Genomic DNA, 72,089 nt, shown 5'->3' on the forward strand with positions numbered 1-72,089 from the left:
TGCAACCTTAGTATCTTAGTGTCCTTGAAGCAGAAACCCAGTATTGGTGGGTTTGGCATGGATCATGCTATGGAAACATAGACGAAACCCTTGCAACTGCAAGAGACATTGTGGTTGCAAAAAAACTCCATGCACGTTCATTAAGATACAATGTTGAATTTATATTGACCAAAATACTCAATAGCTGGAAGAGATGAATAAGTAGTGGATATCTCAAAATAGATGTTAGGCTTGTTACAGCCACAACCACACCGGTTCAGCTTAGGATCTATTTTGAGGCACCAAGTAGTTTGACTGTTCTTTCCTTTGTGGTTTTGTTAATGCAGTTTAATATTTTATCTTGATGGGGATGTTTAGCTTTTACAGTTGCATTCGTGGCAGGTTTGTTTGTCTGTCTTGCGGAAGGTTGCCAGCTGTGATTTGGGAAATTTCTGAACATTTGGGAGCTTTGCCTGCAGAAGGCAAAATATGAGGAGGAGCACGGGTTAACCAATAAAGTAAGAGAAGCTCAAGAAAGCTCAAGCCGATACAGAATAAAATCAGTTTGAATTTTATTCAGCCAACTGGGGCAAAAATAGTATCAGAGGAGCCTGAATCAAAATGGCAGTGTGTTCTTAGCATATAGCATTATAGCAGGTTACATTCAAAATGGCAGAAAAGAATACACCCCAAAATGCCCACATCATCAATCAGTCATACAGAAAGGTGGAGATTTTCCCTTTTCCCAAAACATTTGGGGACGTCTAAGACCCTTATTGGAAGGTGTCGGCACTTGATTCTTTGACGCAAGATGAACTAGGACCTGTTTCTTTCTTATCTCCATTGCCTTTTGTTGCCCTTCTTCCTAGACAAAGAGCCTAAACATTTTCATGTTTCTTTCTTCTGTCTCCTAGAAGAAGGGCAAATTCAAGGTATCTAGTCGGGAACAGTGAGACCTTAAAACAGTTGAGTTTGCACATTCTGTATAACTCTGAACAAGGGGCATTCTGTTGGGCTATCAAGCTTGCCTAGTAACAAGAAAAAAATAGATTCTCAAGCCTGCATCTTTACTTTGGTCAGCTACATTATGGTTGCCAACTCCCCTTTACAGAAAGAAAGTAATGGGGGGCAAGAAGAAAACCATAGAGTGATCCTGCAGGCTTTTCAAGGAAAGAGACTTCAAAGGTATTTTGCCATTGCCTGCCTTTGCAACACACCCCTGGTATTCCTTGGAAGTCTCTCATCCAAATACTTGCCACAGTTGAGGCTAAGAGTGTGTGACTGGCCTATGGTCACCTAGCAAGTTTTTTGTGACAGAGTGGGGATTTGAACTTGGGTTTACCAGGCCGTAGCCTGACACCTTAACCACTACACCACACTGGGTCTCATGGGCCTAGATGTTGTCCCTTCCCCAGCAAGTTTTTTTTAAAAAAGTCTTCTGTAATTCAGTCAAGAACCTGCTTTTCTAAATATCACGAAACCTATTCTGGTAGAATGCACTTATTTAAAGAAATTGTGGTTCAGGTTTGCTCTGGTTTCTAGCTCACATGACGCATTCAGCAGAAAATGGCCACCACACTGTTGTTTTCAAAGGGCTGTCTTTGTATTGGAAAGACTAAATATAAATGTGGTATACAGTCATAAAGAGCTCTTTTGCATGCCTTAATTATATAATTTCTTTCTTTCTTGGTAACTGCAGGAACATTCTCACAGTGCATCGATGCCTTATTGATGTACTTTTGACCACCCATATTAAGAATAGTTGATGTAGTGAAATAGTGGACTTCATCTATCTTCCAGTGTCTATAGGTAGTGGACAATTCCAAACAGCTGACACGTAATTTCCTTCAGGCTTGATTTGAAAAAGAATCCAGCAAGGATGAGCAACAATGGAGAATTTGCAGAAAAAAAACACAAAACATTCTTCTCTCTCTCATAGTTTTAAGGAAGCTGTAACTGTCACAGCCACCAACTGGACCAATAAATCCACTCCTCCAAAATTCACTCTACATAAACCCCCTGCTGCTCAGGAAGCTGGAAAGCAGAGAAGAAGCAATATTCTCTCTGATTGACCCTGAATATTGCTATGGTAGCATTCAAGGGATTAGGGAGTCTGGAAAATGTAGTATTTCCCCCAGGGTCAGTGAGGGAGGAAGGTCAGGTTCCCTGAAGCAGTGCCTGAGCCCAGGAAGGTAAGAAGGGGATAGGGTCATCATAGGGTCTCAGCACCAGGCAGTTAAATGAATGGGTCTGAAGGGTGGGGTGGGGGCAAAGTTCTTCTTAAACTTGTGGAGTTTGTGGCCCCTTCCGCACACGCAAAATAATGCGTTTTCAAACCACTTTCACAACTGTTTGCAAGTGGATTTAAGAACGAGACGAGACGCGGAGATAACATCTGGTGGAGATCGCCAGCAGCGGGAGACCGGAGGTCCGTGTTCCTAGCGAGTCTCCCGTCTGCCGGTTCCTGGCACCTTTTATTGTTACTCTATCGGGGGCGTGTAGGAGGGAGGACTGGGGGGAGTTCCGGGAGAGCGGGAGGTCGGGAGATGTCATGAGATGCATGATCTGCATCTGGCGGCCCTGCGATCACTTGAGGGGAAGAGAGTACGCGGCAAATAGAGCCTGTCCTCACCTGGGGCGGGCAGGACCATTGTCCCTGCGCCCGGTGGAATTGGGCCAGGCAGTTCACGACTGCGTGACTCATGGGGGGATTACGGGTGGGGGTGCGATGCGACCGGCAAGGCTGAAATTCGAATACGTCCCAGCATTCTACTGCGGCACTGCTGGGGCGGCAGCGCACTGGCGGGGGGCAGAAGCAGCTAAGAGGCGATTTAAAAGGACGCTTGTCTCCTCCGCCGTTTGAGGTCCAGTTGACCAAGCTGCTTGTGCAACGCAGTGGGAGGAGCAGTTTCGCGGGGGTAAGGGAAATGCGAGGGGTTTCTTACGCACGTTACAGGCAATATTAGACCGCGCATTGAGCGAAACGAGATCCGATGTAAAGGCACACAATTAAAGCCAATGCAGAGCTGGCACCAGTAGCACTCAACCATCCTCTCGGCGGCCAGCTCCAGAGGGCTGACCACCAATGGGGAGCAAAACATCATGCTTCAGATTAGATACAACTTCTTGCAGCTCCGCGCACTTTCATGTGGATCAACTGGGAATTATCAGAAAGATTAAAACAACACATATTATGTACATTCTCACAACCTTGGTGATGTAACAGCAACAAATAATCAATAAGCGGCCACGATTGTCTAGAATCGCTTGACAGCGAAGTTCCTGCTGCTTTCGGAGGAGCCAGGGCATCCAGTGCGGTGAAATTAGGATTGACACTTCGCAAGAGGCTGGAGCCAGCCCGGCCAATAGTCTTAGCTTTTGTGTAGGAAGGCCGAGTCGGGGGGACTCCCACTAAGGAAGTTAAGAGGGAGACGGGCGCTCCGGCCCGGAGAGGAAAAGAACGCGTTATCCCGACAGGAGAAATTCCAGAAAGAGCAGTAGGAAGCGGCGGCTGCGGCGTCCGAGAAACCGGGGTGGAATAAATTGCGTAGGACAATAATTGAGGCGACTGAGGCAGCAAAGAGTTCCGGCAGGGAAGTGGCGAGGCGGGGATATGGTGGCGTCCTCTCTCCTGCAGGTCCAGAACCAACCCCTAAGGAGCAGGATGTTTCCGAACCACGGGGGGAATGTCCGCCATGGGTGTGCAGTTCCAACTGGCCGAGCAGACGAATAGGTTGAGGTCGGTTCCCCGTTCGGCTGCTTGAGTGATCTCTGGCGCCCAGGTGTTGAACTCGTGGTTAGCTGACCGTCTTGGTGACAAGGGAAAGAAGCGCCAGCCGGGAAGGTTTGGGCGGCGGGTCCCCGGTAGAGCTCATAGAATATCTGATGGATGAGGCAGCATTGCTGAAGGGGCTCAGCCCAGACTCCGCTAGGAAGTCCTCCGGGTGCTTTGCAGGCGGGGGGGGGGGCAGAGCAGGAAGCTCAGCAGGCTCCCGACTCCTAGGTACTGGCCCAGGCAGAAAGATGAGGCGTTGGCAGCGGCGGCAAACTGCTCCCAGATGTTGGTCCTGGGGTAAGAAGCACCAGGGGGTGGCCAGTCATGTGGCCATCGGCAGGGGAGGCGGCAGAGCAGGCAAACTGGATGGTGGTAGCTGCAGGTTGGTGAGGTGATGTGTCGCGCCGAGAGCTGGCCACAAGAGGTTCTGGGGTATCCTGCAGGGGTCTTGCTGGGCGCAGCAGCGCTAGGAGCCTGGCTGGTGAGTGGCCTTGGCGTCTCCCAAGGTCATTTGGGTCTTTTAGGCATTTAGCGGCAGCGTTCCTGCTGGGATGCGCTGGGGCGGGGATCCTCTAGAGAGATGCGTTCAATGTCTCGGGGATAGAGTTGGTTTCCTCCTGGCGCCATTCCATGGGTTACGGCTCACTCCATGAGCGAATCGGAGTCCCACGAAAAGGAGACATACCAGGAAGAGGGACTGAAACACACCCCCCTTTCCCAGGTTCTGAGGGGGGGGGCAGATCCCACATGGAGGCTCAGTTCTAGAGCGGATGGTAGGAGATTGGGATGCGAGTTAGTGTTTAGATTTAATATGGGAAGGAGAAGGCTTGTTTTGCAGCCTGTGAAGGTTGCTTTTACTGTCCCAGCCCTCCTGGGGGCAGCCTGCACTCCTCCTGCTGCTAGTTGTTTGAAATAGGGAGGGGGCAGGAGAGTAGAGGACCCTGAGGGCAGGAATTGGCTTCAGAGAGGCGTGGGAGTCGCGTCAAAGGCCCGAGAGTCCGAGCCTAGAAGAGGAAGGTGCGGCGCGAGGTCCTGGGGGGATTGTGGGTATGCATGCTTAATCAGCAACACAAAGGGGGGCTTTGGAAGCACCTTTGGGGGGGATGGAGTGCATCGAGGAGAATGAAGCAATCAGGCAATGGGAGGCAAATTCCTGCAGCACACACACAAAGGAGGAGAGGAAGGGGAGGGGGTTTCTTTGCAAGGGAGTTGCACTTACCGTGACCTTGGTGGCTAATGCAGGGAAGCTGGATGGTAGCTAGATTTTGTGATCCCGAATTATCTTGGGGAACTGCCGTCCGCCGAGACCCGCTCATTAAGAGGCGACCTCGGCGGCTGAGCGCCTGGCAGCTTTAACATGGTATTGATCGCTGCCAGAGCTGGGCAGCCCTGCTTAAACGGGTTTGGGTATTAGGCGCCTATTGGCGGCAGCCCCTTGCCCTTTAAACTGGGGCCTGTCCTGACGGTGCTGGAAGTATCAGGGCCGGGCCCGGAATTTTATCCAGGGAGGGCCAGTCAGCCAATTGGCCCTCCCGCCTTTGCTGGTCGAAAAAACAGAAGGGAAAGGGGAGGGGAGAGGGAAACAGATTTCCTGCTGGGGGGTAGGAAGCAACTTCGGAAGGCGCGATTGGAATCAATGATCCGTGGCCCGGCTTTACCCATCGGGCCGGGGTGGGTTTTGCTTGCAGCTCATGCGGTCTCTTCCCCAGAGATTGACATGGATGTCTAGAACGATAGAGCGGACTGAAAGCTGCTGGAGAGTCCTGGAGGCGCTGTTGACAATGAGCTGGCGGATGCTCCGTCTCGCCGGACATCTCCCCCCCACCCCCCAGATGTGCGGAGCAAGCCTACGGTGCGGCCACTGGTAGAGACGCACAGAGCTGCTCTGATGGCCGGTAACATCGAAAGCCGGTGTCCACCAGGCCCTTGAACTTACATCCTTCTATGGCGAGGCTGGGTATGGGCGGGAGCTCGTCTCACGTCGAGTCTCCTCCGCTCTTTGAAGCGGTATAGAGAGCTGCGCCATGTTGGCTGCTGCTGGGGCGTATTAGCCTTTGTGTGCAGGTGCAGTAGCGGGCGAAGCGCCATGGGGGGCGAGAATCAGCTGAAGCGCCAGCTGGCTCCAGCGGGCAGCTCCTGTGGGATGTTTGTCCAGACCTGGAGGTGGATGGGTCGCCCAGTGCGTGGAGTCCCGATCACTCCGGGGATGATGAGCAGTCCCTGTTCAAGCGGCAGAAACCTTTGGCTTTATTTAAAATTGTCACGGTAGAAGGATAGACAAATCATACTGGAGTTAGGGCGACCAGAACCTGAAGTAGAGGCACTTAAAGGAGATGGGCTGGAGTGCATGCCGGTGAGATGCCACGAGAGGGGGGTGGTTTTGGCAGGGGCCTTGGCGTTTGGAGTCTGCTCTGGTACTCTCCTCCTTGGTCCTGGGCTGGGGAGGCCCTTCCGAGGCGGGAGTTTCCCGGCGGGCAGTCGTTTCTCCAGTGGAAGCCAGCCTTCCTGGCAGCGTGGGCACCGGGTTTTTGGTGGCCTTCTCCTCCTGGGGGGGAGGGGACCCTCCTCCGCGCTCGGGGTTGTAGGCCCCGCCGCCGGGCTACCCTACACTCCGCCCGGAAGTGTCCGGGTCTGCCGCGGTCAAAGCAGTCATCCTGAGACTGTCTCCCCGCCCGGTGGAGAGAGCTGCGAGGGAGGAGAGGAGGCTAGGCTGGCAGTGTGAGGAGGACCCAATGTCCTAACAAGCCTTAAGCATGCTCCGGCCCGTTCAGGATTTTTTGCCTAGGTGACCCGTGATTGCCCTGCGGCACTCCATGCCCATTCTCCTTTGCGAGGCGCATGAGGGAGCTCGTTTTGGAGCCCCTCCTGGCTATCTACCTGCCTCTTGAGCGCTTCCTGGAGCCTGTTCACAAATTCAGCATAGGAACCTTTAGGGTTTTGCCGGATGGAGGAGGAAAACTCTAGGTTGGCTGGCCGGCATTGGGGACTTTGATAAATACCTTATAGAAACTCAGAGGCGACCCGTAGGAGTGGCCTCAGAGCAGGGTTGTAATCTGATCGTTAGGATTGGCAAAAGCATCGAAACCGTAAAGCTGAAAGCGTGATTGTAGAGCGCCGCCAAGAATTGGCTTCTCTGTTGAAGCACTGCTGGTGGAACTCACTTTCCCAGACCACAAAATTGTGCAGGGCTCCAGGAGCATCACGAAAGGTGGTCTTCCAGTCATCTAGGACCATTAGGTGGTTCCTTGCGATTAGCCTCCAGCATGCACCTCTCACGTAGAGGCTAGTGACTCCCTCGTCCCGCATTGCTTTCGCGGAACTCGGTAAGGATGTTATGAAAGCTTAGGGGGGCGTTACTTCGACAACCCGCTTGGGATGACGCCATTCTCCCCCTCAGTATCTGTGAAGTGGATGGGGCTGACAATGCAAGAATATTCGGCATCGTCTTCCGTCCAGGGTTTCTTTCTTCTGCGGATCGTGGCTGTCACGTTCTGCTCGAGTTTTGGAAACCAGCGCTGCATTACGTGGCACTGTGACGGAGGTGCAGTGAAGCTTCGGAGAAAATGAAAGCGGAAAAAGAGGGAGGGAGAAGCTGAGCAGCGGGGGAGTTTGAATTGGGTGGAAAGGCCGAGGGGGGCAGAAGGAGGACGAAGGCGTCCAATTTAGTGAATAGAGAAAATTCCGGGGTTGAAGTTGAAGGTGAAAGATCAGCGAAAGGAGGGCGATACCTACCACAGCAAGGGAGCCGTGGGTCTCTGCAGGCTGATGGCGACAAAACATTATCTCCACGTCGAGTAGCAGCGACATCGGCCCGTAGCGAGGCTCTAATCTTGTGAAAGAAGTGCGCCACAGTGTTTTTCTACGAGTCCTTAAGATTCAATGTCCCCCCCTCTGGGTGCCATGGACACTGAGCTTCCAATCTCCTCAACCAATTTCGCGGCTCAGCTCCCTACTACTTTCTACGGGGACCCTGCCGCATTTCGTTAACGCTTTCAGTTACCGTCCAGCGATGCTTGGCTCATAAAGCCCTGCTTTTGCAAGCTCCGCTCACCGGTGTTCCGTCGGTTGACGAGAGAGTGTCCTAGGACGCGTGTCTCTGGATCTTGATCCAGAGGACAGGCGATACCGAAGCGGTGGTCCCTGGATGCGCCGATCCAGCGGACTTCGGTATCGCGGCCCTTCCCCAGGCGACGGTGAGCAGGGTGGAGGTTCGAGGATTCCCGGGTTTCGGCACCAGCTTGTAGTCGACCCACGCGGTCAGCGTAAGAACGAGACGAGACGCGGCGATAACATCTGGTGGAGATCGCCAGTGAGGGATAGTCGACTCACTGGCCTTAGCCAGGGTTTCAGAACACAAATCCACCCTCAAACCCAAGTTTAGGTTCAGGAAACCTGGCTAAGATGGTAAGTGGGATTCACCAAGGTCTAGTGCAGATGTGGGGAAAATACTTCTTACTGCTTAACTCAAACCAACGTTTCCCATGAAACAGAGGTTGAAATCCTCAATCCATTTGTCTGGATCGTCTGAAATCATCAGTTGGCACCTTGGTTCGGTCTTCCCAATTATTCCTGCCCTGTTTTGGGTGCTCATAGTAGTGAGCCATGTGCATTCATTAATGGGAGGTTCTTCTGGTCATTGTTCTGGCCATTGGTACAGTTATGTTACAGGGTGGCTTACCTAGTTCATCTTGTGCTCTTTCTGAAATGGAAAGACTTGGTGTTAGTAGTGCCTTTAATTTATATAGGAAGACATTTCCTTTGATGCTCTTGAGGCCAAACCAGACAAGACAATAGACAATAGACAAAAGTCTACTGTGGAAGATGCACAGTTCATCTTATTTGCATACTTACCTGCAACCTTTTTAATTTTGTTCTTTCTGCTATGGGACTAAAAGCCTTCACTGTGGGTATATAGGGTGGTACTAAAAGACATACCCCCCATTTGCCGTGGAGAGATATATTCTCAGCTTTTCGCTTGTCTCGTTTTACACTTCTACTGCAGAAGCAGCTGTTGGATTGATCTGAATGAAAGGCCAGATCAGCTTCAAAAGCTATGGTAATTCTGGAGATTAGACGGGGTGGTTATTCATTAATACTGAATCACCTTTTTAAAAAGCCATTTTTTTAATGCTGGAGTCAGAGGCGTAGCTGCAATGGGGACATCTGGGGTGGCTCTGCCCCAGCCACAGGAACAATGGTCAGGGTGTGTTAGGGTGTTTCAGGGGCAGGGCAGGGGGTGAACAATTCACATGCCCCTGGTGCAGTTCCCCCTCCTTTCATCACTGACTGGAGCCCAGGATTCAGTTGAAGCTCTCTCTGCAGCCACTTCCCAAATCCATGTAGACATGGAAAACTGTGGTGGTGAGAGGAGAGCTTCAACTATGTGGACCTGTGAATCAGTGGTGAGGAGCAAAGAGCTTCAACTGAATGCTGGACTCATTCATTTCTCAGGTCCATGTAGATCTGCAGTGAGGAAAGCAAAGCATTCAATTGAAGCCCCCATCCCCTGCCATTTCCCAGGTTTATGTGGACCTGGGAAATGGCAACTAGGTGTGTATGAGGGTGGTGGTGGTGGGCGGGGGGAAAGAACAGATTTTTTTAAAAAATTGGTGATATTCCAATTTCGGTTTTAGAAACAGAACATTTTGGGTAAAAAGCCTAATAAAGGCAGTGGCTTTTGACTTTATTCGGCTTTAGTAAAGTTTTTATACACAAATTTTTGCCCAATAAAAAAGATTGAGCTCACCCCTAGATTGGGCCTTAGGTCCTATATCTTTTCTTTGTCTCATGGCCCCTTCCGCACACGCAGAATAATGCATTTTCAAACCACTTTCACAACTGTTTGCAAGTGGATATTGCCATTCCGCACAGCTTCAAAGAGCACTGAAAGCAGCTTGAAAGTGCATTATTCTGCATGTGCGGAAGGAGTCCATTTCTTTCATGTGAGGCAAAAGCAGTCAGGTAGGCAGGCATGTTCTTCTATTACTAGTTACTTTGCTGGTTTTTGAAAAACCACAGTCTACTGCAGGGGTCTCCAAACTATGGTCCTCCAGTTGTTCATGGACTATGATTCCCATCACCTCTGCCAATTGGCCATGATAGCAGGAGCTGATAGGAACTGTAGTCCATGAACATCTGGATTGCCATAATTTGGAGACCTTGGTCTAGTGAAAGCAGAAGTGCACTTGTTGTAGGCCAGTGGAAGGGAGTGTTAGTTTTGTTTAGGGGTTCCTAAGTATGCTAAGCTTAAGGTAAAGTTCTCCATACAACCCCTGTTTCAGTGTCTGGTTGGTGTATAGTTTTCTCTACCCAGCATGAAGTCAACAGAAGGTACAGTATCTTACCAAGGCTTATGCTCAGTTCCTGAATATCTGAAAGATGCAATGAAGAATGCAAATAATATTGGTCAGGAAGTCATTATTATTATTATTATTTATTAAATTTGATAAACCGGCCACCCCCGAAGGGCTCTGGGCGGTGTACAGCAAAACCATAACTAAAACAATGTGCACAATAAATAAGTGATAAATAGTTAAAATACATAACTCAGAATAAGGAGCATTCTAAAACCCAGTAAAACAATATTAATAATACTAATGATGGCTCCCGGTCTCAAGGGGACAGACAATACTGAAAGATGTCACATCGATAGTGCCAATGATGGTACAGCACACAACACAGGGACATCCAATCTGCGGCTGGCCTCCCCAAAAGCCCGGTGGAACAATTCGGTCTTACAGGCCCTGTGGAAATCACGAAGATCCCGCAGGGCCCACATCGCTGATGGAAGTGTGTCTCCACAGGCAGGGGCCAGGGGTCAGTGAAAAGCCCTGGCTCCAGGTGAGGCCAGCCACATCACAGAGGGGCTAGGGATCATCATCGCTGGGTTCTGTAGAACGTGAGAGGCCTACCAGGGACATATGGGGTGAGACGGTCCCGAAGGTTTGAGGGTCCCAAGCCGTGAAGGGCCTTAAAGGTTAACATCAACACCTTGAAAACAATCCGGAATTCCACTGGAAGCCAGTGTAGGAATTCATCTCACCCAGTCAGTTATCAGGGTAACATGCTTGTGACAACAAGATCAACACATGAATGTTAAGAACTCAAAATGTTTGCAGCTATTGACTGTGACATTCTAGAATGGATTGTGCACAGCATAAATATAATGTCTTTCAGATGTTATTAAAAAATCCAGTATACTGCGAAGCATAAAAGTACTGATTTGTCAATGGCCTGGGAAAAAAACAGGGAAAAACGGAAAAGGGCAGCCTGGAATTATTTCAAATGATCCAAAATATTTCAACGGAAGGATCTAAATTGTTTTAAAAACATTTAGGTCACTAGTGCAGAAGCAGTCATTGTCTTTCTTTCCTTCATGCCTCCGCTTTCTCTTTCCATCCCTACCTAAACTGATGGGCTATCCCACTGCTATTTTTTTTAAAACTAGAAGGTGTGATGATTCCCCATTTCTATTTATTTGTACAGTTACAGCACTATAGCAAGTTAGGTTGGACAGAGACATTATGGCAATATCTATTTAGGAAATGAAAGACTGGTCCAAATACCTGTTTTCAAGATTGCCATCTGAGTTTCTGAAAAGACAAGCAAAATAGATGTAGTAAAAACTACAGGTCAAAGCACTAGCATAGAGTTGAACTGCCAACCTCCAGTTGAAGTCTGGAGATCTGGAACTGTGTGTGTCAAGCGCTATCAAGTCACCCTATGAATTAAGGTCCTCCAAAATGTCTTTTCATTAACAGCCTTGATCAGATCTTTAGACCACAGAGATCAGTTCCACTGTGGAAAAAGGCGGCTTTGGAAAGTGGACTCTCTTTGGAATTGTACCACTCTAAATCTCCAGGAATTTCCCCACCCAATGTTGTCTACCCTAGTATGGAGGTTATGCAGAAGTGTAGGCCTTTTTTCCAAAAGGAGTTGTTCACATACAACATATCATTCTACATGGGTGCTACTTTTTATCTTCTTTGAATTCCTGCACGCTCTCTTTCCCCTCTGTTAGCTTTTTTGGAAATGTTTTCCCTTCATTTTCCTCTGTTGTTTTCCCAATCACTTTTGCTGCAATTTTTTCTATCTGTTTCTGAGCCAGCTTCCTTTGAGCATACTATCATGTTGAAATGCCCTTTATTTCTCAGCTCCATCAACCCTCATCTATGCCCCCATGTAGTCACTCAATCTCCCCTTTAGCAATTTTCTCCTCCCCTTCATCCTTTGTTTTCAAAAGGATTAACTTTTTTCCTCTGTCACATTAGAAGAAGAAGAGTTTAGATTTATATCCCCCCTTTCTCTCCTGCAGGAGACTCAAAGGGGCTGACAATCTCCTTGCCCTTCCCCCCTCATAACAAACACCCTGTGTGTGAGGTATGTGGGGCTGAGAGAGTCTGGTAGGTTGCAGGACTAGCCCAACGTCACCCAGCTGGCGTGTGGGGGTGTACAGGCTAATCTGAATTCCCCAGATAAGCCTCCACAGCTCAGGCGGCAGAGCTGGGAATCAAACCCGGTTCCTCCAGATTAGGTACACATTACAGATTGTAACATAAAGGTACAAACACAAGTGGGGTCAATTGTTTTGACTTTGTCAATTTAATCCCAAATGAGATATTACATTAAGGTTAAGATACACTGTGTCTAGTTAGGAGCAAGTGAAATTGACAAGGGATATTGCTTTTGTAGGGGAAGACAAGGAACTGTTGATAGAGAATTTTAAAAATCTTTTGAAAACAGAGGACGAGGGGAAGGAGAAAATGGCTGAAGGGGAGGGTTGTTCTTCTGTGTCCCATTCTACTACCATTAAGAATAATACATTTCCAGCAGTAGTGTGTAAAATAAATGCAACTGAAAAGACATGGGGAAAAATGATGGCAGGAATGAAGGTGTGTGAGTGTAACCCCCCGTGCTCAGAATGGGTTGACCCAGTAAGGGGTGGAGACTCAAAGCAGCAAGAGGCTGCAGACCTCATGTAGTTTGGAGGGAGACATGGCTACCAGACTGGGATGCATTTCCTATAAGCCCTTTACACACCTTTGTTATGGGTTTCTTTTTGTGTTTGTAATGGGTGAGAGTTCTCCTGTAAAAACCTTCATTATGTTGAATCCTGTTCATCAAGCCCTTGGAGGTCTTCAGATTTTCAAACCTATCTTGCAGGAAGAAAAAATTGGACTGGGTACTGTCAAGAATACTGTAAACTAGCTGGACCTGAAATGCAACCTGAACAGGACCCTTTGAAGTGTGGATGCTGTTAAATGTTGATGTTATATGTTAAGAAAGCAAACCATTTTGTTTTCAAAATTTGTTGTTGCAAACTCATTCCAAGTTCTGCCCCACAGAACCCACAGATAGAGGTTACATGATCAATTCCAAAGTACAACAAGGTTTGACCACTGGGAAAATTTGTGGTAAACTATGTGTGCAGTAAAAGCCATAGGACTGCCAGAACCAATCTTGGACCTAACCAGAATTTACCTAGAGTAAGTGTTTGAGTCTCTTCAGTATTTTTCTTCTGGAGATATTTCTGCTTTTCTGGAAGAGATTTCCAGTAGGGGACAGAAGAAATAAACAGAACAGAAATAGATTAACAGCAGGTATAGTAAAAATCAGCAAGGCTACTAAGAGGTCTAAGGGATTTGTAGAGAAGAGGCCACTGTTTATTATATCCTGGAATAGCAAATTTCAAGATGGAGCTTAGCCTTATTTATCTAATATACTGGATAAGATAAAATATGTGTTGTTTCATTTTTTTGTATTGTTGTTTTACACTAAAATAAACTTTTTAAAACATCTCAAGTGTTAGTAAGTGCTGATACTAATAATCCAATGCAAGGGATCACATTTTTTTTAAAAAGAACCCTATCCTTTATGACCAATGATTCATGAATGCCATCTTACTTTCTTTTGTAAATCATTAACAGTATTGTTATTTGAACACTTAGTTGTTTTCACTAAGTAATACTTTTGGTCTATCTAGATCAGTATTATCTTTGCTAACTGGGACTGGCTCACAGACAAAGATTTTTCAAAGCATTTGCTATCTGATCCTTCTAACGGAAAATGCTGGGGCCTGAACCAGGGACTTATAGAAGCAAACCAGATGCTCTGTCCTTGCACCATGCAGGCTTACCAACCTCTAGGTGGGCCTGGAATTCTGGAATTAGATGTGATCTCCACACTATGCAGATCACTTCCCCTGGAGGAAGTGGCAGTTTTAGAGGAGGGACTCTATTTAGATATACCCAGTGGTGGGAACCAAAATTTTTAGTAACAGGTTCCCATGGCGATGGGATTCAAACAGTGGCGTGCTCTTCAATGTGGGAGCTGGTTGGGAACACTTGGCGGGGGCGTGACCGGGCATTCCAGGGGTGGGGCATTAATAATTTCTCTGTTACTGTAAAAAACTCTTACTGTAAAAAAAAAGGTTCCTAATTTCCATCAGGTATCTTTCTGTCCATAATTTAAACTCATTATGGCAAGTCCTATCGTCTACTGCCAACAGAAACAACTACTTCTCCTCTAATTGACTGCCTGTCAAATACTTAATACTTTCAAATACTTAATCTTTGTTTCTAGCAATCCAAAAAGAAGGATACTCTTAAACAACAAGGAAACTTTGCCCATGGTTTCTAAAACATGTTTTTAAAACAGCCCAATAGGGAGAATTATCCCGTTTTCTACCTTCGCTAACCAGCCACATAGGGAACAACAGGACTTTATGATTTTTGGACCTAATGGAATTTCTAACGGAAAAGCAGACCCAATTAGTAACCCCCTCTCGGCACACACAAATAATTAGTAACCCACTCTCGGGAACTGGTGAGAACCTGCTGGATCCCACCTCTGGGTATACCAGTTACCTGCTTGTAGTGGGAGGTCTCCATCTGATTGGCTCCTCCCTCCTTCCCTTGCTCTTTCAAGTAGTAGCAGAAAGGCCCAGGGCCTCAAACTGGCAGAAGGAAAGATTGGTGCTCTGGCCATCCTGAAAAACTCCATGGTTTTTACCGTGGAGTTTTCAGGGATGTCCAAATTGTCCCCTGACATAGTTTCTGAGTGGATATGATATGCATCGCCAGACATCATATCCACCCATCACCCTGTCCCTGACATGTATTTTGGCAAGTTTTAATTTATTTACTTATGCTATGTTCTGTGTGTCTATTTGTGATTTTATGTTATGCTATGTTGCAACCAAGCTTGGAGATTCAGGGGATGCCCCATCCCCATTGTTTACAATGGGAGCTAACAGGAGATGTGGGTTACCCGTTTGAGGGTTCTTAACTTTGGCCTCCCTGTACCAAACTTCACCAAATTTTGGTGGTTTCACTAAGACAGTCTCCGGATGATACCCTGAAATTTTGGTGCCACTGGCTTTAAAAATGCACTCCCTGCAGGCAAAAACACCAAAAATAAAAAAATCAGACCCACATTTTTCGGGTATACCCAAATATTCGGGTCTATCCAAATATGTTATTTGTCTTATTCGTGCATACAGATAATTTTATGCCCGAATAAATCTGAATTTTTAACCGAATTTCTAGGGTATTGACCAAGCCTAGTTGCAATCTATGGTCACAACATTAGATTCAGTTTGATACTCCTGTTTTTTTACACTGACTAGAACAGCTGGACTTCATAGTACCTTTACATAAATAATATCCTGCAATTCCAAAACCCAGAAAAGACAGCATAAACAACACCCAGAATGCAGGGTTCCATGGAGAAATCTGTGGGAAAATGTCACCTAGAAAACAGAACACAATAATTTAGTGATGAATTGCCATGCCATGTTACACACTTCTCTCTGTGATACACCTCTGAAGATGCCAGACAGAGATGCAGGCAAAATGTTAGGAACAAGATCTACCAGACCACGGCCACACAGCCCAGAAAACCCACAACAACCAGTTGAGTTGGCTGTGAAACAGTGGTGGGATCCAAACATTTTAGTAACAGGTTCCCATGGTGGTGGGATTCAAACCGTGGCGTAGCAACTAACAGGGATGGGCGAGGGCACGCACGGGGCGCGGGCGTGGCGGGCATTCCAGGCGCGGGTATTCCCTGGCCGGGCGCAGTGGTATGGATGCAGCCACTGCGCCCGGTCCCAAGGCGGAGAATGACGCATGCAGCCTGCAGAGGCGCAGAGCTGCCACGCGACCCGGCCGTGCACCTCCTGCTGGAACTGCTTCAAGTTCTGCTTGCGCACTAGTGCTGGAGAGAGGAGGGGCATAACTAAGGCAAAAAATCATGTGGCAAAATCACCAATTAGTAACCCTCCCTCGCACACACCAAATAATTGGTAACTCATCTCGGAACTGTGAGAAGCCTGCTGGATCCCACCTCTGCTGGCGAAGCCTTCAACAATACACTATGTGCTGTGGTGGTGTGACCTATGGCACTCCAGATGTTCATGGACTACTACAATTCCCATCAGCCAATGGCAGGGGCAGATGGGAATTATAGTCCATGGACATCTGGAGTGCCATAGGTTTGCCACCACTGCGACTAGTGGCTGCAGTTTGATAAAAATCCTGTGTCCCTACTCAGCCGATCGTTCTGAATTTATGAATTAATTTGAGATTAGCAATCTCATGCTGCAACTTCCCTTTGAAGTTTTTTGTTTGTTTGAGAACTGCCACTCTTAGGTCAGCAATGGAATGACATCAGAGGTGCTTGGGTGGTCACACTGGCTACTAGTGGTCACACGCAGCTCTCAGCTGAAACCAGTTCAGTGCATTATTAACGACCTTCAGCTGCTGTGGACTCCTCTCTTTCAGGCATTGGGAGACACATGCAGAATAATGCACTTTCAAACTGCTTTCAGTGCTCTTTGAAGCTGTGCGGAATAGCAAAATCTACTTGCAAACAGTTGTGAAAGTGGTTTGAAAACGCATTATTTTGCGTGTGCGGAAGGGGCCAGAGTCATAATGGAGTGTTGTGTGGTTTCCGGGCTGTATGGACAGTGTTGCTCAGTCGCATTTTTTCTCCTGAGCGTTCGCTTCTACCTGATCGTGGCTGGCATCTTCAGATGATCATGGCACAACGGATGGTGGTGTGGAAAACTTAACATGCAGAAAAAAAACCTCCCCACTGCTGAAAAAAGCCCCCCACTGGACTTAAGTCAGACTTATGCGCCTTTTCTGGAGGTGATGTAACAGCTGGAAGCTCCCAGTTGCCAGCAATAATAGGGGATAGCAAAGACTGGGAGGAAGCTGACCACCACCAATGTTGGACTTCCTCCCCCCCCGGCAACACTCCCCCCCCAAACCACCCCTGCTACTCCAGCTGCTATGCGGGGGGGCACAGGGATGCTGCCATGGAATCCTCCATGGCTTCCCACTACTAGGGCCCCTGCAGGGCAAATCTACCAGTGCAACCCTGCACTGCTGCCACTAGTAGACTTGATCTCCCTCTAGATGGGGCTATCAGAGAGGAGGATCAAATGTCAGCAATGCCCTTTCTGTTTGAGATCCCCTGCCGACTCAGCCACAATGATGAAAGTTTCAGGAACACAATTATTCAGGGTTTGAGGATTGACGGTTCAATGATGACCAGTCGAATCCCACTTTAGTCTTAGGCTTTGTGAAACACAACAACGGCGAGCTGGTGGTTAGTGTTCACAGAGCTTCTGGAAACCTGGCTAAGACGGGTAGTGGGATCACCTGGAGGTTAGTCCCTCAAACAGAGCCAGACTGTTAGTTCTGTGCTCAAAACCTGGCTAAGACGGTAGTGGGGATTCGACCATTGAAGAAACAGTCAGTACCTATGCAAAAGAATAAATGGGCATAAATCTGACATTAAAAGACACAACACTCAAAAACCAATGGGAGGACATTTTAAACTTCCAGGTCATTCCATTGCTGATCTAAGAGTGGCAGTCCTCAGATGAAGCAATTACTCACGTGAAAGGAAGATGGTGCATTTCTGTTTCATCTGCAGATGGCTTTTCTCATAGACCAAACAGGTAACATTTCTTGTGTCTCCCAAGACTGTGACAAAGCTTAAAACACTGAACAGCTGCTCACGATCCTGCTCAAATTCAAATGGATGGTCCTTCATCTGATGGCCCTCCATCAGCCATTGTAATTCAGGACGGGGGAACCATCCCGAAGATCTGCAAGCCAGTTTGATCCCGTCTCCTTCTGGTCCCAAAATCTCAATTGACACCGTTCCCATGCCTGAAACAAAAGAGAGTTTCATAGGACAGTGTAAATCAGACCTGGGCATTATACGGCCCGGGGGCCACATCCGGGCCGCCGGATGACCCTGACTGGCCCCCCTGCCTTGCTGAAGGGGCTTGCGGCTCTGAAAGCCCTTTGGTGAAGCCGATTGCCTTGGCTGCGGCTTCTGCGGGAGAAACTCTCGCCCCTACTGCTGTGACCTTCCACAATATTTTTCTGGAAGTTTGCCCTTATGCCACCCCATAAAAAAAATAATTGCCCACCCCTGGTGTAAATGCTACATTTGATCATTAATCAAACCAACCTCCATCAAACAAGCATACAAAGGGAGGGATCTTTCTTTCCAAAGACCAGTGAAGTCATTGTTAATATTTTAATTATTTTCAGACTGGGGATGGGAGAGTAAGAATAAACAAAGTGAAGGGACAGAGATACAGCAGTCTCCTTCTCCATGTGTATGTAAGCATATAAATAGGCCCATCCCAGTTACACCAAAACAAGCCAAGCTTCCAAACCTAAGCTTTTGTGAGAGACACTGATGAACCCAAGGCAGACCTAGGCCTACTACATAGGAAATTGTATTATGACTGTACCACTTCCTTTATTTTAAGATAAGCAAGAGACAATTTTAAATGGAGGCACAGAATTTCCAATGTTCAGGTGGGGCCTGAAGATCTAATCTCCAGATGACAGAAATCAGTTCCCCTGAGAAAATGGATGAATTGGAGGATGGACTTTATGCAGTGGTGGGATCCAAAAATTTTAGCAACAGGTTCCCACGGTGGTGGGGTTCAAACTGTGGCGTAGTGCCAATGGGGCTGGACGGGGCACGACGGGGGCGTGGCCGGGCATTCCGGGGGTGGGGCATTCCTGGGTGGGACTGTGGCAAGGACGCAGTCACTGCGCCGGTCCTTGGGCGGGAAACAAATGCACGCAGGAGCAGGCTGCCATGCCATGCACGCTGGTGCACCTCCTGCTAGACTGCTTCAAGTTCTGCGCACTAGTGCTGAGAGGAGGGGCGTAACTAAGGCAAAAATCATGTGGCAAAATCACCAATTAGTAACCCCCTCTCGGCACACACAAATAATTAGTAACCTACTCTCGGGAACCTGTGAGAACCTGCTGGATCCCACTTCTGACTTTATGGCATTATATCCCACTGAGGTCCTTTCCCTCCCGATCCTACCTGCCCCAGATCCACTCTCAAATTTCAATAAATCGCTGAATACAGAGTTGGCAGTTCTAGTTATGTTTTCCCATATGAAATGTGAAATTGTAGAATATATATTTTAAACCCTCCCACTAATCTTCTGTTTGAGCTTTAGCCACAAACACAAGATCTGAAAATATGTCTTCAGTTTACTGAAATCATAATACTAATATCACTGTCATTCTTCTTATTAAGAAATGCCATTAGAAAATACTAAGAGTTGGGAATCATGTTCTATAACAGCTAATATAAGTTTGCCACTTACTTATTTGGGCCAGTGACATTAGATTAGGTTGGAGATATTTTGAACTATTGCGCTGTAGCATTGGATGAAACAAGTATAACACAAATGAAGTACATCCCAGAAACATGGTAACATGTCCTTGCATTCGGCTGAGAATATGCTCTCAATGCCTTTCCTAGTTTTTGCTCTGTCTCCTTTTCTGCTGATGGAGGTTTCTAGCTGAATGATAGCTGGGATAGATTTATAGTAGTATATTTATCCTGATGTAGAAGCCTAAAAAGTGCAGAACCTTTCCCCTTTGTTCTCTGCATCACTCTAGAAATTTGCACATTGCTACAGTGGGATATATTAGAAAGATATTTGGTTTCCAACCTGTAACATGAAGAACTGTTCGGGTGAAACTACTCCAACCAGTAGACTTGACAATGCATCTGTAGGTTCCTTCATCGGCCACTTGCACATTCTTCAGGTTCAAAGACACATTTCCATTGACCAGCCCCTCCTTGGCCATTGCTGTCCGGGACTGGTAGCCTTGCCCAAATGTCTCCAAGTCACCCATAGCTTTGAACTGGTAGATGTTAACAGGGTTATCTCCAATTTTTTGCCACTGGACCTCCATACTCTGTGGCTGTCTCCCAAGAGAGATCTGGCATGGCAGTATCACATCTTGACCCACCGTACCAGTGACAGATGGAGAAGAACTTAGTTCAAAGTGTTCTGAAAAAATCAATCACAGATAGGATTTTTTAAATGTTAAAAATGAGGGAGGTAACACCTATTGGAATGTGAAACTCATCAAGGTTCGCTTATTAGCATTTTTTTGGTTAGGAGAAATAGTTCACCCTCCACCTAATCTGGGTGCAAGAAGATCAGTGGCAAGAAGATTTATTTATTTATTTATTTATTATTGTATTTTTATACCGCCCTCCCCCGGAGGGCTCAGATCATTGTTGCCTGATAAAGATCATTGCCTGATCATTGCCTGATTTAGATCATTGTTGCCTGATAAAGACTGTTGTCCAAATGATCTTGGGATTTGTCATGCTCTCCTATTTTAAATTTTTTTTGTGAGTTATCTCTGTGCAGTAACAAAAACTAAGGCCCTTTCCGCACAGAGGCGGAAGGGCTTGGGTTGGCGTTACTGACGCCGACCCGACGCCGATGATTTCCTGGACCGTCCCTCGCATGGACGCGGTCCTTCCAGAAAGAAGTCCAGGTAGTGGTGAAAGACGGTAAGGCCAGCTGGGCGCTGTCGCTCCGATGGACTTACTTGCGTTTCGGCTCCTGCCTCGCTTCACCGCCGCAAGCCGGGCCTGGGGACAAACCTCCCCTGCTCTGCTGGCGCCTGCTCCAGCATCGCGAGAGCAGGGGCACATTAGTGGCAGGCATGTCCCCAGGTCTCATGCAGTATGCCGGAGGGCCGGAGAGCAGGTAAGTCAGGAGGGAGGGAGTGTGTGTGTTATTGGGGAGCGCCTGGAAGCCAGCTGCCGTGGTGAACGGCAGCGGTGCTTCCTAGCTGGACAAGCGCTTTCCCAAGAAAGTGCAACTTCCCAGCGATTCCTTCTTGGAAACCTACCGCCTTTGGCGAAAGCGTGAGGGCTGGCGCAAGTGCGCTGCAGCTACGCCTGCCATCGAATGGCGGCCTGGGGACAGGCGGCCTGGCAGCCTGTCTTCAGAGTGCAGGGAAACAGCCTATATTCCCATCTGATGTCTTTGCTGTCTGGAAAGCACACCAGAAGCCAATTCTTTTGACACCTTGTTTTGGATGTGTGGTGTGAAAAGAGGCAGTCACGTCTTTTTAAGATGTCCCGCAGACATCTTTTTTGTGCTGTGCGGAATGGACCATTTGTTTACTCTGGTTGGCAGCAGCTCTTCAGGGTCTTGGGTACAGGCCTTTGGAATCACTTTATTCCTTTAACGCAGCGGTTCTCAACCTGTGGGTCGCGACTCCTTTGGGGGTTGAACGACCCTTTCACAGGGGTCGCCTAAGACTCTCTGCATCAGTGTTCTCCATGTGTAAAATGGATAAATGTTAGGGTTGGGGGTCACCACAACATGAGGAACTGTATTAAAGGGTCGTGGCATTAGGAAGGTTGAGAACCACTGCTTTAACGGGTGATGCTAGAAATTGAACCTGGAATCTTCTGCATGCAAAACTGACACTACCACTGAGCTACAGCCCTACCCACAAACTAAAGTTCTACCATCGGGTTTTGGGACTCTTCTCCCACTAAAATTATCCCCTCATCCACCCTCAGAATGTGGTGCTGCTTTGGACTGACAACTTTATATGTTCTTGGCATAATACTAGAGCCCATTTCTTATTGGAACTAATGAAAGATGTGTAAATAAAATAACCAGTGGGTCTTTTCGTTATGTTTTGGGCCTCCAGGATGCCTGGTTTCCTGGTTAGACTCTCTCAGCATCTATAACTGAAGCACAACTTCAAAAGCAAAGACTGTCTTTTCTGGCTCTGGTAATGCCATGTATACTAGTGGAACCTTCACATTGCTACCAGTGAAAGGGAATAGAATTCTATTTATTATAGAGACCCATTTATCGTTAAGTAAGTGGGGCTCAATGCAGACATGGAGTTCTGGCTCTTTTAAAACCTAACTGAGCAAATCCATGAAAACCTAGCACATTTCTAGAATTGTTGCGAGCATTTTACCTGATAAAGAGATTGGTACTAAGATTACCACACAGAAAGAACCAAGAATGAGACATTGCTTGAAATCCATAGTTCCTCATATCTTCTCAAGTAGTTCTAATCTGAAACAACAGAACCAACAAAGACGTGTAAATATTAATACATAATTTGTGTTTTGGTGCTCTCCACTGGATTCACAATAACTCATTGGATTCAATGATAAGAAGCATGAAGTTGAATAACGCTGACTACCAACGCTATCTGTAGTATCTTATATTTATCTCTGTTAAAATTCATTTTGTGAGTTTTGGCTCCCCAAAATCTGTCCAGGTCTTTTTGAATTCTTACCCTGTCCTATGGGGAATTAGCTACCCCTGCAAATTTGATTAGCATGCCTTCTATTCCATCATCTAAGTTATTGATAAAAATATTGAATAGCACTGGGCCCAGGACAGAACCCTGTGGCACCCCACTAGTCATTTCTCTCCCGGATGAAGATAGTGAGGACCCTTTGAATTCAGTCAGTCAACCAATTACAAATCCATCTAACAGTAGCATTGTCTAGTCCACATTTTACTAGCTTGTCTGCAAGAATATCATGAGTACCTTGTCAAAGGCCTTACTAAAATCAAAATATGCTTTGTCTACCACCCTTGTCTTTCTATATAAAAAAGAGATCAGTCTGGCATGACTTATTTTTGAGAAACCCATGTTGACTTTTAGGGATCACGGTATTCCCTTCGAAGTGCTCACAGACTGCCTGTTTAATGATCTGCTCTAGAATTTTTCCTGGTATTCATATCAGGCTGGCTGGGAAATAATTATTTGGGTCCTCCCCCCCCCACTTTTTGAAGATGGGGACAACATTAGCTCTCCTCTAATTTGCTGGGATTTCCCCTGTTCTCCAGGAGTTCTCAAAGGTTATTTCAAGTGGTTCTGAGATTACTTCTGCCACTTCTTTTAATACCCTAAGTTGTAGTTCACTAGGCCCTGGAAATTTGAATTCATTAAAAGTAGCCAGGCATTCCTGTATTACCTCTTTATTTATTCTGTGCTGAATTTTCCCTACTTATCTTCTGTTCCATTTCCTCCTGGTTGAGCATTGTTTTCCTTTTGGGAAAAGACCAAGGCAAAGAAAGTGTTGAGTAGCTCTGCCATTTCTCTGTCCCCTGTTAACATTTTGTCATTTTCTCCATGCAGTGACACTATCATATCCCTTTTCTTCCTTTTCCAGTAGACATAACCAAAAAAGCCTTTTTTAAAACCTCTCTGGCAAGCCTGAGCTCATTCCGAGTTTTAGCTTCTCTGGCTTTTTCGCTACACATCCTGGATTCTTCTTTGGTGTTTTCCCTTCTTTTCCATTTCTTGAACATCTCCCTTTTAAATCTCAGCTCGGTTGGATGTTGTTTAGACATCCATCTTGGTTCCCTTAGACACCTCCAATTTTATCCTCCTCATTGGAAATGTTTGAGATTGTACCTTCAAGATCTCACTTTTAAGAAACTCCCATCCATCGGGCACTCCCTTCTCTTTTAGTATTTTTAACCATGGAATCTCACTAAGCAGTTTCCTAAGTTTACTGAAATCAGCTTTCTTAAAGTCTAGAATGCATGTCTAACTACGCTTGACACCCCCTTTCCACTATATAATAATTCACATGTTTTGCATCAATACTGAATGATGCATTCAGTGGAATAACTAGGTGGGATCCAATCAGTAATAACCGAGGGTGATGCAATTTGATTGTCACTGATGTGAGTTCATTTTCAAAATACAGTGGGAGATTGCCAAAATCATTTCAGGGGTCTGCAACCTGCAGTTCTCCAGATGTTCATGGACTACAATTCCCATCAGCCCCTGCCAGCATGGCCAGTTGGATTTGTGGTCCATGAACATCTGGAGAGCCGCAGGTTGCAGACCTCTGATCTAGATGGTGTGGTTAACTGAAGACACAACTCAGTTGAAAAATTACACCGAGATCACCCACCCCTTTAACAATGCCATAGCATGATTACCCTCCCCTTTAACAATACCATAGCATGGACCACTTTTCAATATATTCTTAAAAGTTGGAATTATAAAGAAAAAACATACCTTTTCTTGAGATTTAGACATAATCCTAGTGGTGCAGGAAACAGCTTCTAATTACTGACAATAGAACTGTGTAGGAGAAAGGAAGGGCTGAACTTTGATCAGGAATAAAAATGAAACCAAGTAAAGCATATTGGCTTGTTAAATATTAACCTTTAGAAGTTCTCTGAAGATTACTTATCTTTTCCTGCAGAAAAGGGGGCTTAATTCATATTTTTTACACTACAATCAGTCTTGTTGCTCTTGTATGTGCCACCAGACTCTTTTCCCAGATTGCATTTTATAGGAGACATGAAAGAATACATTATTTTTTCTTCCTGATTTCCATACAAGATAAGTCAGGAAGCTGTATTTAATAAGTTGTATTAATTAATGGTTGTTGCTGGTTGAGAGCTTGGGATAGTGAGGCAGTCAAGTAGTATAGAATTTCATTCAACCTAGCAGACCATTTGTCTCTGGATGGTGAGGTTCTATGCTTAATTCTGCATGTCTGGCATAAACGTTGCACCAAAGATGATATGAAGTATGCCTTGACATGAAGATGACATGAAGCATGCCCTGATGATACTAGGAAGACCTAGCATCAGATAGGAGGGCCATTTATGCTGGGATCAGTTATAATACTCTACCAGTCATAATCTTGATATCATATACAACCTGGTCTCATGGAGCAGAACAAGGGTAAGATGGATACAAGTCAGGAAATAAGCACAAGTTTGATATCAAGAAGGTCTGCCTGACACATGACATCATTCTTCCCTGAATTAGTAATGCAGAGCTTTAGACAATACCCCTCTGAAAGGCATAGCCACTCACTTTTTAGGGCCACCAGCCTCAGCCTTCTAAGGGGCGAAGTACCACCATCGGCTGTGGGCTCACAGGAATTCTAACTTGGTAAAAGTGCCCTGCACCCCCCAATCCTCACATGGGTGAACTTCCTGTACTGTCCTGCACTCTTTCCCCAAACATTAACTTAATCTTAGAAACCTCCTGTCTAGCGATTAAATTGCTGTGAGTGAAGGGGCGAGGGCTCTTCTCTTTTTCCTTCTGCTGGAGTGGAGACCTCTTGCCTCAGCTGTGAAAGCAGCAGCCATTTTTGGACCGTGTGCTCAATCAGGTAATGTGAACGGTTTGAGAATTGCAACCTTTTAAGCTTATATGCCTACCCTATGTTCAACAGCTCCTAGCTAGCCTATGCTAAGAGATAGGGGCAGGGGATGTGCATTTATATCACCTTTGCTTTGGAAACCCTGCTCAATCTGGTGCAGTGCTAAAAGATACTTGTGATTTTTCTTTTTAATAAATACTTTTTAAACCTTAGATGTGGAGAACGGTTCTCTGTACCATGAATGCCCCACTGTCTTGATTGTCTTGATTCCCCAACCAGGTACCAGAGATTTGGAGGACTTATAAATCCCAGAGAAACATCAGGAAATGCTACCTGACCAAGGGGGAAATGATATCTTGACCCAGTTTGACCTGGTCAAAGGAGGGTGGGGTCTGGAATCTGATAAATTGCTGGAGGGAAGGAGCGAGGCGCTCTTTTCTCTTTCCTTCTGCTGGAGCACAGACCTCATGCCTGAGCTGTGGAAGGCAGCAGCCATTTTCTGGACCATGTGCCAGGTAATGTGAATTATTTGCAAATTGCAACATTCTAAGCTCTAAGGACCTGCTTTCCACCATCTACTAACCAGGGTATGTATTAGTGATAGGGGAAGGGGATTTGCATTTTATTTCCTTTGTTTTATAAACCCTTGCTTCATCTGGTGCGGTGCTAAAAGATGCTTGTGACTATTTTACTTGTAATAAATACTTTTTAAAACCTTGGATGTGGAGGACAGTTCTCTGTGCCATGTATGCCCTACTGTCTTGGACACGCTATTTAAACAGGAGAGAGAGGAAGGCTGAGCAGCTTTTCCTCCAAGGCCTCCAATCTACCCTATAGTGGAACCCAGGAGAGGGGAAACCAAGGGGGAAACTGAGGTAGAGGCCTCACAGTTGGAAAGGAAGCTGGGAAATCCCATCTTTCCCAGTGGGCAGTCCTCAAATGATCAGGTGGTGGCAGCGGTTTACCCAGAGAGAAAGCTAGCCTGCCCCAGGAAAAGTTGGCAACTCCTGGGGTGTGTGCAGAGAGAGCGGGATAGGGCCTGCCAGGCAAAGCAAGCCCGTTCCGCCACAGCTGCCTTCAGCCATAGGTCAGGCAGAATAGCTTCATCTTTCAGGCCCTATGGAATTGTGCCAAGTCTATTTGTTCGAGGTCTGCTTCGCCTATAGCACACCAGATGATTGCTTGTGCTGTTGCTTCCTCAGAAATCTCTGCAACCTTTAGCAGGAGACAGAACTTATTCACTATTCAAACTACCATTAAATGTTGCAAATGCTGCAAGCTGTGGGTTTGGCAAATGGAGTGAGTAGGTGTGGAGACTCCAGTAATGAAATAAAAACATGATGAAATGTATCCAATGAGCAATGGAAAGGGAGGACATTGTCTATATTTTTTATAAAACCATATTACTTTAATAAAACAGCATTCTAGAACAATTCTACTCCACCGAATATTTCCCTTTTTACTATACTTTTTCACATCACCACCACCACTATCATCATTGTTACCCAATAGAAAGTTTTTAGAACTGTCTCTTTGTTAACTGCTTATTACAATTCAATTCAGGCCTCATGAGAATGATATAACACTTGGGGGGAAAGATACAAACCAGTATGCCTGTAGTAGATGCCAGAATGGAGAAGATCTCCACAGCCACCTTATATTTGCCTTTTGTGCTCAAGTAAGTAGGAAAAAAGGACACCCAGACACTGCAAAACACCAGCATGCTGAAAGTGATGAACTTGGCTTCATTAAAACTGTCTGGCAACTTCCTGACTAGGAAAGCCACAACAAAGTTTATTTATTTATTTATTTTTTTATTACTTCAATTTCTATACCGCCCCATCCCCGAAGGGCTCCGGGCGGTGAACAACATAATTCAAAACATTAACAGGAGCAAATCCTATAAATACAATGCATAGGCTCCAACAGAAAAACAGCTTAAAATTTCATATAAACAGCGGTCATATAAACAGTTAACAAATAAACAAGGGCGTCCAAACCCCAATTAAAACCTACCCCCCAAAAAGGGGGGACGGTAGGCCCCTCAATATGAGGGGCTCTGATGTAAAGTGCCAGGCAAAGAGCAGTGGGGGGGGGCCACCACATCAGTGGCTGGACACTCCAAAGGGTCTTCGGGTGGAACAACATTAGTCTTACCAGGACTCTCTCATGGAACCCACCAAGGTCTCAGAGAGCTCCTGACAGTGTGCTGAGGAAGGGTGGTTCTACCAGGTCGGGTCCAGGGCTGTAAAAAGTCCTGGGTCCGTGTGGAGAGCCAGCCGCATCATTGAGGGGCCGGGACCACTAGCAGATTAGCCTCTGCTGAAACCCAGAGGCTTCTAGAGGGACGTATGGGGTAATGTGGTCCCGGCGAAGGAGGTTCCTAGTCAGCCAGTGAATGCCTTAAAGGTCAAAACCCACACCTTGAAGATGATTCGGAACTCAACCAGGAGCCAATGCAGCTGACGCAACACAGGCTGGATGTGCTCTCTAAAGGCGCCTCCTGTGAGCAAATGCGCCGCTGCATGTTGGACGAGTTTTAATTTCTGAATCAAACGCAAGGGAAGGGCCCTGCCAGGAGCGAAGTTATAGTAGCTCCAGCCCTGGGAGGTGACCGTCGCTATGGATCACAGTGGCCAGGGTCTCCCACTTGGGAGAGGAAGTGGGGCCAACCACTGGGCCTGGCGAAGATGGAAAAATGCAGTCCAGGAGTTGTTAGTGGTGGCCACCTGGGTCTCCTACTTGAAAGAGACGAATCCAGGTGGACCCCCCCAGGACTGCAAATCGGAGGGAGGCTGGCGCCAATGAGGCCCCCTCCCACACTGGCGGCTGGAAATCCCGAGCCTCTCCCTCACAGCCCAACCACAAGATCTCCGCCTTCGATGGATTCAGTTTCAGCCTGCTCTGCTGTAACCAACCAGCTACCGCCTCCAAACAGTGCTGGAGAGCCGCAGGGGCGGCAACCGCTCCCCCCTCCATCAACAGAATGAGCTGAGTGTCATCAGCATATTGATGACAAATCAGCCCCAAACTCCGTACCAGCTGAGCAAGTGGTCGCGTATAGATGTTAAATAATTTACAATAGCCATGACTCCTATGAACCCCAGAGCAGAGTAAAACAAAATGGCAGACCCTTCATTACATTCTTCTACTATTTCTTGAGTCAGAGAGTGTGGGTCCAAATCTGGAAATGGAGGAGTAGTGCAGAGCCACGCTGTACAAATTCCTGCCTGAATAAAGAAGCAGGAAGAAACAACAGAGAAACAACCCATTTCCTTAGCTTGCTTCCGGGCCTAGTGACTATGAAAGCCAGAGCCACAGTGATTGTTTTGGCCAGCACGCAGGAAACAGCCACAGAGAAGATGATGCAAAAAGTTGTTTGTTGCAGAAGACAGGATACTTTGTGTGGATAACCAATGAATAGCAAGGGGCAAAGAAAGCAAAGCAGGAGAGAGATGAGCAGGCAATAGGTGAGATCCCGATTGTTGGCTTTGACAATGGGAGTGTTTTGATGTTTGGTGAAGATTCCAAGCACGAAGGCAGAGATCAGTGACGATGACAGTGACCAGAGGGCTAAAGTGATACCCAAAGGTTCTTCATATGACAGAAACTGAAGGACTTTGGGAAGGCATTTATTGTGTTTCTTGTTTGGATATTGGTCTTCCGGACATGATTTAATAAATAAAAAATAAAATTACAATTACAATGTGTGATTCCAAGGCCCATTATTCATGGAAGACTTACCTCAGGGCTCTTTACTGCTCAGCAGGCTTGTAGTGGGGCTCCTCACAGTTCTCTGTTTACATGTGAGAAGGCACTCACACCTTATCCTGCAGCTTTTCTGCTCAGAACTGTCCTAAGCCTGGTTCTCTTAGCTTTGCTCATCAACTCACTCTAAAAGGCACAGACTCAATCACTCCTGTTAGTCGCCAGACTGCTGACTTAGCCCTTTAAGTTGCTATTATATCTATATTGATATTGCAGCTATAGCAATATTGTAGCCCTTTTCAAAAATACTCCTGCCCCCCAAATGAAAGAGGCAAGCAGTTCCATGGACCACATCCTGCTGAAGAAGAGAATCATGTCCTAAAGGTGATATTCTCTCCCCTCCCCTCCCCTCCCCTCAGAGGCGTTTCTCCCATAGGGCAAAGTGGGCAGTTGCCCTGGGCGCCGCCTTGTGGGGGGCGCAAAAACTGCAGGTTCGTTTCTGGGATTTTTTATATTTTCAGTGTATTTCCGCTTTTTTGCCTGCAGAGGGCACGGTTTTTAGGTTAGTAGCACCAAAATTTCAGGGATTTTTTGGGAGACTCTCCTGATGATATCAACCAGGTTTGGTGAAGTTTGGTCTAGGAAGTCCAAAGTTATGGACTCCCAAAGGGAGTGCCCCCATCCCCCATTGTTTCCAATGGGAGCTAATGGGAGATGGGGGCTACACCTTTGAGGGTCCAAAACTTTGGACCCCCTGAACCAAACTTCACCAAACCTGGGTGGTATCATCAGTAGGGTCTCACAAAGATACTCAGAAATTTTAGTGCTGCTATCTTAATAATTGCACCCCTGACAGCAGGCACCCCCTGACAGCAGGCATTTCCCCAGATTTTCCTTTTAAATCCACCCCCTTCCTGCCAATGCTTGTTTTCTTTCTTTCTGTTATTTTCTCAATGCCTAATAAAGGTGGCAGTGGCGGTGGCGGTGGCGGTGGCGGTGGCGGTGGCGGTGGCGGTGGCGGTGGCGGTGGTGGTTATTATTATTATTAAATCCACCCCCTTCGGCATGGATTTGAAGGGCGATTCTGAGGTCCCAGTGTAAACATTGAAAGTGATGCTGTTTCAGGGTGGGAGATAATCCACCCCAAAACAGCATCACTTTCAATGTTGTTTAAACTGGGGACCCCAGATTGTCCCTTTAAGGTGGATTTAAAAGGAGAATCTGGGCTCCCTGGTGGATTCCAGCATCACTTGTTTAAACTAGGAAGCCCAGATTGTCCTTTTAAATCCACCTTAAAGGGAGAATCTGAGGTCCCCAGTTTAAAAAACATTGACAGTGATGCTGTTTTCCACAATTGTGGGGACTGGATACCACACCATGAAATGTTTTCATAGCAGTAATAAAACATTTTGAAAGCATTTTGAAAATGTTTTCAAAAAATATTTCTGCTGTGTTCAGATTTGTGAGTTGGGGTATTTTCTATAATGTGATGGTGACTTTGAAACGACCTGGTAGAAAGAAAATCTTTGTTTCGTCACGGTGGGGGAGGGTGGCTGCCCATGGGGGGGGGCACCAAACAGGTTTTGCCCAGGGCTCCAGTTTGCCTAGATACGCCACTGCCTCCCCTCTACACACAAACATATTCTTTCTGCCACTGCTGCTGCTGCAGTAGGAGAGAGAGGTTTGTTATTTCCAAGCACTCTTTGTTGTTATTCTATCGAGATACCAACGTATCAATATGAGCATTTCGAGATCAGCGTGTTTTGGCTACTTGAAGGGGCTGTGAAAGCCTGCCGAGCGGAGCTACGGCCCCATCTGTTGAGCATCGTCAACAACTCCCTCGAGCAAGGAGTTTTCCCAGATGGGCTGAAGGAGGCAGTGGGTCCAAAATTCCACTCTAAAAGCATCAATCATTAGATCCTGGGATTCTGGCCACCACTTCCGCCCCGTCACCGAATCTTTCAGCTTCTGGGGAAGGTAATTGAGAGAGTGGTGTTGGAGCAGCTTCAAGGCTTCCTGGATGACGATCGGCCTTCTCGCACCCTCCACTTCCAGTCCGGCCCGTGCTGCATGGGACGAGACTGTTCTCGCCGCCACAGACACGCCCGTATGCAGCTTGGACCAGGGCGATCGGCGCTGCTGGTATTACGTTGATCTTACCAGCGAAAGGCGCTTGATGTGGTCGACCACGCACCTTTTGGCTCCACCGCTTCAGCTGCCTCTGGAGTGCGGGGCACTGTCCTTCAAATGGATTGCCTCGCTTCTCCGGGGGCGGACTCAGCAAGTGAGGTGCGGGGATGAAGCCTCCAGGAAGTGCCCGCTTCATTGCGGTGTACCCCAGGGGCATTATTATCCCCGCTGTTATTTAACATCTACATGCTGCACCCTTTGCTCAGCTTGGTATCGGAGTTTTGGGCTATTGTCCCGCCATCAAAATGCAGATGACAATTCAGATCATTCCTCGTTGATGGAGGGGGGGACAGCCACCAGCCTCGGGCGCGCTCTGCACCAGCATTGTTTGGAGGCGCCATGCTACAGTCATAAGTTGCATGGCAGAGCAGGTTAAAACTTGAATCCATCGCAAGACGGGAGATCCTCTGGCTGGGCCGAAATGTGAGAGGGGAGGGTGGAGGTTTCTGCCGTGTGGGAGGGGGTCTCATTAACCGACTCCTCCTGCGACGTGAAGTCCTGGGGGTCCACCTACCGCCCTATCAATCGGAGCACCCACCTAGTGGGCCCATATAACCCGGTTGCTTTTTTCCACCTTCCGTACAGCCCGGGCGGGTTGGCTCTCCTTTCTCTCCCAGAACCGACTCTAGCCACAGTGATCCATGCAACGGGCAGTCACTGGTCTCCCTAGATTAGACTATTGTAACTTCGCTCTACGCTGGCCTTTGCGCCTCGCGCCTGGATCTCGAAGTTAAAACTGGTCCAAAATGCAGCTGCTGCCGCCTGCTTACAGGTAATGCCATCTGGGATCAGCGTATCCAGTTCCTCAGCAATATGCCAGCTGCAATCTAGGCTCCTGGTAGAGTTCCTGCCAATCATCTTCAAGGTGTTGGTGCTGACCTTTAAGGTCTTACGCTGCCTGGGACCTTTCAGTATCTTCGGGACCGCATTTCACCCCACATTATGTCCCGGCCACGGCCTCTCTCATTCAGCAGGAGGGGCCAACTTACTATCAGGTCCCTGGCTCCCTTCGACATGATAATGGCTGGAGCTTTCCACACGGGCCAGGGCCTCCACAGCCCTTGGCTCCCAGTCCTGGTGGAACGCTTCTACCATTAAAGGTCCACACCTAGTGGGACCTGAAAGAAATCTGTGAAGAGGGCCTGTAAGATGGAGCTGTTCCGCCGGGCCTTTGGAGGTACCAGCCGTTGACGGTGCCCCCCCCCCCTGTGGCTTTTACATCTGTGCCTTTGCCATCTCGGGATTTGCTGCCCTTCCCTCTCTGAAAGAGGGTGAAATTAGATTGTCGGACGCCATCTTACAAATTAATTTAATTTTCTTTTTAGTCTTTTATCTACTGCTGTTCTTAAAGGTTTTAACTGTTTTTATTTGTATACAATGGCTATCGTGTTGTACACCGCCCAGAGCCCCTAGGGGATGGGGCGGTCTAAAAATCTAAAAAATAAATAAATAAATAAATAAACAAACATGGAAGTGTGGAGGAAGAGGGAAGGCTTTCATATTTAATCTAGTCCTGAGTGAATTCAAGAAGAGCTGGCTTTTATACCTGCTTTTCTCTACCAAATAGAGTCTTAAAGTGGCATACAATTGCCTTTTCTTCCTCCTCACAACTGGCAACTTTGTGAAGTACATGAGACTGAGAGAATTATGAGAGAACTGTAACTAGCCCAAGATCACCCAGCAGGCTGCGTGTAGAGGAGTAGGGAATTTAATCTTGTCCTCCAGGTTAGAGTCCAGTGCTCATGTGGAAAAGTGAGCAATCAAATTCAGATAGGAATTCTGAGCAGCTTGATGTCTCTTTCCCCTTTTAAATAGATCCACAGACAACTGTACTGTAGAATCAGTCCAGGATTTTAAAGAACACTAGATTTGCTGGAATCCTTGTTGAACACTGCAAGAGAGCTAATTTATACAGACCATATACAATTTACCACTTCTTCCCTCACTGCTTCACTTTTAGTTCACAGTTAATCAGTAACTAATGACATACAATAAAACACACAAGAAGACTGAAACTAATTCTTAACCAGTACTGTGAAGAAAAGTCAGTATTGTCTAGTAGTTGAGAGTGGTGGACTTTAGTCTGGAAAACTGGGTTCAATTCCAACTCCTCTGTATGAAGCCTTCTGGAAGACCTTGGGCCAGTCACAGTTCTCTTAGAGTTCTCTCAGCCCACCCAGAGGTAGGCAATTGCCAGCCGCTTCTGAAGTCTTTTGCCTCAAAAACCCTGGAGAGTCACGGTAAGTCAGCTGTGACTTGACGGCATTATCCACCACCACTGTGAGGAAACAGAGAAGGTTCATGAGAGTGGAGAACCTAATCAAAACAGATGAAACAGTTTTTTGCAGTAACACTTGAGTGCTTTCTCTCTGAAGGGAACCAAGATCAAAATTTGCCTTATGAATTGTCCCTAGTGTTTCTAAATAGTCATCATTGACCCACAGATTCTTTTTTGTTGTGTGGCTGCTTTCTCCCCACAGAGGACACTATGGAACTACTTCCTGCCATCCTGCTTACGATTCATTTGACTCTGGGTAAGTGACTTTTGTATGATTTTTAAAAACTAGGATTATAAATTTTAATCAACACATTAACCAATTATATATTTAGCTTATTAATGGAAAGAACTCAATAATTAGTAAGGGCTGTAAGTTAAGAGCACATTCATGTACATTTGAAACTAGTGTGTTTCTGGTGTCCTACTGTAATTGATACAGAAATTGTTAAAACCATGTGAAAAATTGTCATTAATATCTGTGGCAGCATGTTTTATTATACCCAAACTCTGAACCCAAGATATCAGAAAACTATAACAGACTGTTATAAACTGTAAGGAAAAAGAAACCCCACCATTATTAATGTAAATGTTGTTAGCATTGTGGGTTGGTTTTCTACTCAAAGTATCTGACTGGGGTGAGGTAAATATTTTCCATTGAAACGATGACATCCCACTCCACTGCTTTTATGGATCATTTCTTCTTTGCAAAACTCAGTCAAAGTTCTGTTCACAACTTGAGTTTGATTCTGATGGCTTCAAGTAGCTGTCTCAAGATTCACACAGGCTTTCTCCTTCTGAGGTCAGCAAAATGAGTACTCAGCTAGCTTTGGATAATGGGTAGATGATGGGGGAAGGCAATGGCAAACCAACCTGCAAACATAGTCTGCCTAGTCTCCCTTTTTAATATGACAGAAACCTATACACACATGTACCCAATGACTAATAGGGCCATCTTGCTTATACATACAGAGGCTCAGGATTTGATTCAGTGCCTCATAAGGGTGCGCAGATTCTTAGAAATTAGCATACATTGGTTTAAAGGATTTTGTCAGAATAAGTGAAAGTGAAAAAGTGAATTAGCAAATTAAACAGAGTTTGAGATGCACACACACACATACCGGCACTAAAGAAAAGTTCTACAAATACTAACTTCTAGTAAATCCTAACCTAGAGAAATAGTGCAAATTTGAAGAGAGGCCAAAGAGAAATGGTGGCATGGACAGGGAGAGAAGAAGGAGAAATATATGAGCCAGTCCTGGTAAATGAAGTCCCTGTTTCATGGGGAGACCTTTCTGAGTGTGTAGTCTAGGGATAGAGGCCGAATTAAGACATATGGATTATTTTATGGATTATATGTCTTCAACTTTCTTCTAGCGCTAGGAACTATAATTAGCCCCAGTCTGAAATGTAGGACTCACTCATGATTCTTCACAGTTGGATCTAGTAATTTTTTCACACTCAAGTTTGCCTAGTTGTTATTCTTATTATAGCCCCTGTTTCAGATGGCTTTTGTCCACACAAATTTAATGAAACCCAGCACAGGCTTTTTGTTGATCAGAGGACCCTTTCCTTCCTTTTTCACCCATCGAAAAGCTACTTAAACAAAATCTGTTTCCAGTTACCTTTTCACTTCCCTAATTTTTACCCTTCATAAAAAAACTATAAAAAGAAAATGGTGTTGATGCCTCTGGATCTACCCTTTAATACTGGGGGCATGACCTGCTGAGAGTTGCAGTCCAACAGGTCCAAGAACTATCCTATATATAAGCTAATCGAGGTAAATTAGAACTATGCAATTCAGACAAGAGGCACACATGTTTATAATTTGCACTACATTCTCCTGGTGTTCATGGTTTGGACTAAACCTACTTCTTGTGTCTCCAGGTAGTAGCAGAGCCCCTCTGATTGTGCTGGACCAGTATGAAGGTAGTGGAATCAGACTTACCTGTACATCTGAGATGTTGTCTCCTGAGCTCCAGCTGCTGTGGGTGGATGGCAAAGGACAGGAACTTCTTGCTGTTCCAGCCACAGCTTCCCCAGACAATGCCAGCATTGCAAGTTCTGTTCTTCTACAGCCAGGTTCTGGAAATTCTGCATCCTGCAGAATTGTTAGCAAACTCACGAAGACATCAGCAGGATCAACTTCTCTGGTCATTGCGGGTGAGTGAGAAATGGTATTGAGTAGAATTTGACGACTGCCGTGTGGGATGTGCATCATGAACAATATAAAACTTAAGATTCAGAGGATAACCATATTGGTCTGCAATAGAATAGCTAGTGTCAAGTGTAGGAGGACCTTAGCAATTCACAAGATTTGGGGTGGGGGTACAGGAAACCATATCTTAGCTATCTTAGCCATCTTTTGCTGCTATTGTTTTTATGGTACTGTACTAGTACTATGTTTTATTGTGCTAGTGTTGTATCGTTTTTATTACTCTGTTGTTCGCTGCCCTGAGCCCTGCGGGGGAGGACAAGATAGAATTGAATGAATGAATAAATAAATAGATAAATAAATAAAATAAAATAGTGGCATTGATCTCTTTCCAGATATCTTCTTTCCATCTGTCTCCCCATGGATGGTTGCCTTTATTGTGACTGTGGTGCTTGGTATCGTTGGCATCGCTGCCATCTATTTTAAACTGAAGAGTAAGTTTTATCATTAATAATGTTCAAGAATACAGAGACATATGTGTTCAATGAGTACCGGTACATTTTCACTGTCATGTTAATTTTTTTAACTTTCAAAATGCTAAATTTCCATATCTATGGATATTCAGTATAATGTGATACAAATAATACTCCTGTACTGATAGTGCAGGAAAATGTGAATTGAAGTTATATCAGAACTGTATTCATGTTCCATTCTATGGTAGTAATTTGCAAGTGCTGTTTGACTTTGGACACTACTTTTTTGGGTGTACACTTAAAAACATAGGGTTAGATCACCCAATCTCATCAATTCCCCTCTTTACTACTGTCTCCATCCCACATGGCTTTTGTCCTCGCTGATCCCCCTGATCCCCAGCATAGCCTTTTTGCATGGTTAAAGGGGACCAGGCTTCTGTTACCTACAGAGAAAACTGGTTGGATCCTGATAATAGGGATGAGAATAATATAATATACTAGAGAGTCAAGATAGGCTACGGCGCTGTGCCATATAAACAGTTGATCACAGAGTCAGTTTTGCTGTCATGAAATACTTGGAAAGAACTTCAGTATTTACCCAACAATTAATGGATGAAAATCATAAGCATAAGAATGAATCATAAGCATTAACTATTATGGTCTTTGTATTATTTCAGAAAACAGTTTGACGCTTGCTCTTTCAGGTGAGTTACATCAATTTATGAAGTGATGCATGGGGAGAGACAACAAGGGAAAGTGGAAAGCTGGAAAGAGCCACGTTAACACTGTTGTGGGAGGATCAAGGAGGACTACAGCTGCCTACTTCCTGGGTATATTGAGACTCTCTTAGAGGCTCAGTGTTGTTTAATGCAATATTTAATGTGATTGTGAGCACCAGACATTTCAACTCAGATGATTATAGTTCTAATACATATTTCCGTGTATACAGAAAATGAACAGAAAGCAACGGAAGAAGGTAAGTGCTTGTTTTTGGTGGTGGAAAGGTGACCCCATAGGATTTTCAAGGCAAGAGAAGTTCAGAGGTGATTTGCCATTGCCTGTCTCCATGTCACAATCCTGGTATTCCTTGGAGGTCTCCCATCCACATTCTAGCTGGGGATAACCCTGCCTGGCTTCTGAGATCTGATGAGATCAGGCTAGCTTAGATATCCAGATCAGGACGTTTCATTATTTTTACTGTATCAAAAATTGCCTATATAAGAACCTGATACATTTTCTACAGAGTGATGAAATCCATACCTATACTGCAGAGTTTCTATATAGGAAGTATGGAAAAGCATAGGCTAATTATGACATATTAAAAAATTGAAATGTTTATTTATGTGCGGAAAGAAAGAAGTGGTGTCAGATCCATTGAAATCCCTCGTGTGAAAAAACCCCCAGAGGCAACAGTGGAAATATTAGATTAGGAATATACTTCTAATTACTGCCAATTATTAATTAAATCTGAAAGTCCATAATATGAATAAAGACCAAACTAAAATCATAGGTGGCTGATCGCCAAACCCATTCTGCAAATCTGCATGAGATGCCAGCACTCGTTTTGCACTCATACTGTAATTTAAATCACACATATGGTACAATCTGGTCAGAATTGATGATCCACTGCTTTGAATGTGAAAGTTAAGAATTTAAATGCCTTTGAAACAAATGGAACATTAAAGGTTCAATTATATGTACATTTACTTGGGATTAAGTCACATTGAACATAGTGGGATTTATACCTAAGTATGAGCAGGATCAATCTGCAAATTCTTTATTTTGATTATTTTATATTATTTAGCATATGGTTTTAAAAATATACTAAAGCATGGGAGGAAACAAAAATCACCCCTTCCTATTTCAGTGTTGTTGTTATGCGTGTTATCTCCCAAAATATTCAAACAACGTAATTTTTGTGTCTTCCAGAAATAGCACTCCTTAAAACTGAGCTGGGTAAGTTTGTCTTTTAGTTCAGATAGAATGATTGAATAGACTTAAGTTGTAATTGAAGAACATTTTTTCTGGTAATGAACCCCATTGAATAAAATGGTTCTTCTGAGTAAATCTGCCTAGCACTGCTCTCTCATAGATAATTTCTTTTGTATCAGCCAGTTGAAAATTGAAAAACAAGTTTCTCATATGTTCATATAACAATTTTCTATTATTTACTACTTTGGTTAAAACCCCTTCTTTGTTTCGTTTCGTACAAAGTGTAAAAAGAAGGAGTGAGAATGCAAAAATCTTAGAAGCAGAAATGGTGATGATTTTTCTAGGTCTGGTCACTTTGCAAGTCTGGTGACTTAATTTAAACCCCAGTTTAACTCAGGTGGGTAACTGCGAAGTGTTTCATTCACAAAACACTGGATGTTCCCTTGTGTGATTTAACAATCTTTCTATCCACCAAACTATATTGGGACTGACTCTATCATTTGCTTCCTCTTTCAGAAAAAGAAAGAAAGACATCTGAGGAAGGTAATTCGAAAGTCCAGTCAGAGGTGTCAACAAATCACAGCTTTTTTACAGGGAGCTGGGAGGAAGGGGGAGTCTGCAAGGGTCAGTCCATACTGTGGCCACAGCAAATGCAGAATAACAGCCCCCTATGCCATTTTTCTAGCTTGAAAGGGCCTCAGGGGGCATTATTTCCCAGTTGGAAAAACCACAGGTATTGATGGAATGCATGTACATTTTCCAGATGGGGCCAATAGCACCCCACTGGGCCATTTCAGGTTGGAATTATGCTATATAAGTGGGTGGGAGTCTGAGGCTGATTCCGCATGGGCCAAAAACAGCAGTGTGAAAACGGTGTGAAAATGGTGTAAAAGGGTTTAAAACAGTGTAAAAGGGTTTATACTGTTTTCACACTGTTTTCACACCGCTGTTTTTAGCCCATGCGGAATCAGCCTGAAATTCCCAATCTGAGCCAACCCCTGCATACCTGGCAACTGAGATTTGAGCATGGAAGTCATGATTGTTGGAAGAGTGGGATGTAAATCAAACCAATCCATCAATAATAATTCTCCATCTTCCTAGGTAGAATAACTGACGGTGCATCTCTCCTCCCCTATAACTAAAGGCTAAGCACTTTAAAAAAGAAGACATACCCATTCACCTATACACATAATAAAACTCCTCCTTTCCTTAACAAAAATCCCCTCTCACAAGCATCCTTTATTCTTTCCATTGATGGTTTCTTTCACTAGACAGTCCTGCTACATACCTATGATTCTTTTTCTTATAATTCCACATTTTTCCCATTTGGCTCTAGAACCATTTTCTTTTCATTTTTCCTCTGTTGTCTTCCTGAGGACTTTTACTGACTCTTCCCCCCCCTCCCCAATTTGTTTCTGAACCAGCTTCCCTTGAGCATGCAGTCATTTTGAAGCAGTCTTTATTTCTCTGTCCCACCCAAAATCTGGCCCTTCTCCATGCCCCTGTGTAGTTGCCTAACCTTTCCTTCAGCCATTTGGCTCTAGAAACATTTCCTTCAGCCATTTGGCTCTAGAACAGCTGTCTAGAGCCCATTGCATTGTTTAGCACAATGGACTTTACTACTAGTTAGAAATATTACATTTTCAGAAGTAGTGTGTGGAATAAATGCAACTAAAGATACAAGGGGGAAAATGATGGGAGGAATGAAGGTGGAATGACTTCCCAGAAAACACTTCCAAGACAGAAGGTTTGACCACTGAGGAAATGTGTGGTAAGTTGAGAATGTGGATGAGGTCTTAGTTCAATACCCAGTCCTCTTGTTCATCTGCTGCTCTGATCACATTAGATCTACTAAGCCCTGGGCAAAAGAAAGAAATCCTGACCATTCATTGCCTAATTAGTTTCCAATGGAAGTCCTTGGCTGTACTCTAATCAAATGTAATGTTACATTATGAACTCCCAGTTCAAACTGGAATATTTCCCTCTCGTGATACAAAGCATTTCTGGAATTTTAGAATATAGAATGTGTCTGGTTTCATTCTGGGCTTGGCATAAGCCTGTATTTTGGATCTCAGTATGTCCCTCTTTCAAAATTTACAACCCTAAAAATTTTAATAGAACTCCAGATGTTCTAAAATATAAATTGTAGAACGGGGGAAAAAGCCCACATTGTCTGTATTTTTGGCGAAAATTCCTTTTTCTAGATGTTTAATTTCCCATTTTGTTCATTTGCAGTTTTGAAACAAGAACAAGATGCTTATGGTAAGATGATGATTTTTGGTAGAACATCCAACAACTTCTTCTCCTGCATGAGACTTAAACTGGGTTTTGTTTACCGTCCCAATGGCAATAGAACACTTACATAGGTTATGTTCAAACTCTGTTATGCTCAATTTCTGTTAACCAATAACATTGACTATCTTGAAAGCCCTGTGATTCCTATTTCTCTAAACATGGCCATTCATACTCCTCACAACTTCTTGGCTGTGATATCACCAGTGTTTTGCTGGAAGATTTGTGCATAATAATTGTGAACTTCTTTCATTTCAGTGAAAATCATGGCAGAATTGGGTGAGTCATAGAGCCTGTTTTTTAGTTCTTCAAATGCAAGCTGTTAAGCACTGCAAATATAATTACAGCTTATTGTTTTCTCTTTGCAGAGTTCAGAAGGGCAGTTTCTCATGCAGGTATGGTAACATAACTGAGACACCCCCTAGTAGTAAGTGTCTTTCTACAAATTTGCATCCCGCCCACTGTTTTATGAACACTCTACTAGGCACTTGATTCAGCTGTTGTTGTGAATGCATGTGTTCACCAGTTGCTCAATTGAGCAACTGGTATTGCAGCTGGATAACTTCATATGCACTTTAGATACATCACATTTCAGGGTCAGTGTTCTGGCCTTTCTGATGGATATACAGGCACATATTTTCATTTGAAAAATCATAGGATCAGTTTTCATTTCATTGAAATCAGTGGTCATGATTTTTCATTGAAATGGAACTTTGCCATCAAATATTCACCCAAAAGTTCCTTGATAAAGTTCCTTGATAAAATGTTTTATTATGAGTTTGAACATTTAAACGTACATGATGGAAATAAACTGTGGATCAGTTTGCTGTTATTTTCTTAAGTTTTGTTTTGCTTTATTTATACTCTGTCTCCTGCCCCCCTCCCCCCAATGCACAAAGGTCCTTTCCACACAGCAAATTTAGACTGGGTGGCAGCTGGGACAAACAAACCTGGCATAGCCCAGGCCATTCGCATTGGCCAGGGTGCATGCCTTCACACAGAGGTGAAAGAATCACATATTGTGATTCTTGTAAAATCTGGGTTGGGGAAAACATGGAGCAGACTCATGTTAGGAATGGGATCTGTGTGAGGTTCCCCCCACCTGGGTTTTATTCCACCCTTAACCCATATTTATTGGCCCATGCGGAAAGTGCAATTGAGGACTCAAAGTGGCTTACTTACATCTCCCTCTTCTTCTTCATTTTACCCCCTCTAGAGATTAGGCTAAGGGTGTGTGACTGACCCATGGGACTCCCAGATCATAGTCCAACACTTTCATAACTAGACAAAGCTGTCACATTCAGAATTTGTGGGGAGTTTTAGTGGTATCAATCTTTTGGAAATATTGGTTACAGAAAGGGAAAATAGATGAGATCTTTTCTAGCCTCATTGGCTATGACCACGTGTAGTGAGGTGCTCTTGAAGGAAAAGCTCATCACGATCCCATCTACAAGACAGAACCACAGAAGAGTACTGCTTTATCTCAGGTTCCATATGGTGGCTTTGAACCATTTTACATTAGGCAAATCTGAATTTACCACTGCAAGCTAGTTAGTTATGATATGGCATTGTGAAAATTATCTAATCTGAATGGTGAATTGCACTTATAGGTGTGCCAATGGCCTTGGCCTTGGGCCCCTCCTGCACATGCAGAATAATGCACTTTCAATCCACTTTCAATGCATTTTGCTGCTGGATTTTACTGTGCAAAGTTGCAAAACCCACTTTCAAACAATGGTGAAAGTGGATTGAAAGTGCATTATTCTGCATGTGTGGAAGGGGCCCTAGACAAAAATGTCTTGTCTCATTAACAGGAGCATGAAGCCTACTAAGTGATCTTGGGCCAGTCCTCTCAGAACTCTCTCAACCCATGCAGAAGTAAGCAATGGCAAATCACCTATGAACCCTACAGGGTTGCCAAAAATCAGCTATATCTATTTCCATGACATGAAAGGCTTTGCCCATTTCCGTACATTAAACCCCATTAAAAGGACAGGATATGTTCCTGTTGGCATCCCAATGAACTTGCTATGTGGCAATATCCACTATGTGGGACAATATAAAGGAACCTCCATAATAAAGCTAATATGTGCTGCCTATCTCCTATTCCCCTTGTTTCTTTTAAGTTTGAATGTTAATGACTTCTCTTCTACCAATGATATTACTGTTTCTTCCTGCTTTCTAGTCAACATCACTTTGGATCCTCAGTGCACACATCCCAGACTTGACACCAAAGAGAAAAACCGAATTGGACTGCATGATCCATCGTTAAAACCAGAGCATTTCAAAGGACCTTTGATTACAGTGGCAAATGAAGGGTTTTCTTCTGGGAAACTGTACTGGGAGGTGGAAGTGGGAGGTAAACCTAGTTGGGAGCTGGGGGTACTTTCTGAGACAGTAAGAAAAACATTAATAAGTGAGAAACTTCAGATGCCATTGGAGGTAGGGTTTGTAAGTATGCAATGGTGGCAGGGTCAATATCACTGCATTGGAGGAAATAGTCTAACTGATAGTCAGGAAGAAGAAAGTGAAGTCGTAGGTGTATTTCTGGACTTGGAAGAATGCATGCTCTCCTTTTACAATGTCCAGTTAATGCATTCTATTAGGTCAATCCCTGTTCAGTTCTCTGAGAAAATGTATCCATTCTTCCGTCCTGACAATCATAAAACATACTTGGGGATTCGCCCAGTCAGCTTCCCGCCATGTTTAGCTTCTCTTTGAAAGTAAACAGAAGACTTGGTTTATCCGTGCCCCTTAGAATTGTGCATGGGCTAAATGTACATTTGATATGTTTCTCTACATCTGATGACTTCAAACTGAATGTCTAAACTCTTCACTGGAAGGCACTGCATTTGGGGGATATGAGGAAGTTCAATATTGGATTTCTGATGGCCTGTTTGTACAGACATGGCCCCACTTGAGGCTGGAAGCAACAGTCAAGTGATGCAGATATGAGACCACAGGCCATTCCTGTGCCTGAAAAAAATTCAAAACTTGTGTGTCAGAAAGAGCAGTATATTCTATAGGACAGAGGCGTACCTAGGCAAACTGGAGCCCTGGGAAACACCTGAGTTTGATGCCCCCCATGGGCGACCACCCTCCCCCACCGTGACCAAACAATGATTTTTTACACCAGGTCGTTTCAAAGTCACCATCACATTATAGAACATGCCCCAACTCACAAATCTGAACACAGCAATGGGCCATGCCACACAGCAGAAATAATTTTTGGAAAACATTTTCAAAATGCTTTCAAAATGTTTTATTACTGCTATGAAAACATTTTATGGTGTTGTATCGAGGTCTCCCGATTGGGGGAAACAGCATCACTTTCAATGTTATTTAAACTGGGAACCTCAGATTCTCCCTTGAAGGTGGATTTAAAAGGAGAATCTGGGCTCCCTCGTTTAAACAAGTGATGCTGGAATCCACCTCCAAACAGCATCATTTTCAATGGTGTTTAAACTAGGGAGCCCAGATTCTCCTTTTAAATCCACCTTAAAGGGAGAATCTGGGGTCCCCAGTTTAAACAACATTGAAAGTGATGCTATTTTGGGGTGGATTCTCCCCCACCCTGAAACAGCATCCCTTTCAATGTTAAAACTGGGAACCTCAGATTCTCCCTTGAAATCCATGTTGAAGGGGGTGGATTTAACAGCAACAGCAACAACAACAACAACAACAACAACAACAACAACAACAACCTTTATTAGGCATTGAGAGAATAAAAGAAAGAAAGAAAACAAGCATTGGCAGGAAGGGAGTGGATTTAAAAAGAGAATATGGGGAAATTTAGGGGGTGCCTGTTGTCAGGGGTGCAATCATTAAGATAGCAGCACCAAAATTTCAGAGTGTCTTTGTGAGACACTACTGATGATACCACCCAGGTTTGGTGAAGTTTGGTTCAGGGGGTCCAAAGTTGTGCTTGGATCGTTGTGTCGCTAAGTATTTGGATATCCTTGAACGCATGGGCAAGAAATTGACAGAGCTCTCAATGCAGGATGAAGAACTGATGAAGAGGATGCAGCAAGGGGCTGGGACCAGCGGCGTATCTACCTAGGGATAAGGGGTACCCCTTGTCCCTGGGCTCCAATTAGCTCCCATTAAAAACAATGGGGGATTGGGCACTCCCTTTGGGAGTCCATAACTTTGGACTCCCTAAACCAAACCTCACCAAACCCAGGTCATATCATCAGGAGAGTCTCCCAAAAAATCTCTGAAATTTTGGTGCTGCTAGCCTAAGATCTGCGTCTCCAGCAGGCCAAAAACGGAAAAAACACAGAAAATACAAAATTCCTCACAAACGAACCTGCAATTTTGTCGCCCACAAGGAGGCGCCCTGGGCAGCTGCCCACTTTGCCCAATGGGAGGAACGCCTCTGCTATAGGATTAAAACCCATGGGGAGAACATTTTTCTGAAGTAATTATGCTTATGGCTAGAATATAGATCCTTTGAAATGCTAAAATTCCCAGCTATTTTAACAAGAAAAGGCAAGATTTAGTATGCATTATGTGAAGGGGACATGGTATATGTTTGTGGTTCATGTACTTTGATCGATATACTGATACTTGCAATGTTCTTTATGCCTTTTTATAGGGATTCTTGTAAATAAGCATGGATCACACGTTCTAACAGTTTTGGTGCATATTGTGAAACAATAAATGCCTAGATATTTTGATTTTTGTTGCTGTCTCTTTAAACTTCCTTTGATACTTTTGCAGAACTAAGTGGGGTCAGAATGTGCCAACAGAGCTAATCCAAAATTCCGTTTTGAACTGTTATACATTGAAACTAGGGGCTAATCACGCAGAAGAATTTCTGAAACTGTGCCCCCCTTTCTCCTTTCTTATTATTAGTGCAGCAAAGAGAAATCTCTGTTTCCCATCTGTCCCAGTTAGCAGGCTGCAAAGATGGGAGATAATTCAGTGAAGTGAGAAAGAATCCTAAAGAAAAATTTTCCCTACCAAACAATCGTTACCTTACATTCTGGCTATCAGTGACAATTAGGGCCAAATTGAAAAGTCGGCCACAATCGTTTACTCCTTCCCCGATGCTTACTTGTCTGGTTTTGACAACAGTAACTGCAATCTATCTGTTGCCAGTCTTGTCATATACGATCAGGAAGATGGGTCCTAGGCAAATTCATGTGAATGTGGCCCTAATACTGAACAAAATGTGAGGTCAGATATTTGAACAAAGGGGATTTGTAGAATAAAGTGCCAAGCGGTAGAGCGTCCAAACACATTTTTTGTGTGGGATTGAGTTTCGTTTGTTAGTTTCAACCAATAAAACGTGTCCCTGCATGCTGAACTCTATTATAGACAAATATTATGTAGAGAACAAGTTGTAAAAGTTAATCACTGACAGGGAACAATTGATAAGAACCTATCAAAGTTCTACTTGATGCCAGCTCCACACCTTCTCTGTACTCGACACTCAGTTGTTAACCTGAGGGAAGGTCTACTGCCGGAAATGCCTCGTCATGTTTCCGGTCTGTACCTAAGGGTTGGAGCTAGCGTCACTGGCGCATCAAGGATAAATCCCTGGAAGTGTGATGGATCCTCTGAGGGCGCAGCAGCTGGCAGCTGAGCTGGAAGTAGAGATGATGGCTGATATGTACAACAGAATGACCAATGCCTGCCATCGCAAATGCGTGCCTCCACACTGCAAGGAGGCTGAGCTGTCAAAGGGGGAGTCGGTGTGCTTGGATCGTTGTGTCGCTAAGTATTTGGATATCCATGAATGCATGGGCAAGAAATTGACAGAGCTCTCAATGCAGGATGAAGAACTGATGAAGAGGATGCAGCAAGGGGCTGGGACAGCATAACACACTTCCACTTGATAAAGAGTAGCATGTTGACTGCCACCTCCTCTCCCAACTTAGTGCATGATCACCATGCTGACTTATTCCTTTGCCAATAAAATGTTATCTCCTCTGAAATTTAACCTGAGGCTCAACAGCCATTTTGGTGTGGCAGGAGACTCCTTAGATTACTTTGATATCGGGTCCCAGAGTGGGGTCAATAGCTGTCGACTTCTCCCCATGGAAAATTAACATCTAGTGATCTTGGCACTGTCAAAGGCCAATCATTTTTGTTCATAAACACACTTGTCATTAACCTCCCCCAACTTGAGGCTATATGGGTTTGGTGAATGGGGAAAAAATCTTCCACTTGCTGAAGATATGAGGAGGGCATAGAGCTTTTGAAACAAAAATAATTTAAAGACTAAGAAATAATAGTTTCTCAGTAAAAATGTTTTGATGGTTTTTCTCTCTTTTTCTTTTTTATATCCAGTTTTTGAAGTTTAATATAAATCCACTTTCTTTATATGGAAAGAAAGACATCTCTTCTTTCATAAGCACATACAGCCAGGCTCAGGGTGGGTAAAGTGACAGTCACCCGAACTAGTCACTTTTGTTCTTTGACAGGTGAAGATGTAACCTCAGCTTGTGGGTTCTGTTGGGCAGAACTTGGAAGGAGTTGCAAAGAACCAAATTTAAACAAAACAGTTTACTTCTCTACAAATAACATTAAACATCAACATTTAACATTTACAATTCAAGGTCCTGTTCAGGTTGCATTTCAAGTCCTTCTAGTTACAGTCCACTGATACTGCCAAGTCCAATTCTTCTTTGCAAGTGGGTTGGCTCCTGAAGACTCCAAGGGCTTGATGAACAGGATGCAACATGATGAAGGTTTCCAGGAGAACTCTCACCCATTACAACCACAAAAAAGAAACCCTGAAACAATAAACTCCAACATTTACAACATAGCAAAAACAAACAACTACCTTCCCAGTAGTTCCCAACAATATTGCAGTTTACCTTAACAAGGTGTTAAGGGTTTATACAACCAAGGTCCGAGTCTGGTAGCCTTGTCTTCTCCAAAGAGCTCTGCAGCCTTTCTGCTGCTCTGAGTCTCCACCCCCTTACTGGTTCAACCCATTCTGGGCATGGGGGTTACAAAGACAGGTAGCAAAAATATACCAACATATTTAATTCCCAAGTGTGCTCCATATTTGTGGATAGCTGAATCCATGGATTGGGGTCACACTTACCCCAGCTGCAAACCTAGTGGAACCTCTATGTCTGCTGAAAAACCTGACATTAAGAAAACATTGGGGAGTTTAAACCCCTCCTCTAATAAAATAAGTTTTATGTTCAAATAAAGAAGACTTATTTACCTCAAGCTGGCAATGGCAGTGTAGCCCAGGAGCCATGCTGCACCTGGTGGTAGTGGCTTCAATAGCTCCCAGGAGTTGCCTTGGTGGGGGGCTTTGGTGTAACTACCTGGAGCAGTCTGGGGTTGCCTCTGAGATAGAGGGAGGGAGAGAGGGAGGGAAAGTTCAGCACACCCACCCATACTGCTCTGGGTGAGCAGTTTAGAATGCGGCTATAGGAGGGGGGAAACCTGCAGTCAGCACAGCTCTTAGCAATGAACCAACTAGCCCAGGGCACCAGCCAGCTTCCCCCATCAAACTTGCAGGCAGGCAGGCAGGCAGGCAGGCAGGCAGGCAGGCAGGCAGGCAGGCAGGCAGGCAGGCAGGCAGGCAGGCAGGCAGGCAGGCAGGCAGGCAGGCAGGCAGGAGAGTCATTGAGGTGGTACCCTTCTGGGATGAAGTGGAAGGCTGGGTGAGCAGAGGAGTCATTGCTGCCACTGCTATAGTCAGCGATGGGCAGGGGAGTCAGAGCAAATGAGAGAGAGAATGATGGGAAGGTGTGAGAGAGCATGAAAGTAGGAACTGGGGAGAAAGAACTAAAGAGAGTCAGTGACAGCAGCTGAGAGAGAGGGAGAATGAGGGGCCCTTTCCCCAAGAATCACTGGCCGCTTCCGCACAGAGGCGGAAGCGGTCGGGTCGGCGTAAGCCACACCGACCCGACGACGCTGGGACCGTCCGCATGGACGGTCCGGGAACCGGCTGGGACGACGGTGCAGAGCTGCGCCATCGTCACAGCGACTCACCAGTCCCGCGGCCCTCTGGCACATCGCCGAGGCCAGGGGACACGCCCCCCGGCCCTGTGCGCCTGCTGCAGTGTTGCAGGGGAGGGGGCGTGTCCCCAGGCCTCGGCGATGCGCCGGAGGGCCGGGGACAAGGTAAGTGAAGGGAAGGAGTGGGGGGGAGAAGTACCTGGAAGCCGCTGCCACTCCCAGCCGGCGTTTCCAGGAAAGTGCGCTTGCAAGCGCACTCTGGAAATGGCGGCTTGGCGCTGGTCGGGTGGCGCGAGGGCGGCGCGACTGCGCAGCAGCTGCGCCCCCCTGTGCGAATGGCGACCTGGGGATGGTGTTTTTGCCGTCCCCAGGCCACCATATTCCGCCCGTGCGGAAACGGCCACTGAAAACATTTTGAAAACGTTTTCAGTCCCCCCTTTACTATGATGTGTGTCCACACTCACTCCCTCAAAATGATTCCTGGGTGCCATTGCATGATTTTTCCCTTTTGTTTTGAGTTCTATTTGAATCAGTGCCTCAAATCTCCTTGCTGCGATTCTCTATCCCTTCTGTCATCAATGCCTTGAAGATTAGCTCCCCAAACATTAAAGAACAAACAGAAATGAGCAAATAAACAGACAAGAAGGAACACAGAATGAGCTGGGAAAATGGCACCAAGGAGGAAGTTCAGGGAAAACAGAGAAGCATGGGAAACACAGTCAGTAGATTGTGCAACAACTGAAGACTTTTTCAAAATGTTTCAACCAGAGAATCGTTTTAAAACGGGATTCATTTTAAACATGTTGAGACTACAAATAAAACATTTTGTGGTAAGAATCATGTGGAACTCCTTGGAAGAGTATATTTGAGTTACATACAAATAAAACAAATGTAGGCCAGTGATAATTTGAAGAACAGGATTATTTATTTACTTGCTACAGGGATACATTAAAATGAGTTTAAAAGAATGGTAGACATTTGTTTACTTGCTACAAGGATACATTCAAAATGAGTCTAGAACAATGGTACACATGACAGATCTCTCTCTCTCTCTCTCTCTCTCTCTCTCTCTCTCTCTGTATATATATATATACAGGGCTGCTTGGACATTTAATGAAATAATAATAATGTACCACTACATATAAAATCTCAAGAGGAATACATGCATTCTCTTTGGTTTAATGCTAAATGGGTTTTACGAAGTGTAGTTCACTGAGAATGTGGAATGAAGGAAAATTTTGTGGAATAATTTTATATGGTGGTGATGGTGGTATGAGGAAAATAAGGGTATGAGGAAAATGGAAGAAGGTTGAAAGAGAAATGGGGAGAAACCCTAAGGAAGTGGAGAAGATTGATGGTGGGGTGAATAAATGAAAGCAACAACACAGGGCTCATATTCCCACCAACAAAGTTGATAGTCATAATCAGACATTTAATGAAATAATAATAATGTACTACACATAAAACCTGAAGATGAATACATGCATTCACTTTCTTTCCCTGTTACATAATTCTTAATCAGGAGTGAAGATAATTCAAAAACTTTAAACTGAATCAGTTAAACATGAAGCCTGAAAGAATAATATTCATGTGAGGCAACAAAAATTTAAACAAGCCATGAGATCTAGGAAATTCACTTTCAAGAACAACTGGATTTGTCATATTCTTCTAGTCCTCAATATATGTGTAGAAACATGAAATCTTCCTCTAAAGAGATACCATGGAAAATAAAGAGACATGGAAGGAAAGAAGGAATGGCAGAAGTAGAATAGATGAAGACTCAACTCTAGACTTAACTTTTTCCAAGTAGGAACAGATCATACTGGTCATTTTGAAATGAGTATTTGTATTAAATCAACTGTGATTTCTTTTAAAATGAAAAATCTTCCATCCTAAAGAAACTTTTGTTGGAAGACAAAGAGACATAGACTCTCATTCTTAGGCCCATTCTGCATGGGCGCTGAGCGGGGCAGCATTGGCAGAAACGATGCCGATGCTACCCCCCGGGACCGTTTGCACCGACGGTCCCGGCAGGGGTGCAGGTGACAGGGCAGCCTTCGCACAGGCTGTGCCATCCCTGAATGCCTTCCCTTCTTCTCCTGGCTGCCGGCGCGTTGCAGAGGCCAGAGGACACACACTGGTTCAACAGTGGCATCTTTGCCCCGCTTGAGCATTCCCAGAGGACACACACTCCTGGCCTGAGCGACGGCTCTGGAGTCGCAAGCCATGGGGGGGGGGGTGTCGCCTGGCCTCTTCAATGAGCTGGAAGTCAGGAGAAGAAGGTGTTTGGGGAAGGCAGGGGGGGAGAATGGCACCTTCCACCTGTTGCTGTTCGCACGGCAGCAGGTGGAAGACACCACTGATGAAAAACCTCGCTCCTGGAGCGAGGTTCAACAGTGGCATCTTTGCCCCGCTTGAGCGTTCCCAGAATGGTGCTGCTGCATTGCAGCAGTGCCTGCTGTGCAAACGCCACCCCAGGGATGGTGTTTTTAGCGTCCCTGGGGCCAAAGGCATGCTCGGTCTTACATTACTCCTATTCTGTGTCTCTCATTGGGTACAAAATAGGTAGCAAAACATTGCAATTAAACTAAAGCTCTATATTTAGTAACTATGCAATGATATATTTGTGGAACATTATATTATTTGTGGAACATTACATTATTCTTCATGTAGGTCCCTGCTGCAGGGAGCTTGCAATTTAAAATTTGACCTAAGGAGAAAAGTTAGGGAGGAAAGAGGATGCTCAAATCAGGAACCAAAGGTATACACTGATAAGGAGCTAAACTTGGAATCTCACAGGGCCTGTAAATAAGACTTAATATGTACATGTGAGGGGAGAATGAAATTGCATTTGGTGGCTTATTTGGCCTTTCACCCACTAATGAGCTTTCACCCACAGTAGATCTAGTGCCCAAGAATGTAAAAATGTTAAATGCATAGAATTCAATCTTGCAATTAGGAATTTTCAAACACCAACATTCATTGGCACAAGTGGCATAAAAGAGTAAGTGGTGGGTGGGGCACCAGGATCAATCCAGCTCCTTCCCTTCATGTATTAACTAGCCACATCTTCCCTTCATGTATTAATTAGCCACATCTAAAGAACCCTGCATCCTTTCTCCACTGTCTTCTTCAAACCATGGACAAATTCTCAGAGGGATATCATCTTTCTTTAAGCCTGTAGAGAAAAACGGGTACAACTTTCCAGAAAACTTTTCATTTAAACCGTGCAATTTAATTCTCCTGTTGACATCATAGAATTGCAGATGGTTGTCGGATATATTTAGAAATATGCCTATTTTTGTAGGTTTTTCATTCCCTTTCACAGTCAAGCGACTTTCACAAACCCTATATTCTTTCCCATCTTCATGTTTTATGACCCAGCAGCCGTTCTCAGGGGACAGTGTGATGACCCCTGTTCTGCAAATGGTTTCACGGGCAACTCCTAAGATCCAGTTCTTTTTCTGGCCAACCTCCACTTCCCAGTAATGTTTCCCTTTGGAAAATCCATCTTTTGCCAGGATGTATCTATGAGAGTCAAACCTCTTCTCACTCTTTGAAACATGTGAAACCTTTCCTGTGTCCTTCACACATTTTCCATGTTCAGACACTTCCAGCGTTGGGTGAGCTGTGTCAGGGTCAAAGACGATATTTACTGAAAGGGAAATAAAGAAGCTTAATTAATTAATTAGATTAGACAAAGGACAGATAATATTATCAGGAAATTAAATAGCATATAACTAAATCCAGGGTGTTCTCAAACAGTAAAATTCAAATGGCTCATGGATGGTTATCTGGTGGAACAAGTTCAGGGCATTACACTTCACTGTTCTGGTACACCTCTGTATTAAGCACAGGTGAACTCTGAACAATCTGCTCAAACAGCTCCATGTTTTTTTGTAAAAAATATTAAAGGTAGGTGATTTGTTCAATCATGATTCAGATTTACAAGGCTTTAATTTACTTCATGATGTACCTGTTTGTCATTATAATTGTTTGCAGAGAAGAGACAGATTCCTTGAATTTGTAAAGAGGCACGTATGAAATTTGAAGTGAGGCTGTTCATTAGCAGCTATTGTAAAGATTGTAGCAATAATTATTGATTTGCTGATTTCCATAAAGATTCAATCTTGAATGATACTTCATACTCCCCATTGAATGATACTTCATACTCCCCATTCAGTACTTGAATGATACTTCTTCAGTTTCCCCAAAGGGGTGGGCTTGCATGGTTTCACTATTGCTGGTGTGGCTGCTAATAAAGATGATTAGCAATGGGGCTTCTACATTGCATGCTTTCCTGTATTTTCTTTGTCCCATTCCCCAGCAATAGCTACTGTTACCCAGCTTAACAGTATAAGAACTTATTTTAGTATAGCAATGGGGAATTACTTTGGCAAATGCAAGAGGTAGGCTGGGAGGGGATCTTTTTAGACAGCTATACCAGAAACGGCTTGAAACGTATCCACAGAGAATGCAAAAAGAGACCAAATTGTAGTTTAAGTATATTTATATAAATTTTGTTTACAAGCAATCATACAGTGAGACGTTAAGGCACATACACACAGTTCCTAAGTATATAAACAGGGAGGGAAATATATGTTTTGGATGATAGAATAGGAGGGGATGCGGGGACCATATGTTACCTAAATTCAGCTGAAGATCTAGAAGAACGCAGAAACCCAATGCAAAGGATGATATCATGTCTCACACCAACGTGACCAAGAGAGGTTCAGGCTAGTATTGAGCACTGAGGCTCTGGTGTGCAGTATTTTTATACCCCTTTGTGCAGGTAAGGCAGGAAATTCAAACTTAGGTTTTGTTTCTTTGCAACTGCTTGGGGCTTCCTTGCTGGACTTCACGGAGGCTAGAGCTTAATTAGCAGCTCTTATCCATTGGTTCTTACTTCCTGGGACAATGGAGGATCAATCGTGGGTCATAGATCACTTATCAGTGATACCTTGAATGGCTTATGCAGGAGGTAATTTCCCTAAAGTCTCTGCCTTTAAGTATTCAACGCATTTGGCTGAGGTAGCTTGAAATGAATCAAGGAAGGGATCTTGTTGTTAGGAGATCATGTCTAGAGGGTTGGAGGAAATGCATGGGAGAAGCAATTATTGTTGAGGAAATGGTTTTCCTCAAAAAAGCACATTAGATATATAACATGTAGTACCAGGGGAGTTCTCTGGGGAGTTCATTGTGTCACAAACATCTCTTTAGCGGGGTAAGTGGTAAATGTCAAGGATATATGCCCATGGTCAATGAGGCTTCCAGATTCTATTGCCTGCAGTAACTCATGCATTGATTTAATTTTGCAAACAGACCTTTTGCCTCTGGTCTGTTTTTAGATGGACACGCTGCTACCTACACATACAAACATGGAAACTGGCATTTTATAGCACACAGTGTAAGAAATAATATTAAAATCCAATATTTCATAGAGCAGGGGATGAAGGGCAAGGTTACACTACTCATCTTCCTTTGGGCCACTGGAGCTTTTGAAATTAAAAACAATTAAAAATCAATAGAATGTTATACACATATGTGTATCAGGTTCTCTGAATTCCCTGCCCTCAACACCAGAAAGAAGTCTTTAGCCCAGGATTGGCAGCTCTGTGTTAGAAATTTCCTGGAGATTTGGAAGAAGACACAGTTAGGCCCTTTCTGCATAGATCAATAAAAGCGGTTTAAAGATGGTAAAAAATTTTTTTGGGGGGGGGGGGCTTCGCATGGATTCCAATGCCATAGCGAGTCTGCCTCGTGTTATTTCTCCCAAACAATGTTATTCGAGACTCGCTCGAATAACAGTTTGCAGCCACTTGGGAGCAAACGGCTGGGCAGGAAGCACATCCAATTTGGGTGAGGTTCTTTTTCAAAAATTTCCTGGCTCACTTCTGCATAGCCACGCAGGTGAACAGTGTCATATCGGGGTATTGTGAGATGTCAGCATGGCTGTGGGGGTTCATGTATGCATGCCTGCATAGGTATGCAATGGTGGGCGGTAAACAACAATTAAAAAAGCTGCACCTCTGTGTGAAGGTCTGCAGCCTGGCCGATTCACTTGCTGTCCACGGGACGCCCAGCCATGCAAACAGCCTGAGGCTGCACCATATTCATTCATTCATTCATCCTGACTGCAACCTGCTTTTATTGACCCATGCGGAAAGGGCCTCTGTGCCCTGTGTGGCACTTTCCTGTGTTGCACCCTTGCAGAAGCCTCAGTCATGGCAAGGTGTTGTAAAAGACTGACTTTTGAAGACATGAGCAGACAAAAGAAAATCATTTTTTGTGCTGCTCCATGTTCAATTACACTAAGATTATGGACAACAATCCCACTAGGGATAAATTGAATCAAATAAAGATTATGGACAATAATCCTGGTAGTGATCAATTTGATCAAATACATTTAATCAAAGCATATGCCACAAAGCACATGCCACATAGTGGGACCAAAGCTGCTTCCTGATGTGGTAGTTAGAATACTGCCAACACAACACAACTCCTGGCAATTACAAAAGCTAGAGGTTTACTTTTTAAAAAAGATAAACTAAGAATCTGGGAGCTTTGATCTGGATAGCCTCAGGCTAGCCTGATTTCATCACATCTCGGAAGTTAATCAAAGTCTACCCTGGTTAATATACGGGTGGGAGACTTCCAAGAAATGATAGGGCTGTGATGAGGAGCCAGGCAATGGTAAACCACCCCCAAATGCCTCTTGCCTTGTCAACCGTATGGGGTCGCTATAAATTAGCTTTGACTTCCCAGCACGCGCGCATACACGCACGCACACGAACACACATACCCTGCGGCAACAATCTGGAGACAACTGTAATCTTGGCAAAACTGAAGTTTCTGAACTTCATGACAACAGTATGCTGAGAGATTATTACAAAAGAACAGTTGTGGTGTGATTTATAGTTCATCTGAATAAGCCCCATGCAACAAAAGGAAATATGCAGAAGCTGCTACTTCCCTATACCTTCTGATTTCGTTAAAAAAAGGTTACTCTTACCTCGGTAGTAACGAGCCTCTAAAAATTCTGTGATGAAAGAGCAGAACAAAGACATAATAGATATCAGAGAGCAACTGGCAATAGTGACGAGAAGTCCAAAATGTTTTCTGGCTCTGGCAGAGCTCAATGTATTGGCCTTGGCTTTACAAGTTGGAGATCAACTTGGAAGCACACTTGGCCAGCCAGATCTACTAGAGGGATGTTGTGTGAAATCCCTCCGCATCCACAAACTCTGTCTTCTTAAGCTCTATCCCCCAAACCCCAGCTATTCCCAAAGCCAAAGTTGGCAGCTGGAGACTCCACCCTTGCTTGCTGAACTGGAGGGGAGGGGATTGAAGTAAGTCACGATAGGTCCCCACTGGGGGGAGTGGTGGGTAAAAGCATGACATAACATCAGTGATACATCTAATTTAATTTACATATCACCAACTAAAAATGATTACTCTTGGTTTTGTTTCATCCAGTATTGTTGCAGTTCTTTTAGCAGGAAACTTAACTACTTGGCATTCAAAGTACCATCAAACATGGCAAACACCAGGAGCTATGGAGTTGGAGAGATCAGCAGCGGACTCTTATCTGTTGAGCTGGATTTGTTTCCCTTTTCCTTCACAGGAAACTGGCTGTGGGGTGGGAAATTCTTTGTGATTTGGGATGGAGATGTGAAGGAAGGGTTTGGGGAGGGGAGGTACCTGTGGGGCATCTAATGCTGTGGATACCATACTCCAAAGAAGCCGTTTGCCCCTTGAAAAACTAAACTCTGCCATCTAAAGATCTACTGTAATTCCTGGAGACCTCTAGCCTCACTTGCTGGTTGAGAATCTGAGAAGAATACTCAGATTTTAACAAATTACACTGCAAAACATAAAAGGAAACTCACCCATGGCTTCTTTCTGTTTTTCTGTAAAAAAACCCACCACTCATTAAAAGAATGAGCAACAAACAATGCTGGTCGTAGAACAATGCTGACTCTCGCTTTGCAGTGGCCTTGCCTTGCCAGTTAGTGGTCAGTTTGAAAGTGGGTGGCCCAAAGCTTGAGAACCAGCATGGTAGAGTGCTTAAGAGCTGTGGACTCTCATCCGGAGAACTCAGTTTGATTTAACTGCTCCTTCTCTATTAAACATGCCATCAAATTTAACAAGTCCTTGAACCTATGAGATTGGAAAGAGGAGCAAGCAGGGGTCCCAACTCAGGGGTGGGAAATTCTTTGTGATTTGGGGGGGTGGAGATGTGGAGGAACAGATCTTTATTTCACAGGGAGCAACTAGTCTAATCCCAAAACAATTGTAACCATATTACTGTCTCTTCTCATGCTGATATTGGGGGAATGCAAGGGCGGAGGCTTTCGTGGGTTGAATCAAACCGTAACCTTAAGGTATATACTGTAGACAGAGAGCTTGAATCACAGGCCCTTTCCACACGGCAGAAAGGGCGCCTCTCCACCTGCAGAAATTATGCCAGTGGTGGGGAGGGGGTCGTTCGTACAGGAGCGTGTTACTGGCCCCCGCGGAGGCTGGCGCAGAAGAGGCGGCTCCGCACAGAGCCACCTCTTCTGTGTCCCCCCCCCCACAGCGCTGCCTGTGTGAACAGCTCCCCCGGGACTGGTGTTTTTCCATGCCTGGGCCGCTGTTTTTGGCCCTGTGCGGAAAGGGCCACAGATTCAGCTACTTGGCCATTGGGGCTTGACACAGTTCTAATAAAGCTCTTGGACCTTCTTGAGACTTATTAATGACTGGAGAACTAGACCCTTACCCAAACCAAACATGATCACTCTTGCTTTTGTTTAATCTAATACCAGTGCAGTTCTTTTTAGCGGGAGCCTTAACTGCTCCTTCTGTATTACATGTACCATCAAATATGGCAACTTTATGGAGGTACAAGGTGGACAAGAGGAGCGAGAAGCAGTGTCGATGTGGAGTGGGAAATTCTTTGTGATTTGGGATGGAGATGTGAAGGAACCGTTTGGGGAGGGAAGGAACCTGTGGGGCATATAATGCTGTGGATACCATAATAAAGAAGCTGTTTGCCCCTTAAAAAACTAATCTCTGCACTCTAAAGATCTACTGTCATTCCTGGACACCTCTAGCCGCACTTGGTGGTTGAGAATCTAAGAAGAATACTCAGATTTTAACAAATTACACTGCAAAACATAATAGGAAACTCACCCATGTCTTCTTTCAGTTTTTCTGTTAAAAAAAACACTTGTTTAAAAAATGAGCAACAAACAATGCTGGTCGTAGAACACACATTTTGTCTCTGACTTTGCAGTGGCCTGACCTTACAAAGTCAATGGTCAGTTTGAAAGTGGATGAGTCACATTCTGTTGGCCTGGCTAATGTTTGAGAGCCAGTATGGTGTAGCAGTTAAGAGCTGTGGACTCTAATTTTGAGAACCCAGTTAGATTCCTTGATGTACATATGCCACACAGATAGAAAGGGTAGAAATGATCCCCTTTGTAAAGAACAGAAATGAAAGTAAGATCATTGCTAGCCTAACATAGCCAATGCGGTTTAATATTTAGAGTGACTGAGTGGATCATGGTGGCCAGGGTTATATCCCGTGTCTGCCACAGATGTGATAGCGGAGTTAGAAATGATTTATTCCATTTCTGATCTTGCTGTTTAATGCCTGAGGTCCCCCTTTTATTAAAATTCATCCTCTGTGTGGGTTTTTCTCCTGGTTTTTTTTTTTACAAACCAGAGGCGAGAGCACCTTAGCTGGGTGCCTCTCTGTAACTATGTGTTCTTCCGTGCAGACCTTAGTTCCCCTTTCATTCGACAGAAGAGGTAATCCAGGCACTTCACATCCCCTGAATTTCTAGTGGCCCCAATCTACGGGACAATAATTTAGGGATTTAACAGCATTGGAATAAAATCAGCTCTTTGGAACTTCATTTTTGGATGAATATATCCAGTTGCTCACCCTGGTTTAGGAGATGTGGGGAGGTCAGGAATACACCAACTTCTCAGTGTTTGGGTTGCCTAGCCATTATGGTCTTCCGTTTGTATTGAGACCTACAGAAGTGCGACCAGAAGATTTGTGCCTGTTTGCTCCTGGTAACTGTGTTTACTTGAAAGCCTAGTGACAGGTACCATTGATGCTGGAGTGGAAGACCGGAAGACCAACTCCCCCACTTCGCTCCGCTCTCTGCCCCCTCTGACACGCTGTTGGGCATGAAGTTGCGGCCTTTGGTTGAAGAAGTGGGAAAGGGGGGAGTTGTTTCCACTGACGTTTGGATCTCAGCAATGGGACCTCGATCCCCGTTTGCTGTTTCGCTGTCGGACAGACAGCAATCCTGAACCAGTGTGATGGATGCTGACCTGCCAACGGACTTGGACTCTTCTGCCTGGACTTTGCTTTCTGCCAGTATGGATGCTTTGCTGTGATAGAGCGCCATCAGAAGACTTTCACTCCTGCATTTCCCTTCTCCTTTCTGCCTGAACCTCCACCCTCTCCTCTGGACTATATATGGACCCTTAGCTGCTATTGCTTTTAGATCATTCCTGGACTCCTGTTGGACTTTCGTTCGCTTTTGCCCCACCTGCCTTCGTTGGATCTTCTATAGTTTGGAATAATTCCATGCCCTCAGTGCCTCCTGATTTGTGCCCCTACTTTAGGAATACTGTGTTTGAATTGAAACACGAAGAGAAGTGCCTGGCATACCTCACTCTTTTTGGGATTCTTTACCGGGGTGGCTGCCAGACATCTCCTGATGTTCTTTGGTTTTCAAATTATTGTTCTGGGTTTGCTTGTGTGTTTTTGTATTTAATGCTTGTCCCAAATATGTGCTGTATGTTTTCAAAGGTCCCCAGTGTGCCCCATTATCTGCGAGGAGCCTATTCTGCTCCTCGCACCCGCGGACAACCCGGCGTGTCCAGGGCCTCCATCCCCGTATTCCCAGGTTGTGCAATTGTCTGGGCATCCATGCCATGGTTCCATGGCATGAAAGCCCAGAAAGGGGGGAAATGATAGCGGAGTCAGAAAAGAATCATTCCATTTCTGATCTTGCTGTTTAATAAAGATGAAATGATGTTTTATGTCTTTATAAGTTAGATAGGAACAAGTTGTATTAGATAGAAAGTAGGAATTGCAGTTGTATTTTGTATTTGAATCTGTATGGAACCTCCTTTGCTCAAAGCAGGAATCCACCCCTGCTCCACCTGGGCATGTCCCTTTCATTTGCAAAAACCATGAATGGACGTTTGACAAAAGGAACCCTGGAAGAAGCATATCCATCTGCCTTAATCCCACCAGCAGGCAGATAAGGGTGCCGTCGTCAATAGATTTCGTTTCCTGTCCTCAAGCACCCAAAAGATTCTTTGTGTTTTCTCTGCCTGTGCCTACGTCATCGCCTTGCCCTGCTTCTGCCATGAAATTCAAGAGGGGACTGCCCCCTGGACTCTAATTGGTTCCGATGTATTTGTGTATGAATGGTTGTAGGTTGTTCTGTATCCTCCCGGATTCCTGGGGGGGGGGGAGATTGTGTATAAAAGTTGTTGTAAAGCTGCTAGGCAACTGCAGTTGCTGTGGTACGGAGGTGCTGACACATAGGTCAGCATCTCAATAAACACATTTCTATTTTACTATACTCGCTGTGTTGGGTCCTGTTTCCGTTCCTCTGCGCTGCCGAGAGCTGGTTGGTCTGGCAGAGTAAAAGTTACCCTGGCAGCGTGGTAACAGATGCTTGAATGGCATCCTTGGGCGAGTTACCATCTTCCCTTCCTTACCGGTCTGATGAGTCGTTCTTGGGAGGGTGAAATGAAGGGCAGGAGAATGACATAGTGCTAGCAAACCAAACATGATCACTCTTGCTTTTGTTTCATCTAACACCAGTGCAGTTCTTTTAGCGGGAGCCTTAACTGCTCCTTCTGTATTACATGTACCATCAAATATGGCAACTTTATGGAGGTACAAGGTGGACAAGAGGAGCGCGAAGCGGTGCCGATGTGGGGTGGGAAATTCTTTTTGATTTGGGATGGAGATGTGAAGAAAACATTTGGGAAGGGAAGGAACCTGTACGGCATATAATACTGTGGATATCATACTCAAAAGAAGCTGTTTGCCCCTTAAAAAACTGATCGCTGCAGTCTGAAGATCTACTGTAATTCCTGGAGATCTTTAGCCCCACTTGCTGGTTCAGAATCTGAGAAGATCTTAGTAGATTTTAACAAATTACACGGCAAAAATTAAAAAGAAACTTACCATTTTCTTCTCTAAGTTTTCCTGGAAAAAACACATTTGTTTAAAAACTAAGCAACAAACAATGGTGGCCATAGAACACACATTCTGTCTCTGGCTTTGCAGTGGCCTGGCCTTACAAAGTCAGTGGTCAGTTATATAGTGGGTGGATCACATTCTGTCAGAGAGACAGTGTGGTTAAGAGCTGTGGACTCTGATTTTGAGAACCGAGTTTGACTCCCCACTCCTCCCCATGAGTGGGGGATTCTTATGTGGTGAACTGGATTTGTTTCCCTGTTGCTTCACATGAAACTGGCCGGGTGACCTTAGCTCTTGGGAACACTCTCAGCCCCAACTACCTCACTGTGGGCCTGCTGTGGGGAGTGGAAGGGAAGCAGTTTGTAAGATTCTGAGAGTCTACTGAGAGAAGAGAAAGACTGGGTATAAATCCAAATTCCTCCTCTTCCTCCTGTTCCTCAGGGGTGCTATGAGGATAAAATGGAGAAAAGATAATGCTGTAAACTGGGTGGGCCAAAACTTGGGAGCCAGCATGGTAGAGTGGTTAAGAGCTGTGGACTCTGTTCCAGAAAACTCAGTTTGATTTAACTGCTCCTTCTCTATTAAACATGCCATCAAATTTAACAAGTCCTTGAACCTACGAGATTGGAAAGAGGAGCAAGCAGGGGTGCCAACTCAGGGGTGGGAAATTCCTTGTGATTGGGGGGGGGTGGAGATGTGGAGGAAGAGATTGGGGAGGAAAGGGGTCTGCGTGGCATATAATGCTGTGGAGATCATCCATCAAAGAAGCCATATCCCCCCTGGAAAACTGATCTCTGCAGTTTGAAGATCTACTGTAATTCCTGGAGACCTCTAGCCCCACTTGGTGGTTGAGAATCTGAGAAAAGAACCCTTAGATTTTAATAAATTACATGGTAAAAGATAAAAAGAAACTTACCATTTTCTTCTCTAAGTTTTCCTGGAAAAAACACAGTTGTTTAAAAACTAAGATACAAACAATGCAGGCATTCAAACACACATTCTGTGTCTGGCTTTGCAGTGGCCTGGCCTTACAAAGAGAGTGGTATTTATATATATATAATATATATAATATATATTATTATATATATAATATATTATATATATAATATATTATATATAATATATTATATAATATATATAATATATTATATATATATATATATAATTAATTAAATTAATTAATTCTTAGATTGCTATATCTGTTTGCCAGGCCAATGTTTCAGAGCCAGCCTGGTGTAGTGGTTAAAAGCTGTGGACTCTGATTGTGAGAACAAAGTTAGATTCCCCACTCCTCCACATGAGCGAGGGATTCTTATCTGGTGACCTGGATTTGTTTCCCTGTTACTTTCCATGAAACTGGCTGGGTGACCTTAGCTCTTAAGAATACTGTCAGCCTCAACTACCTCACTGTGGGTCTGCTATGGGGAGCAGAAAGGAAAGAGTTTCTACTGGGAGAAGAGAAAGACTGGGTATAAATCCAGATTCCTCCTCTTCCTCCTGCTCCTCAGGGGTGCTGTGAGGATAAAAAGGAGAGAGGATAATGCTGTAAACTGTTTTTGGTCTCCATTGGCAAGAAAGGCCCAACAGACTGGAAGGGTAGAAATGTTCCCCTTTTTAAAACACAGAAATGAATTGAAGATCATTGCTAGCCTAACATAGCCTATGTGGTTTAATATTTAGAGTGACTGAGTGGATCATGAAGGCCAGGGTTAGATCCCATGTTTGCCACAGATGCTTGAATGGCAATCTTGGGCGAGTTACATCTTTCCTTCCTTACCGGTCTGATGGGTTGTTCTTGGGAGGGTGAAATGGAGGGCAGGAGAATGACATAGTGATAGCAAACTGTCAAGCTACGCCATCTTTGGCCTGCCAGAGTGCATATATTAAGCCCAGTACTAGCTGGGCTCGCTATCTCCTTGCCTCAAGACCATGGGGCCTCTGTATTTTCCCCCCTTGTACCTAGTTAATAGAGCTTACAGGTGCTCCTAATCTTTCTTTCACAGGGTGTAACTAGCCTAATCCCAAAACAATTGTAGCTGTATCACTGTCTCTTCTCATGCTGATATTGGGGGAATGCAAGGGTGGGGGCTTTCATGGGTTGAACCAAACCACAACCTTAAGGTTTATACTGTAGCCAGAGAGCTTGAATCTCAGATTCAGCTACCTGGCCGTTGGGACTTGACACAGTTCTAATAAAGCTCTTGGACCCTTCTTGAGACTTATCAATGACTGGAGAACTAGACCCTTACCCAAACCAAACATGATCACTCTTGCTTTTGTTTCATCTAATACCAGTGCAGTTCTTTTAGCTGGAGCCTTAACTGCTCCTTCTGTATTACATGTACCATCAAATATGGCAACTTTATGGAGGTACAAGGTGGACAAGAGGAGCGAGAAGCGGTGTCGATGTAGGGTGGGAAATTCTTTGTGATTTGGGATGGAGATGTGAAGGAACCGTTTGGGGAGGGAAGGAATCTATGAGGCATATAATGCTGTGGATACTATAATCCAAAGAAGCCGTTTGCCCCTTAAAAAACTAATCTCTGCACTCTAAAGATCTACTGTAATTCCTGGACACCTCTAGCCGCACTTGGTGGTTGAGAATCTGAGAAGAACGCTTAGATTTTAACAATTTACACTACAAAACATAATAGGAAACTCACCCTTGGACTCTTTCAGCTTTTCTGTAAAAAAACCCACATCATTAAAAAATGTGCAACAAATAATGCTGGTCATAGAACACACATTCTGTCTCTGACTTTGCAGTGGCCTGACCTTACAAAGTCAATGGTCAGTTTGAAAGTGGATGAGTCACATTCTGTTGGCCTGGCTAATGTTTGAGAGCCAGTATGGTGTAGCAGTTAAGAGCTGTGGACTCCAATTTTGAGAACCCAGTTAGATTCCTTGATGTACATATGCCACATAGACAGAAAGGGTAGAAATGATCCCCTTTGTAAAGAACAGAAATGAAAGTAAGATCATTGCTCGCCTAACATAGCCAATGTGGTTTAATATTTAGAGTGACTGAGTGGATCATGACGGCCAGGGTTAGATCCTGTGTCTGCCACAGATGCTTGAATGGCATCCTTGGGCGAATTACATCTTCCCTTCCTTACCGGTCTGATGGGTTGTTCTTGGGAGGGTGAAATGAAGGGCAAATTCTTTGTGATTTGGGATGGAGATGTGAAGGGTTTGGGAAGGGAAGGAACTTGTGGGGCATATAATGATGTGGATATCATACTCCAAAGAAGCTGTTTGCCCCTTGAAAAACTGAACGCTGCAATATGAAGATCTACTGTAATTCCTGGAGACCTCTAGCCCCACTTGGTGGTTGAGAATCTCAGGGAAGAACCCTTAGATTTTAACAAATTACACGGCAAAAATTAAAAAAGAAACTTACCATTTTCTTCTCTAAGTTTTCCTGGAAAAAACACATTTGTTTAAAAACTAAGCAACAAACAATGCTGGCCATAGAACACACATTCTGTCTCTGACTTTGCAGTGGGCTGGCCTTACAAAGTCAGTGGTCAGTTACATAGCGGGTGGATCACATTCTGTCAGAGAGACAGTGTGGTTAAGAGCTGTGGACTCTGATTTTGAGAACCAAGTTAGATTCCCCACTCCTCCCCATGAGTGGGGGGTTCTTATATGGTGAACTGGATTTGTTTCCCTGTTGCTTCACATGAAACTGGCCGGGTGACCTTAGCTCTTGGGAATACTCTCAGCCCCAACTACCTCACTGTGGGCCTGCTGTGGGGAGTGGAAGGGAAGCAGTTTGTAAGATTCTGAGAGTCTACTAAGAGAAGAGAAAGACTGGGTATAAATCCAAATTCCTCCTCTTCCTCCTGTTCCTCAGGGGTGCTATGAGGATAAAATGGAGAAAAGATAATGCTGCAAACTGGGTGTCCCAAAACTTGAGAGCCAGCATGGTAGAGTGGTTAAGAACTGTGGACTCTCATCCGGAGAACTCAGTTTGATTGAACTGCTCCTTCTCTATTAAACATGCCATTACATTTAACAAGTCCTTGAACCTACGAGATTGGAAAGAGGAGCAAACAGGGGTGCCAACTCAGGGGTGGGAAATTCTTTGTGATTTGGGGGGGGGTGGTGGAGATGTGGAGGAAGAGACTGGGGAGGAAAGGGGTCTGTGTGGCCTATAATGCTGTGGAGATCATCCATCAAAGGAGCCGTTTCCCCCTTTGGAAAACTGATCTCTGCAGTCTGAAGATCTGAAGATCTGAAGATCTAATTGATCTCTGATCTCTGCAGTCTGAAAACTGATCTCTGCAGTCTGAAGATCTCATTCCTGGAGACCTCTATCCCCACTTGGTGGTTGAGAATCTGAGAGAAGAACCCTTAGATTTTAATAAATTATGCTGCAAAAGATAAAAAGAAACTCACTTACCTTCGGCTTTTTTAGGTTCTTCTGAAAAAACCCCAACATATATTTTGTTAAAAAATCAGAAATAAACAATGCTGGAGGTAGAACATACATTCTGGCTCCGGCTTTGCAGTGGTCTTGCCTTGTCAGTTAGTGATCAGTTTAAAAGTGGGTGGGTCAGATTCTGTCACCAAGGCCAAAGCTTTAGAGCCAATGGGCCATAATGATGAGAACTGTGGACTCTAATCTAGAGAACCGAATTTGACTCCCCACTCCTCCACATAAGCGGGGGATTCTTATGTGGTGAACTGGATTTGTTTCCCTGTTGCTTCTCATGAAACTGTCTGGGTGACCTTAGTACTTGGGAACACTCTCAGCCCCAACTACCTCCCTGTGGGTCTGCTGTGGGGAGTGGAAGGGAAGCAGTTTCTATGATTCCTAGAGTCTACTCAGAGTAGTGAAAGGCTGGGTGTAAATACAAACTCCTCCTCCTCCTCCTCCTCAGGGTTGTTGTGAGGATAAAATGGAGAGAGGGTAATGCTGTAAACATTTTTGGGGTCTGCATCGGGAAGAAAGGCAGAGCCATCCATCAAAGAAGCTGTATCCCTCCTGGGAAACTGATCGCTGCAGTCTGAAGATCTACTGTAATTCCTGGAGATCTTTAGCCCCACTTGCTGGTTGAGAATCTGAGAAGATCCCCTAGATTTTAATAAATTACACGGCAAAAATTAAAAAGAAACTTACCATTTTCTTCTCTAAGTTTTCCTGGAAAAAACACATTTGTTTAAAAACTAAGCAACAAACAATGGTGGCCATAGAACACACATTCTGTCTCTGACTTTGCAGTGGCCTGGCCTTACAAAGCCAGTGGTCAGTTATATAGTGGGTGGATCACATTCTGTCAGAGAGACAGTGTGGTTAAGAGCTGTAGACTCTGATTTTGAGAACTGAGTTTGACTCCCCACTCCTCCCCATGAGTGGGGGGTTCTTATGTGGTGAACTGGATTTGTTTCCCTGTTGCTTCACATGAAACTGGCTGGGTGACCTTAGCTCTTGGGAACACTTGAGAAAAGATAATTCTGCAAACTGGGTGGGCCAAAACTTGAGAGCCAGCAGGGTAGAGTGGTTAAGAACTGTGGACTCTCATCCGGAGAACTCAGTTTGATTTAACTGCTTCTTCTCTATTAAACATGCCATCAAATTTAACAAGTCCTTGAATCTACGAGATTGGAAAGAGGAGCAAACAGGGGTGCCAACTCAGGGGTGGGAAATTCTTTGTGATTTGGGGGGTGGAGATGTGGAGGAAGAGATTGGGGAGGAAAGGGGTCTGTGTGGCATATAATGCTGTGGAGATCATCCATCAAAGGAGCCGTTTCCCCCTTTGGAAAACTGATCTCTGCAGTCTGAAGATCTACTGTAATTCCTGGAGACCTCTAGCCCCACTTGGTGGCTGAGAATCTGAGAGAAGAACCCTTAGATTTTAATTAATTATGCCGCAAAAGATAAAAAGAAACTCACTTACCTTCGGCCTTTTTAGGTTCTTCTGAAAAAACACACACATATTTTGTTAAAAAATGAGAAATAAACAATGCAGGCATTCAAACACACATTCTGTCACTGGCTTTGCAGTGGTCTTGCCTTGTCAGTTAATGATCAGTTTAAAAGTGGGCGGGTCAGATTCTGTCAGCAAGGCCAAAGCTTTAGAGCCAATGTGGCGTAGGCCGTTTCCGCACGGGCAGAAAATGACGGCCTGGGCGGTAAGCGCCGTCTCCAGGCCTTATTACGCCGCGAGCAGCTGCAGCCGCAGCGGCCTGCCGAAGCGGCATATTCCCAGGCTGGAAAGTGCTCTTTTCAGGAAATCTGCCGCCCGTGAAGAAGCTGCCGGCGAGCGGCAGCGGCTACGCCCGCCTCACCCGGCACCACCATGTCCCTGGGCCTCCGGCCTGGCCGCCCGAGAGCCTGGGGACGCGCCCTACCCTGCGCTGCTGGAGCAGGCGCGCCAGGAGCCAGAAACACCGGCGGCGTGCAAAATTCGCTGAAACCGGCGAGCGCCCGGCGCTCAGCGGCGCCCGGCACCGCGGCTACTTCCAGGTATCCATGCAGACGGTCCCAGCGTCTTCGGGTTGGCGCGCAATGCGCCGACCTCGCTGTTTCCGCCGCCATGCGGAAACGGCCATAGTGGTTCAGAACTGTGGACTCTAATCTAGAGAACCGAATTTGACTCCCCACTCCTCCACATAAGCGGGGGATTCTTATGTGGTGAACTGGATTTGTTTCCCTGTTGCTTCTCATGAAACTGTCTGGGTGACCTTAGTACTTGGGAACACTCTCAGCCCCAACTACCTCCCTGTGGGTCTGCTGTGGGGAGTGGAAGGGAAGCAGTTTCTATGATTCCTAGGGTCTACTCAGAGTAGTGAAAGGCTGGGTGTAAATACAAACTCCTCCTCCTCCTCCTCCTCCTCTGGGTTGTTGTGAGGATAAAATGGAGAGAGGGTAATGCTGTAAACTTTTTTGGGGTCTGCATCGGGAAGAAAGGCAGAGCCATCCATCAAAGAAGCTGTATCCTCCCTGGAAAACTGATCTCTGCAGTCTGAAGATCTACTGTAATCCCTGGAGACCTCTAGCCCCACTTGGTGGTTGAGAATCTGAGAGAAGATCACTTAGATTTTAATAAATTATGCCGCAAAAGATAAAAAGAAACCCACTTACCTTCGGCTGTTTTAGGTTCTTCTAGAAAAAAACACATATTTGGTTAAAAAATCAGAAACAAGCAATGCTGGACGTAGAACACACATTCTGGCTCTGGATTTGAAGTGCTCTTGCCATGTCAGCTAACGCTTTAAACTGTTTTGGGCCGCCATCGGGAAGAAAGGCACATATAGGAAGCGTGGAATATATCCCCTCGTATAAAAAAGATGTGGATTTAAGATCCCTGCTGAGCTAACACAGCTAAAGTGGTGTAAGATTTAGAGTGTATGAGTGGATCTTGGAGGCCCAGGTGATAATCCCATATCTGTCACAAAAGCTTGAATGGTATACTTGGGCCAGTGATGTCCTCTCACCCTAACCTTTCTGATGGCTTGTTCTTGGGAGGGTGAAATGGAGTGCAGGAGAATGATGTAAGCTGTTTTGGTTCTCCATTTGGAAAGAAGGCGGGTTGTGACATTAGTTGCAGATCTAAGTTTTCCTAGTGCTAGCAAACAAAATACGATCCCTCTTGCTTTTGATTTATCTGATACCAGTACAGTTCTTTTATCGGGAGGCTTAACTGCTCCTTCTGTATTAAACGTACCATCAAATATGGCAAGTTCTTGGACCTACGAGATGGACAAGAGGAGCAAGTAAGGGTGCCAACTCTGGAGTGGGAAATTCTTTGTGATTTGGGGGTGGAGATGTAAAGAAGTGGTTTAGGGAGATGGGGGCCTGTGTAGCATACAATGCTATGGAGACCATCCCCCAAAGAATCTGTTTCCCTATGGGAAATAGATCTGTTGTAATTTCTGGGGACCTCTAGCTCCACTTGGTGGCTAAGAATCTGAGAAGAACCTGAAGCCTTTTGGGGCAAAAGTCTATACATATATCTCCAAAGCAGAGAGAGGAAAACCAGGCCAGAGGGCTAAGCTTGGTGTTCTGACTGGTTACAATGTTAATTCTAAAGGTTTCAGAGTGATGGATTCTGAGACTTTTAAAGTGGAAGTTTTGAATGTTGTTTATGTGGATGAAAGAACTGTTTTGAATGCAGCTAAGCCAGATGGCCCCACAGCAAAGTAGCCAGTCCCTGATGAGGAGGAAGAAGTAAGCTTTAATGAATGGTCTCCTGACATGCCTGAGCTGGCATCCACCCAGGCAACGTGCGCTGGGGAGGCTAACCAGCCAGAAGGGGGAGCAGGAGAGGAGAGACCAGAGGAGGACGAAGAGAGCTTACCTGCTGTGAGGAGGTCAGACAGAGCAAACAAAGGTGTAAAGCCACAAAAATACAGTGGCTATGTTTTATATACAAGCATGAAAAGTGAAATAAATATGCAATTGCCCACATCTGAGAGAGATCAATGCACAGCCCTCAGAACATTGTTAAGCATTGCAGCATCAAGACAGATGCATGTACAGCATCTGAATATTGGGGCTAATTCTTACAAAGGAAAGCTATCAGCTCTACTAAAGAAAAGAGGTTTTAAACAAGGAATAGCTGAACCATGCTTGTTCACCAGAATGAAAGATGGACAATACCAGTATGTGCTGTTGCTCCACAAGCCAAGTTGTCCTGCTGGGGATTGGGGGGGGGGGGGAGACTGGAGGGCTTTGACAGGTTTGTGTGTGGGGCAGGGGAATGATGGCTGGGGGAATGAGGAGGTAAGTTAGAGGCCTGGCAAAATGGTGGCCTGGCACTGTTTTTCCACCAGGCCCCTTTTAGCATAACCTGCACTCTCAGCCAATGGGTGCACAAGATAGTCTCCTGTGGGCCCATTGGCTGACTGTTTGTCATCACGACATTAGCCAATGATATAAGATAAAATAAGGGGTTTGATCCCTACTTGTTCTATTCCACCCCCCATAGCTAGCTATGAGCATGACATTCAATGAGATAAATAACATATGTGTGATTCCTGCTGAAAGGGTTGTAATACATTCGCACAACTGGTCCTTCAGCTAAAGCTTTGTGCCCTTGATTCTGACTACTGTGCCCCCACAAAATGACAAATGTATGACACTCTATGCTAAAATATAAAGTAAGAAGAAAAAATATATTTTCTATACTTACTTGAGCAACAACACCCCATATTGCTTTCATGAGCTAGGAAAAATTCTACATCCAATATCCTAATGACAAATATTCAGTGACAAGTATGTGAGGAAAGGTTGTCTGGAAAAAAACCCAGAAAAGAAAGACAAAACATGAGGAAAATCTTAGGAAATCTTGGAAGTCATCATAACTTTATCAAATATTTCCTTTCTGGGTTTGTTCTAAATTGTCATACATAATTATCATTATCTTACATTCTAATGGTGAAGCTAGCCAAATTTTTGTATGTTTAAATCCAAAAACTGGAGCTGATAACAGGGAAGACTGGTTTTTATTACTGACATGAAAATCAGGAAAAGTTTTCACAAAAATCTGAAATCTAAAAAAGAAACATAATAACTGAGTGTTTTAAAAAAATCAAAAATGATAAAGGAAGCACCTGTAGCTTTAAGTAACTGACTTTCGCAGTGGCTGTTGCATTCCAGGATTCTGTTTCTTAGAGTTAAAGGCAGGCAGATGGGCAGGGCACTTTCCATGCCTATTTGGGCCTTTGAGGAAGGACTCACTGGGGCCAGGCCTAGAGTTGCCAGCTCTAGGTTGAGGAATTCCTGGAGATTTTATGGTGAGGTCTGCGGAGTGATGCTTTGGGGGAGGGAAGAGGCCACAGCAGGGCTTAATGCCATAAAGTTCACTCTCCAAAGCAGCCATTTTCTCCAGGGGGACAGATCTATGTTCTTTGGAGGTCATTTGTAATTCTAGGAGATTTCCAGGTCCTGCATAGATGTCGGTAACCTTAGCCCTGGCAGCAACTGGCAGTTTATTTGATACTACCGGACGTATATGACTCTATGGCATTATACCACACTGAGGTTGCTTCCCTCCCCAAAATCTACCCTCCCACGGCTCCAATTCCAAATCACCAGGAATTTTCCAACCTGTAGTTACCACCCCAAAGGGAAACTGTTCTCTGTAGTTGGGAGATCCATTGTAATTACAGCTGCCACTGCCACTGCTGCTGTGGGGGAGGAGGAAGCAAATGGGAGGCTGGGAGCATCTATACCACCATTGATGGTGTCAGAGGGAGAGAGGAAGCAGGTGGGATGCTGGGTGAGTGATGGAGGGGCGGAAAGAGGAAGTGATAGAGTGGGGCAGCAGAAAAAGAGAGAAAGCGATGGCATGGAGGAAAGAGAGTGAGAAAAAAGAGTTGGCAGGAGGGAGAAATTTGAGAGACTGAGGCCGTTTCCGCACGGGCGGAATATGGCGGCCTGGGGACGGCAAAAATGCCATCCCCAGGCCGCCATTCGCACAGGGGGCGCAGCTGCTTTGCAGCCGCGCCGCCCTCGTGCCGCCCGCCCGGCGCTAAGCCGGCGTTTCCAGAGTGCGCTGGGAAGCGCACTTTTCTGACAACGCCGGCTGGAAGCCGCTGCGGTGCGAACGGCAGCGGCTTCCCGGCGCTTTCCCCCCTCCCTTGCTTCCCTTACTTGCTCTCTGGCCCTCCGGCGTGTCGCCGTGGCCTGGGGACATGCCCCCCTGCTCTGCAACATGGAAGCAGGTGCACAGGGCAGGGTAGGCGTGTCCCCAGGCCCTGGTGACGCGCCGGAGGGCCGGAGAGCAAGTAAGGTGACCGGACGGTCCCAGCGTCGTCGGGTCGGCGTTAGAAATGCCGACCCAAGCCCTTCCGCCTCCGTGCGGAAAGGGCCTGAGAGTAGGAGGAGGACAGGGAAGTAAGCAAAAGTGTGCATGGGGGATTAGATAAAAGCTCCCACAAGTTTCTTATGAGTCCCTATATGTGAGTCCCTAGTTGTTATTCTCAACCTGGCTCAGCTGCTGATACTTACATCTATGGGTCAGGTGAGTTGGAGGGAAGGAACATTTTCCTGCAAATTTGGGACACCCCAGGTTTGTAGAAAAATCTACATTACCCACATTTAATGGAAGGATCAACCCCCTGAACAAATCTTTATGCACTACCACAGAACTGCTGCCACCACCCCCATATCTCCTCACCATCCTTTGATATACTGTGAATGGGATGTTGGCAGGGGTGGGAAAAGATGAACCATCACTGCATTGATCCCTGCCATAGCTGTCCATCCTCACCAGACCCTGAGATGGTGAGCCAACAGCTCTGTAGGCAGGGAACTGGCATCTTTGTCTTCAATAGGGACCCAAATCAGATTACATTATTCTCCTATCATCCTTTTCATCATGACAACAACCACACTGTGAGGAAGGTGAGGGTGAGAGTGTGTGACTGATCCAAAGTTATCTAGCAAATGTCTCTGACAGAGCTGGGATTCACTCCTGGGGCTCCTAAACCCTTTTCAGATACTCTCAGTATTACACTACATTGGCTTGGTCAGTCAGCAAGGCACCAAGGAATTATGCTCATCCTTCCTTTCTGTGTTGCCCTTTTCTTCAGTGGGGACCAAAGCAACTAGCATCATTCTCATCTTCTCCATTCTATTCTCAAATAGCATTGTAAGTGAAGTCTGGCAGAGTGCATTGTAAGTGGGGATTTCAGCCAGAATCTCCTTCATC

At 45.0% G+C, this 72,089-nt stretch overlaps 2 protein-coding genes across 2 annotated transcripts; one reads left to right on the top strand and one right to left on the bottom strand.

The window, feature by feature from the left end:
- Positions 1–3,350: 3,350 nt before the first annotated feature.
- Positions 3,351–20,770, bottom strand: LOC125444049 (butyrophilin-like protein 2). The gene is made up of 7 exons (XM_048516489.1): positions 20,665–20,770; positions 19,767–20,111; positions 17,662–17,937; positions 15,402–15,503; positions 13,235–13,291; positions 11,320–11,346; positions 3,351–3,631 (listed from the first exon to the last, which is right to left on the bottom strand). The coding sequence occupies exons 1-7, from the start codon at positions 20,768–20,770 to the stop codon at positions 3,351–3,353; spliced, it is 1,194 nt and encodes a 397-aa protein (XP_048372446.1).
- A 24,993-nt stretch (positions 20,771–45,763) lies between these two features.
- On the top strand, positions 45,764–46,150 carry LOC125444936 (mitochondrial import inner membrane translocase subunit Tim10-like). The gene has a single exon (XM_048517709.1). It carries the CDS (start codon positions 45,824–45,826, stop codon positions 46,094–46,096), a length of 273 nt encoding a protein of 90 aa, XP_048373666.1. The 5' UTR covers positions 45,764–45,823; the 3' UTR covers positions 46,097–46,150.
- Positions 46,151–72,089: the final 25,939 nt, after the last annotated feature.

This window comes from Sphaerodactylus townsendi, linkage group LG15 (genome assembly GCF_021028975.2).
Source record: "Sphaerodactylus townsendi isolate TG3544 linkage group LG15, MPM_Stown_v2.3, whole genome shotgun sequence".
In the NCBI taxonomy this organism is placed as follows: Eukaryota; Metazoa; Chordata; class Lepidosauria; order Squamata; family Sphaerodactylidae; genus Sphaerodactylus; species Sphaerodactylus townsendi.

Excerpts from the sequence above, each read along its gene's own strand:
- LOC125444049 (XM_048516489.1), bottom strand. The coding sequence starts at position 20,770 with ATGTGCCCCTGCTCTCGCGATGCTGGAGCAGGCGCCAGCAGAGCAGGG. Across the intron at positions 15,504-17,661 it reads ATGCACCATCTTCCTTTCAC|GTGACATTTTCCCACAGATT; the intron begins GTGAGTAATTGC and ends TCTGTTTTCTAG. Across the intron at positions 3,632-11,319 it reads GATGGCAATCTTGAAAACAG|GGGTTGGTTCTGGACCTGCA; the intron begins GTATTTGGACCA and ends CCTGCTCCTTAG.
- LOC125444936 (XM_048517709.1), top strand. The coding sequence starts at position 45,824 with ATGGATCCTCTGAGGGCGCAGCAGCTGGCAGCTGAGCTGGAAGTAGAG.